Below are 71,735 nucleotides of genomic sequence, written 5' to 3'. Positions count from 1 at the left end.
GTTAGATACAACTGAGAATAAATGCGGCTAACATACTATACTCCTTCCTCCAAGGGTTAAACTAAAAATACGCTTAGGGAGAGAGAGAGTCCGCAGGTTCAAATAATTACCTCAAAGAGAGTTCTATGTGGCGATTAAGTGTTATGTGGAAGTTCTTATGGTCTTCTATGGTATCTTCTCCTTTCGTCGGGTCGAGTCCGTTATATGGAGGTTCGGGAGACGAGATGCACACATCGATAAGTATAACTTCCGAGAGATCGCCCTGAGCTTCTGGAGATTCGAGCTTTTATATCATTCGCGTGGGAAAACTGACAGGTGATTGACTTTTGTTGAAGATGATGGTGCATTCTTCACACCTAAGTGTAAACTTTCCCAGCTAGTTGTTAGTACAATCGGTGATATCCGATCTAGTTCAAATTCCTCGGGTTTCTTCCGAAGATATTTTCAATTAATAGAACATTTAGATTTTTAAGAGTCCCGTAAAAATCCGCAAGCGCACATCATTCACCGCTTTCTTTAAAATTATACTTATGAGTATAATTTTAACATTGGAATACTTTCTCTCTCTTTTGACATGGGGTTTCCTGACAATAAAAATTTCGCTTGCAACAAAGACTATTGGTTGACGCGTGACATGTGCTATCTGCACAACAGAAGCGATTTACAATCGTGACGAGTCGTTGAGGCTGTTGACCTACTGTCACAATTCCTTTGTTGATGATTCACCATTTGTTGACAGTTCAGAAATTCTACACCAGTTCAAAGTCATTCGATGTACAGTACTTAGTTGTCCGATGCTAGTAGACTGCGTTGTGGTCGTTGAATCGACATCAGTCTCTTCTGAAGCACAAAGTTAGTTCACTTTCACTTGTTCACAACTTGTGTTGTGAACAAGTTTGTTTCTATTCCTGTTGAACAGAGTGAGAGGTATATGTGTTACAAAATTGTCGTAACTAATTTTTCTCTCTCTCTCTCTCTATTTTCTAATCTAATTAGGGGAAATGTCCTATCACTAATCCTAAACATGATGAAATCTGGATTGAAACTTAGCCTTGTCAATGTATTCTATAATTTCAGTTAGGAGATCGCTTTGGATATGGACAGAGTCGGTCGGACTGACGGTTTCTGTCAGAGTGATGACGGACTTCCGGTTCTGTTTTCTCCTGTAGGTGTGGTGAAGGTGCAGCCTCTCGTTGCTCTACTCTTTTTCTTTTAACTTTTCGATGCATCGTCCCTTTCTCTTCGCTTTCCGAGTTTCCTCTGTTTCTTTCTTTGGGGGAAAGAGTTGGATGTGAGGTTTGGATAATTTGAAATCCATTTGCACCGGAAGGAGGACTTTGAATTGCTTCTGTAGGTCACTTTGACTTCGATTTTGCTTTTGTCTTTGTCTTTTCCTATTTTTGTAAGGTCGTGTTGCTTTCGTTTCGCACCCTTGAGAAATGCGATTGGCCTTGATGCATGAGTCGTATGACCATTTTTTCAGGAAGATCCTCCTTTTCTGTAGTGTCGGGTTTTCGTTTTTTCGGCTTCTGTAGAGGTTTACAGCTTGAGCAAAAATGAACAATTTTCCCATTCGGGAGCGTAATCTTCTTGTTTGCATAATCAAGAATGAGTCCTTCTTCCTTTAGAATATCTCTCCCGATGATCCCTTCACAAGGAGCGGTGATTCTGATCGGACAATCCTGCAGGTCTTGGAAAATTTGTATCCACGAAATTTGAAACAGGGAACAGTCATTCCTATGGTTGAGACGGATTCTCTGTTCGGACCTTCTATCTTCCTTCGTTGTCCAAATTTTACTGGGGCCTTCCCTTTTAATTTATTGGCTACCTCGTTTGACAACACTGTGTCATTGAGCTCTGGATCTATGGCAAATTTGACTGGAACATTATTCACATAACCCAGGGTAATTGGGTTTTTCTTCTCTTGACTCTTTGTAGTTCTAATAATACCTCTCCACTTCTCCTCATCCTCGGAGAGGGCATCTGATTCGTCGGTGGTTATGCGCTTAATCCGTGCAGGTAGTCGAGGATAGGAAGTCGGACGATCATCGCTTCTTTTATATAGCGGAGAGGACAACTTGCTCGCAATTTCATCCAATCGAGTTCGAAGTTCCTCGATAGTGGCTTTTACTGATTCCCACTCTTCCGGTGGTTTCTCTGTAGCGGATTTAACTTCCCTTATAGGTCTGATTTTAAAACTGGGCTGTGCCGTCAGAGTTTCTATACTTTCCTCACTTATAGCGGCTTTTAAAGTTTCGTCAAAAGTAACAGGTTCACGTGACATGACGCGTTGTCTGATTTTAAGATGTATGCCATTCAGAAACTGAGCTTTTAATTTTTCGTCTAATTCTTTATCCTGTATGCGCTTAATCATCGCGGTCTCCGCTGCATCTGCTCCGTCTTGCTTTATCTCAATTTCGGTAGCAAGGGCTTGTAGTCGTGCTGCGTATGTCTGTACATCTTCCTCCGGCTTTTGTACACATGCGTAAAATTTATGAACTCGAAAGTGGAAAGGGACTTTTTCAAAACGCTCTAGCATAACACGCTTAAATTCCTCAATGTCTTTGATTCGTCTATCCTTTCGAACGAATTCTCTGGCTATCCCCGTAAGTCTCAGCTTTGCTGTTGCCAACATTTGCGCTTTTGTCCAAGCAGCTAGCTTTGCTATATCCGCCAATAATTCGAAAAACTCACTTATGCGTGAATCTTCTGGAATCTTCCACCTAATCCTCCCAAAGTAGCGCAAGGATTTTCGCCTTCCATTCTAACGCTAATATGTACTGTCTAGTGTCATGCCTCACAAAATTTTCTCTGAAAAACCTGTCTCTTGAGGACAAAACCCGCGTTTCGCGGACACTGTCTAAAACGGACAAACCCGTCAAAAGCCTGGAAGTTGGCTCCACCCCACCCTGACACCAATGTGAGATTAGCAGTGGGTCACTAGTTAGTCCCCAAATGATCACTTACTCTGCAACAGGTTGATAAAACCCAATCTCGGGGTCGTTGGATGGCTAGGAGGGCAAATCGAGTGGGGAGGGGTGAGGAAGCTGGCAGGTGTCCTTAAATGACAGGAAACAGGTTTAATAAAATAACAAACATTTATTGAATGGCTAAGCTAGGATACAAAAGGCGATAACAATATACTGTATAGGTTAAATGCGGTTAGATACAACTGAGAATAAATGTGGCTAACATACTATGGTAATTACGGAAATTTTATACTTTTAAAAGAAAATTAATAAGATTTAATAAGGATTAACAAATAAAAAAGCTGGAAAAGTTAACGAATAATATAAAAATTACTGCTGTAAGTAATGATTATATTTTCAACGTCATTACTCTTCGATACAAAGAAAGAAATAACGTATTGCTTATAATATAATTGAAAATAAACAATTTTTCATTCTTGATTTCTAGCAAGGACACTTTTTTTTGTTCATATATTCTATCAAGTTAGATTTACTTTTCAATAACTGTATGGAAAAAATGTCTGTGTTTTCTGTTTTTTAAATTTTAAATATATTATGTATTTATTAACACGCAAACACTTCTTTAAACCAGCACAGTATTCGTTCTCTTTTACAATTTACAAAAATTCTAATTAAAAACATTTAATTATATTTTTAAAATTAATTTTTAATATTTTTACCTGAACACCATTTACAGTATGTACTGTACCACGTACTGTACTGTACATGCTAGAATAAAGATTGTTCTCATGAAATAAAGACGCGTGTCTCTGGTGCTCACTTAAAATAAATTACGTTACATTCAAACCCCAAGTCAAAATCACAACAAATACATTACACCGCATCAAAAATTCGTGAAACCGTACGTTTCTTCTGATGTACTGTACATTAGTACGATGCACAAAAATATACAATACTAATTCTGAATAAAGTAATACACCGCTACAAATGAGTTGACAAAACTGTTCATTTTTCTGAAATAAATAGTATTCGTGAATTNACAAGAAATGTATAAAATTACAGTACTGTATTAGACTTACGGTACCTAATTTACATACTGACAGACGATAGTTAGCGTAAAAATCTCCGTAGCGTGGCGCCACGCTAGACGGCGGAAATTATATATTTAATTATAACAAAGTTACAATAAGTTAATATATAATTATATATACAGTACCTAATTTATATATAATTAATATATAATTATATGTACAGTACCTAATTTATATATAATTTATATAATACTGTCCAGACGATAGAAATCTCTCCGTAGCGTGGCGCTACGGACGGCGGGAAAGTAGTTCGGCTTCCCGATGACGTTTGAGGTGTTTATAGGGAACTTTTACTATTTTTTACGGATACCGGTAGCAATTTTTTCGTAGTTTTATAGGAATCGTAACTATAGGGACCGTAATTATAGGGGGGTCGGCTGTAGTTGTTAGTACAATCGGTGACATCCGATCTAGTTCAAATTTCTCGGGTTTCTTCCGAAGATATTTTCAATTAATAGAACATTTAGATTTTTAAGAGGCCCGTAAAAATCCGCGAGCTCACAATTCCTTCTTGTCTTTCTGGCAGCTTTCATTTACACATCTATCCAACTCGGTGAATCTTTGGCTTCCTTCCTCCATCTCAGTCATTGTTTTAACCGGGTCTGTTTTAAGTTTTGCGACTTTCCTCTCATCAATAAATTTCTACGAGAGATCTTGGATCAACTGATCCTTTTGTCTCCCTCGATGTTGTCCAATGATGTTTTGGGTACACTTCGTGTAATGTCTCTGAGGTTCCCCAGAGATATTCTATATGTGTCATCTCTCCAAGAAAAGCGAAGAGATTGTGCAACTCCAGAGTGAATGCTTTGACAATACGAACAGAAGACGCACCAATTAATTAATGAGTCTGGGCGTTCTTGGAATAGATAAGTTTCAAAGGCCACTCAACTGTACAAGAGTCATTTAGTTAAGTTATGAAAAAGTTAATTATAATGATGTAGGCATTACATTTTGATGTTAATTAGCAGTAAGAAGCGATATCGAATCATACTCAACAAAATTTTATGATTATATTCCATTTTGAATCGTCCATAAATTAAGTGCCGCAGATATGGGTGGATCAGTGTGCAGATAATCATTAAGCTGCTTTACAAAAGGGTGATAATATTTAAAAACATAATGTCAGGCCCTGAACCTTAGGCCCACCAGTGTCCGAATGGATTAAACCACTGAACATTGGTCGTGGGTTCACTTTAGCAAACGGACTGGTCAGGTGGAATTTTCGGGTTTTCTTCACGTTAATACAGGGCCGGATCATCGCATACACAAATGAGACAAATGTCTAGGGCCCGGTTTTTAGAAGGGCTCGGTCAAACTGTCTGTTTTGAAAAGATTTGTAAATAAGATAGTTTACTCTTCTGTTGGACAACTGTATAATACTGGTAAAACTGGTAAAATATTATATTATTTAAATATTAACCAAAAAGGTTAAATTAAACAAGTAAAACGGCAAAACCGTATTTGGGACACGACTATGTCTCGGAGACACTACTAAGCGGAATCACTTTGACGCTCAAAGCGGATCTCGTTCTCATTCTCCAATCTTCTTTGGTATTGCTGCTTTTGGGCGCGATCGTTCAAACTTCGCCGGCCACGACTACGAGGTCGTCCACGATGTATTTTCGATAAAATTAACCTATCCAATTTCGAAATTTCTCTCCGTTGCGTGTCGGCCCGGGTTGAATTTTTGTCGATGCCTAACGAAAATTTCTCGTCTTTGAAAAAAATAATCGTGGCTATTGTATCGTCCGAAATTATTTTTTTAATTTTGCACAAACAATATACAGTTTAACCCGATTATAACGTCAAATTTTTATCGGTTCCACGATTTTACTATACCAGATAATGTTAAGAAACCTACTTGTAACGACATAAAACCCTGTTTTAATGTCATATTTGAAGCACTCCCAAATTCACAAAATAAGATTACAAATTTTATTTAACAAAGAAAATACTACGTGTTCAGTCCTATGGTCAGAGTCCATTTCCTAGAACGACTGTGGGTGGTACTCTCACCACCTGACTTGGGTTTGCCTGTTTGTAGAGAGAGTCTCTATTTTGTATTTTACTTTGACTCGGTTCTCGGTCCCCTGAGTACCTGCAAGTCTGGATTTTTTTATGCGCGCATGATTTAGGCACTTAATACTCTGTGCCAAATTGCAACTCCTGGCATGTACTCCTTCATACCTCTAAGCTGGTAACACAGCAGGCAGTACGATTTTATAAACAAGACATAGTCTTGTTGACAATTAATATTTTAAGGTAATATTGTTATTGTACAACAACTTTTGTTAGACATTTAATAAAACAAATTTCAATTTTTATAAACAAACTGTTCAAACTTTTCTAGAAAAACTAAAATTTATTGTTGTGTATTAAATATTTTTTATTAATGAAAATTTAAGATTTGTTTTAGTTTTTCACATTGTTTAGTTTTGTTTTATTTATTGTTTTATATTTTTTGTGTGATCTATTTCTTGTGAGAGAGGGAGGGAGCTCCGCAAGAAGAAAATGTCTATAGCCCAAAAGTGGGTTAATCCGGCCCTGCCTACTTCTATATATCTCAATCTTCTCCGCTGTCATTGATAAAGTGGGGGAAGATACAGTTTTATAATTGTTGCCTCGTCCCATTTCACCACTAAACCTTGGACTTGCGATATTGGCGACAAAATTGTAGCATTGGATCCTTTTTTAACGTTATATCTATGCTCTTTCAGTCTTACTCCTATGCTCCTGTTGGTGACGCCGATATAGTCTTTCTTAACATCTATTTGGATGTTCTCATAAAGAATTTTATAGACACCCGGTTTTTCTTGTTTTTATTCTATCTTTAAATTAACAATAAATTATTTTTTTTGTAATAGGAATTTATCATTGGTATGAATTTATTATTTATACTACGGAATGTTATAAATAATTATTATATGCCTTGCCTTGCCTTATTATATGCTTCGCGCCCCACATTCGCAACATCATGTGACTCAGTGAACGTCGCGCATTTACTCACGGGAAATTTGTTGAAAAAATGGCGGATACATTTAACATCGAGGTTTACCAGCGAAGGTAAATAAACAAATTAAACTATTTTAAAGTATTTATAGAATGTTTAATAACACTAAATAATTGAATAATATAAGCCATTGATCGCGTGTTTGTATATCGGTAATCTGTAACGGAATGCTAAGAATGGCCACTAGGGTCGTCCCTAGCGATTATTTAAATTAACAATAAATTCAGTATAGTGTATTATTACTAGATGCGGTTTTTTGCGTTTTTGACTGCGTTTTAGTAGGGTATGCCATGAAAATGCACCTTAAGAAGGAATTTTTTAAAATTCACTCCACGGGGGAGAGAATTAAGAATTAACCTCTTCTCCGTGGGAAAGGCGGTAATGCTTAGAGGGGGTTAAAACGGTAATCCTTAGAGGGGAGGTTAAAAATTCCCCCGTGGGGAGGGGTGTTCCTTAACACCCTCCTTACGGGAAGGGGAAAAATTCCCCATTGATATAAATTTATTATTTATATCACTGAATGACACCGCTGTTGCTAGAACGCCCACTAGGGTCGGCCCGGGCTACTAGTAGTTAATAAAATAACGTAAGGTTTTCTTTCCCATGCTGTGTATTATTTTTTAGTACAGTTAAGAGGTTGTTGATCGAGGATAATTTGGGAAGGAGACAGCATTACAGAAGGATGGAATGGTATTTGAATAATTAGTACAGATACCAATGCATTTGGTCCACTCCAAATTATTTTCGAATATAAAAATATCAAGGATCTCGAACAAGTTGTAAACCTTAGCACCAGCAATGATACTTTTAACAAAAGAGAAAGTCTTCTACAATGTATCTACTAGCAGATGAGCCCGGCGCTGCTCCGGCAAAAAATAAAAACAGCAAATATTAAGATTATTAGATTATTTCATACCTCTAACATTTCTACTATATTATATTATAGTATTTGATTTATATTTATTAATTTAAGGGGATCTTACGTAAGATTTTATCACACTGTGTGCCCAATCTAATACATTTAAAAATTATTTAAATTGTGCATAGTACAGAAATAAAGAATTTTTAAAACGTGTTAGATTGGTAATTTGGTGTGATAAACTCTTACTTAAGATAACCTTTATAGTTATACAACTTCGGACACGTGCACTGCATATCTCGCCGACCACGCGACATCGCCGCGCGGTTACCTATCTCGTATACGTACGCGTCTTGCCCCTCTCCACCTGCTGACAACAAAAATATAACGCTTACCTAGATGATATCTTTTAATTTATATGAATGTTTAAAGGAATATACAGCCTATGTCCACCCTGAAGGTCCATTCTAAATATTGGTGAAAGAATTTTTGAAATCGGATGAGTAGTTTCGGAGATTACCTTCTACATCCAAACTTACAAACTTTACCTCTTTATAATATTAGTACAGATAAACTGTACATAGCAAATCAAGTGAGCATCATTATTGTTATCTGTGTCCTCATCCAGCTGCAACCCAAATTCCTTCCCTTTTATTTTTTCAATTAACTGAACATTGAAGGTCCTTCGTTATGTGCTGTATTCTGCGACTGATGATGTTGTTGGACAAAGACACTTTTGAAAACTGCTTCCCAGCCGACTCACCGATCATAATGTTTACCATATCTACAGCAGCCGGTAGAATGAGCTGCGGTGATATGAGGCTTTTTACATTTTGCGAATCTACGTGACACCTTTTTTACTGAATTAATGATTTGCACCAGGTCTGCTGGATGTCGCATCTTATCACATTGAATTGAAAGTGGAAGTAAAATTATGAAAATTTTATAATATTTCGTGGCGCCCCTGTGAGGAAGCAGCGTATCACACTTTGGGAACCACTGACTTAAGCTGAAATAATTTTAAATTCATAATCTCAATATTTATTGGAATATTTCAAATACAAACCAGAAATTTCTAAACAAAATTAATCTTTAAATGCAATCTACAAAAAACCCCAAAAATACAAGAGTAAAAATTAACATTATTTAATTGCGATGCTTCAACATGGCGATGGTAAATCTGGCCAGATAAGAATATTTTGGTGATGGAGATGTGACATTTCTGCTCAAGAGTTCTGTACATTCATCGCTCGTTGGATCATAAGAGGAACAGAAATTGTGTATCATAACCATTCCCATCATATCCGAAGCCTTCCGTACTGTAGGGAAAGCATCCCTTCCGCAGGATTTATCCACTTGTTCGTAAAAACAATCATAGAACTGCATGAAGTAACTACAAACAGAAATTACATTAATAAATAACTTTGATTATTTCTTAATTTGATAGAATACAAAGAGAATTTACTGACCAACAACCAGCAGGAATTCGAGATTCCACATCATCTCCCATAAATTGATTTATAATATTTGGCAAATCTTTCATACACACCCGATGAGTGTTCTTCACTGCATCAGATAAGCAAGGTGCAATTTTCAGAAAATCTAAATAAATATAAATTTAATTGATATTTATTAAATGTGGTTAATGTAAATTAAATAAATATTATAATAAATAAATTTAATATTAAAGAATTAAACTTAAAAGTAGAGGAGAAGGTGGTATTATGGAACCCCTTCATTTCAGACTGACAATAGATGCGAACTCTAGCAAATTGAGCTGCACTAGGCAGACATCCATAGCAAGGGGAGAACGCCCCCACTTTTGTTCCGCGGTTGCGCTCAGTGAAACAGGACGTTTGTATTTTTCGCAATTTCAAACTCTTGAATGGTAAGTGAATTTAATTACTTCTAAAATATAAATCATGTAGTTGTAGTTTCCCAGATTAATGTTTTCCGTTATATAAGCCTAGGAGTACTGTACATGTTAGTCTGTCTGATGTTCACGTTTTTAAAGTTTGTTGTCGACAAAAATTAAGTTAACCTAGATGGCGATGCGTGAAATACGGACCCTATTGGTGCTTTTAATATGGAACCCGACTCCTCTGTGGTTCCATATTACCCACAAATTCAAACCATGAAATAATTTTTGTAAAAGTATGTGGTGGATGAATGAAAAAATTAGAAATAGATACCTAAAATACTATAAATAAGTAGATCTAGTTAAAGATTGAAGTTATTTTGGTTGAAAAACTTCTGGTTAGATAAGTGTTCTTTAGATATGATTTTTTCGAATTGAATTTTTTTTTTTAATATCAGATGGTTAGAGCACAGCTAAACAAGCCAAAGAAAAACCCGAAGAAAAACTTGGAGCCAGGAGAAAATGGCAGAGGCAGTGAGTATGGTAAGAGACAAGAAAATGGGGCTGAAGAAAGCTGCAAAATTTTATGAGGTGCCAAAAACTACTTTGCGAAGTCTCGTTTTTGCAAGCAGACATTCATCTGGAACAATTTATGAAAAAGACACTAGTTAGAAAGCCAATTCTTCCTGAGAATATCGAAAAAGCTAGTGGAATATATATTGTTGATGGAGGTAATATTTTTTATTATTAAAGTATTTTTTCGATAAAATACATTGGAGTAAATGATTCTGTATTTAATTAACTGTTTTTGTACTTTTCTATTTGTTTTTGAATACATTAAAGCATTTTTTTGAAAACATACAATTGGGTTCCATATTACCACCCGGCTTCCCAAAAACTACTTTTTGACTTTTTTTACAGAAGCCTTCAAAAACCATACTTACAGTTATGCTAGCGAAAAATTCAATTAATAACATTTAGTTTAATAGTTACCAGTACTTTCGGTACAAAAAATGTGGGCGTAGTTATGATACCTTGTTTACAATTCACTATAATGAAAATGGGGTTCCATAATATCACCTTCTCCTATACAGTATAATTTGTTTATTTTCACGATTATAGTCAAATCTCTGAACAATGGTCACTGTCGAGAATATAAAAAAAATAAACGTGGTTGGGAGTAGCCGTTATTTGGAGGTTATTTTGCACACAAATTTGTTAACGTTCCTGAAAAAATGGCCGTTGTTGAGAGGTTGCCGTTATTGGAGGTTGGACTGTATTATTACTGTTTTAAGTCTCAAGTAAATTTTACAATAAAAAGTTTAGAAAATATCACTATAAATATATTTTTAAAACAGTACAAAAAGTTTAAATATTTAAATTTATTTTATTATTTGGATTTCAGTGTTATTTAACGTTGCATTTACATCTTATAATTATTATTAAACACATAACTGATAAAATATCTGATTTAAAAATTTTATAAATTAGTTTAAAAATCATATATTTGTAAAATTTAAAAAAATAATAATAAACAAATGACGATAAAATAATTAAAGTATGTATGCAAACCTATCAAAATCAAAATTCAATATAGTATGATTCAAAATTGTTTATTCAAAGCACAGATCAGAAAGATGTTATGTACCATGCAGTACGTGTATATAAACTCAGATGTTATCATGTTATCATACGCGTATTAGAAATGTATAGTACGCATACGTACAAGTAATTACATAAATAAAGGTTTTTTTATATGAAAACTTATAACAGGGAAAATATGGCAATTGGTCAAAAAAATGATCCCCGTGATTTTCACATTTTTGGACTCAGAGGACCTTGAAATGTCGAGAAATGTAAAACTTGGGGTATTTTTTACATGTATGGATGTTAGGGTTTGTGTGTGGGGGAAACACGATTTTGTTCACCCAATTTCATGATTAATAACTTATGTACTTTCAGAATTTCAAGCTTAATAATTTCTGTGCTTTCTGCAAAGTTTCTGAAATTTTGCAAAAAGGGTTGTGTATTAACGGGATTGATGCTACTAGTTCCGCAATCGGTGTGACGTGAACTTTTACATATTCTGTTAATTTCAGGTTTTATTTATATATTTTTATCACAGTTGTTGTTTTTCTTAAGCTTGTATTTCATTCTCTGCCGCAGCACTGATTAAATAAGATGATGATTGTTTCTTCTTTATTACAAGCCACGCATTTTTGTATTCTAAGAAATTATATGTAAAATAAATTTGCTCACAGGTTTGATGTCTTTTAATAACAATAATAATAGGTTAGTGGCATTACGTAATTCCATTAATAGTATCATATCATACGTTTTTGAGGGAAATAACATTTTGGTGTGAGGCGGTGTTGAGTCATGGGTGTGCCGCAAGTAGAAAAAGGTTGCGGAACACTGTACTAGAGTTTCGTGGTTAAAGGTCGAGGGAATGGGAAAATATAAGGCTTCGTGTGTCTCAAGTGTGGACGGATTTAATGAAGATTTTTCTTATTATCAACATTTACAATATTTTTTAATATAAACTTTATCCCTGAAATTAAGCTATTTGNTGTAGACTCTACCTTTAATTAATTATTGATATATTTATGTTATCAATTAAATGAAAATTTAAAGGAAATTCTTCCTATTAAAATCCATTGATTTTGTGATAGATGAATAAAAATGGCTACGTATCACACAATGATGAATCGCTCTTACAAGAATTATGATTAATTTTGCTGGGCGAAAATTGATCATATTTTTTTCTTTTGTTTTTGCTTTTTTCTTTCTTTTTTCTTCGGTGAAATTGTCTGAAAGTTTTGCTTTAATTTTATTATTTTTATTTAATCCACAATTTAAATAGGAAATTTTTATGTTTATTTTGCTTTTTTCTTTCTTTTTTCTTCGGTGAAATTGTCTGAAAGTTTTGCTTTAATTTTATTATTTTTATTTAAAAAAAATGCAATTTAAGATCCCTAAGGAATGTTATTCATCCTGACTACTGATTAACTTTATTTTCTGCCTTAGTCATTGCTGATTGCTAAATAATTTTATTTTCAAATCATGCGCTAAAATTAAAGAAAATGTTATATAATTATTTCAGTACAGTTTTCTTGTCTTCAGTGTTTGTGTGATCATTAATTTAATTTAATATTTTAAAAAATGTTATTAGCAAGACTAGTATTGTAGTTAATGAAGTTAGTAGTGGAGTTTAGCAAGCAGCATCAGAAAGTTTTTGGGAGTGGCCTGTCTCGAATATGTTGAGTCACCGCCACTCCGTTGTGAGCCTAGCCGAATCCTCAATGGGCATGAAAACAAGACTCTCTTAGAGGGCAAGAGCCAAAATTAAAAAAAAAAAAAAAAAAAATCCAGCAACGAAAAATTATAGATTATAGTTTACATAACAAAAAAAAAAAAAAAAAAAAAAAAAATCCAGCAACGAATTGCTTAAATTTCCCGGAAAAAGAATTTAAAATTGAGTGTACGACACCTGTTATGATACTTTATTGTAAAAACTTTTTATATTATTAATTAGGCTACTATAAAATGACAAGATGTCTTACAGTAGAAATGAGGTTTATAAAAACACTGTAAATTATAATAACGAGTAAAATCTCTATTATGCTCGAGTTATGACACGTGATCCCCATATATATTCCCACCCCGACTACCTTTTACTGCCAGAATTTAATAGCACCAATGCTACTTATGCGTAACTCTCTTTGCATAATTCAGAAATTTTCGACAAAATGTACAGGAGTTATTAAGCTTAAAAGTAGGTGAACAAAATCTTGCCCCTCTCGCACACATACACTAACATCCAAACATACAGAATAAACACCAGAATTTTTGCATTTCTCGACGTTTCAAGATCTCCATAGTCCAAAAAAATGTAAAAATCTTGAAGGAATGTAATGTTTCGAATTCCTCGAAAATTTCCGAAATTTTGCAAGGAGATTATGTATTAGGGAAATTAATGCTATTAAACTTTTGTGGTTAAATGTCGAGGGAATGAGAAGATAGAGAGGAGTTCATGTATCATGTCTCTTATAGGGTCGGACTTAATGAAGGTTTTACTCGTTTTAGCATTTAAATTTTTTAAAATAAAATCTCTAGCCTTATTATTAAGCTTCTTGCGATTTTATAATAATTAATAATGCTAAAAGATTTTTAAAAGTAAAATCTCATAAGAAATAGCAAGTTTATTGTCGGAAAAGTTACGCAACTCGTTGCTGGATTCTAAAATGATAGTATCAATAGCATTGTAATTAATGACATCAATAAGAAAACACGTGTTCCAGTTCGGTTCTCAAAAATTTTTAGGGGGTGGTCTATCTCAGATGTCTTGTCCTTCAAGATCCGACTGCTCATTGTAGGCCTGTCCGAATCAGCACGAAAAAAAGGCCTTCTCAGAGACCCTCAGAGATAAAAGGGCATTTTTCCTACGTCCACACTCTTCCTTACAAACTTAAAATTTTATACGTAAATTTATTGTTTCATTAAGTTATGGCAACGCAACACTTGGGCGATCTGCCTAGGGCAGGGGTCGGCAACCTTTTGAGTCGGAAGAGCCAAAATTACAATTTACAAAATTTCAAAGTTTTTAAAGAGCCACGACATTTTTTCTTGCCAACAATAAATAGTACTCGCATAAATACAGTAGAGCGTCGTTTATCCGAATCAATTGGGGACTGGGGTGGTTCGGATAACTTATTTTTCGGATAACGAATCATGTACGAAAAAATATATTAATTTATCCCATGTTGAAATTTCTCTCTATTGCGTTGAATTTTCGTCGATGTTAAGCCTAGCGAAGACTATTGTATAGTTAAAAATTATTTTTTTATTTTGTACAAACAAAATAAATTTATTGAAAAATATAAAAACAACAAAAAATTATCAACAACAAATTTAGTATCAAAAACGTAAAATATTTGAGTAGCCCAAGAAATAGCCGAAGATTGAAGCGCCACAGCACTGGCGAAAATTTAAATTTGCCGACTGGAATGCTTTCGGATAACGGACGTTTCGGATAACCAGCTTTCGGATAAACGACGCTCTACTGTAAAGTTTTTTGATAAAAAAAACTAATCTATTTATTCATAAGAAAAAATATCTATTTACTCATATATTAGTAGTGTTTTTCACAACAAATTAGATAATAGAAACATCCGACGACGGCGTCATTCGAGAGCTTCCGACGGACTGACGACAGTGAGGACGCGTGTCACGGGGGAGGGGTGCGGTGAAAAGCGAGTACAAGTGGCTGAGAGATAGAATCGGTGCCGAATCCTCGTTAATCGATTCAGAACGTTTTTAAATTTTTTTTTTTTTATAAAATAAATAATATTTGCGTATTGAACTAAAGAGCCGCATCTTCACATCCAAAGGGCCGCATGTGGCTCGCGAGCCGCAGGTTGCCGACCCCTGGCCTAGGGGGATGCCATCCGGGAGGTCTTTTTAAAGGTAATTGCCCTCCCTATTCAGGTATTACAGACATGGGGAAAATCCAGAAAACTCCATGTAGAAAGCCCATCCTGGCGAGACGCGATTCCACAACCGAACTCTCGGTGTTCAGGGAACAAAACGCTTGGCCATAGCGGGTGCTGAATTCATAACGGAGTTGTAAATTCTAGTTTTGAATCCCGCACTACGTAGTGTTAAAGCTAAGAATAAAACACTGACCTTTCTGAAATTGGCTTCCTTTATCACACCATTCTTTGGTTACTAAATTACAATGATCTGACACCAAACCGTATATCATGTAGTGAATATCATCAACGCATCTTTCCATATATTCGTTTAAGCAGTCGTAACTCTTATTCTTCATACTGTAAAATATCCATTAATAAAAGAAATTAATACATATTAATTAATTAATAGATATTATAATTTACTTACTCGCATCTCTTATCTAAAGCTTTCTGGTCGACTGGTATCAAATTTCTGCTGGCTGCTACCATTGTCGGCATGAAACAATTATTTAATTGTTCCGTGTGACAATCTTTCTGGTAAGTAGGTACCAGCACTGAAAGATAATACATATAAATGTATATTTATTTATTTATTTATATACTATATTGAAGAATAAAGAGTAAATTCGATAGATTTTTAATTAACTTACCCACTGATAAACAAAGCAAAATCGGAAGGGTGATCTTCATGGTTGTGTAAGTTATCGACAAGGTTTCCTTCTGTCCACAAGCAGTCTGAAGGTAAACTTGTCTTTATCTACTTTATATTATAGAATTTAATTATTTCTTTTTTCTTGTTTTTTTAAAGCGATATTCGTGAAACGATTAAATTTATTTGAAATTGTAATTGACGCAAACCTGTGACTCAATTGTTTCTATAGCCCAGTGGTTCTCAACCTTTTTTGTTGATGTATCCCATTAACCCATTAGTTGTTTCTCAAGTACCACTTATAGTTTTGTATACAGTATAAAGTTTATAATTACTGCGTTAGATGTATATAGCCCTTATAACTGAGCGCCATAAAAAAACTCTAACTAACTATAATTAAAAGTGAATTACTTATTTTACGTAAATAATAATAAATTTAATCAGGTACATACATTTATTTATTATTATTTGACAAGTATATTATATAAAATCACAGAAGTCATTTCAATGAATGCATAAATTACATTTCCTAAAAATAAATAATTATAATTAACGATGAAGAAAATTTAAATTATTCTACAATAATTTTAACAAAATTTAATGGATATTTGTTGCGATAAATCTTCAGCAAGTTTTCAAAATTTGGTTCCCACGTTGTTAAATAGAGATTATAATTGTGTAGTGACCTTGAAAGTAATGGCTGCGAATTTATGATGTGCAGAACAATACACGAATCTTTCAATTTTTGTAAGAAATGTAACGTCTAAATTTGCTAAATATCAAGTAATGCGCCATGCAGTGATACGCATTGCATGGTGAAGGTAATGTACGATCCAGGCCTCATTATTCCTAAACCAGTAGTCCAGTAAAAACTCGAAAAGCCCCAATCTTATCGAGCAATAATTATAGAATAATTTTTTTTTTCCTATTCTAAAATTAATGCTCGGTTAAACCGTAATTTTACTAGACTCCAGGTTTACTCGGCACTGATGGCACAAATACACAGGCAAATCAAGTTGTTTAGACTGTTAAAAGGGAAATCGGTGCTCACACTAGGATATTTTAAAGCACGTTTTTGTTGTTTCTTGTGTTATTATTTACAGCAAATTTATTAACATACGCCATTTTATAATGAAAATTAGATGTACCCCTTCGATTTACGCTCGTACCCCTAGGTGAACATGCACCCCCGGTTGAGAAACACTGCTATAGCCTATAGTAAAACCTGTGTAAATCGGAATCCCACTTTAAGGTCAGATAAATCATCAAACAATCACGGTATATGAACATTAAAGCGAACCTAATAAATCTAAATAGACAAACCTCCATTTTCCTAGTTTTTACTTCATGTTTATACACTGAAAACTGCTTAGGAGACCACCTGGTGCATTCGACGGGCACCTGTCAAAACGGACAAAAATTTCTGGCACGGAATAGTTTATTTATAGAGTCTTCGTATTATTTACCTGTATTAAACGACCACCTGTGTAACGCGACCGCGGGCATCGATTTTTGGTCCGAAACAACATACAACACCTGTAATAAGCGACCACTTTCGCGAATGTATCTGGTCTAAACTATTGTAAGAACCCATCTCAACAACGTTTCCACCTCCTAATATAATGAATTAGTCTAAACTCTCGTTCGAACCCATCCCGGGCACTTCTCCCACCCTTGAAATTAGGTGCAGGTGTTAATAAATTAGTCTAGCAACAAAGGAAATTCATTTCAGTTTGTTGGAAAATGTCCGAAATGCAAAGTGCTGTCGTTAGAAGATCGTATTAAAGTTATCACAACAGCAATTAGCGGCGAAGTTTAACTGTGGGAAAACAAAATTTATTTTACCCTAGACCTACAGTATTTTCCTTGGGGGTGTAAAATATTGTACACGATACAATTAATCGGCTGATCTCATCGTTTGATAAAATCTATTTTTATTTATTTATTTTGAAGCTCATATACAGTACACGTGCGATAAATAGTTTCTGTATCAACCTACCTTATTTCCACGATATTTTTAGAAAAATAATATCCAAGTAATTTTCGCAGGCAAAATATTCAAAAAACAATAAACGCATTAATGCAAAAATCAGTTTTACTTCCTTTTTCGATTCCGCGATTGTAATGAAATCGTATAATGAGAAAAAATAATAAAATCGTTTTATTATTAATTAATAATTTTTCTTATTGTACTTAATTAATTAAGAAATTATTAAATATTAAAAAATACAGTATTTTTAAAGTTAAAATAAGATTAAACTAACGAAAACCAAAAGCAAAGTGATGGAGAGATAGGACGCGCTTGTATATTGATGACGTAATACACGTAACTAAGGAGCGAACGAAAAGAACCGAGTCGAATTAATTAAGTCGGAAAAAAAGAAAGTGTGCATTATAATCGAGAAAATGCGAGTATTGTATTCATCTTTAAAATATTGGTGTTAAATCTGTCTTATAATATCACGAAGAGTCCTGTAAATCGGGTAATCCGATAAGAATAAAATACAATACCAATAGTATAGCCCTATCGTTGAAAAAATTCGCTTATTTTTGCTAGCCTTGAGTTTTCCTTAGTAGAAATGGCTAAAAAGTGCGCAAAATACTTACGGAAATACGGTATTACAGCACCACCTGTATTGGACCTGTCTAAAAGACCACTTTTTGAAGGAATCGTGGGTGGTCGCCATATACAGGTTTTACTGTATATAGAAAATGTCCTGTAAAGAATAATATTGAATATAAGATACATGATCCTATTATGGCCTAGTTAACTAACATCTGACTACTGCATTAGCGTTGAGAAAAATAAAATGTTTTCCAGAAAGTGTACATTATGCCATATTTGGAAATCGTGTTCCTTATAAAGACTACACATACAATATTTCAATTAACACAAATTACGATTAAAGTAAATCTTTATTTCTTGATAATCGAGTACAAAATAATTGTGATTTCTAAAATAAATTTACAATTTTGAATAATATTTTAGTTTAAAAAATTACGTGACTTCTGATCTAGACCGGAAGTTCGTAGATAGTCAAGACTTCCGACCCCTAAGCTTTCCAAATCCGGTCTCGATTTTTTACTATCCAACTCCGTTCTCGAGAAGGACGGACAGTCGGACGGACGACATTAGGAATGTACTGTACAGGTCTGCTATTTGAAAATTGCTACCCAATTAAAATTTACTCCATCCGTCTCTCTCTGTAAATCTTATAATTAAATATATTTAAAAATAATAAAGTGCATAATATAAAATTTCGTCACAACAGTAGATTAATTAATAATGATGTTTAAGAATACTCAGTTTAGAATTTTATAGGAAAACTTGAAGATTAAATTAAATTAAAGACAAGAAAATGAAGATTTAAATAAAATTTTTATTATTTACCTGTTTTGAATTATATAAATAAGGAAATTAAGAAAAAAATAGGCTACAATCGACGTTTCTATACGTACAATTGACTGTACAACATTGAGAGGAAAATGTATACATTTATCTATTTGTATATCATTTGTATTTGAAATGACGATACCAAAAATCGACGATACGTCACGAAACTTTTGAATAAGTTTACATATATACACTTGGTGACGTAAAAAGTATCATGACAATTTTAAGGTGTATCATATAAATATATATAGGCCTATATATAGGCCTATAGAAATTTGAAATGACGATACCAAAAATCGACGATACGTCACGAAACTTTTGAACATGTGAGCAAAGAGAATGAGGTATCAGGAGAGGGGAGGATTGAGTCACCATTTTATTGTCATATGTTCTAAGTATACTTATAAAATTCGAAATTACTAATGGTCATTTTAAAATATTTAATGCGTGAATTATTAAAACGATTCTTCATTCCGTGCGAATTGTGAGGTCTCGAACAGAGGCCGAAATCGCGACCAAAATCTGTTTTAAAAGAAAAGTTTATTCTTTTAAAATGCTTCTGATAAATAAAATATCAGAAGAGAACAGATCGGGAACACTACCAAATTCTCCTACGAAAACAGGAAAATAGAATGTATAACAAAACCAATTGTCACGCGGGTGCAGCTAGGGATATTTACAACCGGGGTAAAAACGCTTGACTGTGAATTACGGGCAGATTTGCGACAAAATTCAATAAACAATTAGGCAAATGTCCGATCTCCGAATTCTGTCTCGACTGGCCCTGGTAATAAGTAGGGACCAATCGGAGGGGTAGAGAATGGAGATCACGACCAACCAGAGCTTGTGATCAGGGATGCAAAACCTTTAAGAGGCTCGAATTCAAGGACAAAGAGATCTTTTCTTTGGTGTTTTTCTCTCACAAAGATAACCAAATCTTTTCCGCTTCACCAGGCCAGCGGAGATCGTCCCAGAGAGAGATAAGAGGATTTCCTAAGTTCAGTAGCCCTCCGGCTGGGACAGAGAAACTTTTATCCTAAATACGAGAAACAATGAACTGTGTTCACAGCATTCTCCATCAGGACAGTCCGTTAGAACACCGATCCGCCGAGGAAGACCGACCAACTGGAAAAACTCATCGCAAACATCGCATTCCGTCCGGACACTGCGCGTTGGGGTAGTTTTAAGGACCAAAGGCGATCTCCTGATTTTTGTAAGATGTCTTTTGTATATTAATAAACAGGTGTTAATTATAAACGCAGTTCATGCTCCTGTGTCCAACGCCACTACTCTGTTCGTACGCTGTTAACACCTCGTCATCTTGAATGACACCTCCTCCGAAAAGGGAGTATCGATCTCAACGTTAGGAAATATCAGGTTCGTGATAAACCATCACGGGGGTCATTCACAGAATGAATTTATAATATTTATGCCTGATATCATATGTTGTATAATAAAGAAAGAATTTTATAAATATGAGATTAATTTATTTGATTTTTAATATTATATTAATAATTTTATGTAAAGGCATCATCATATGTTTATTTTACCAAGAAAATCGTAACAGGAAAAACAAGTGTATTAAATTAGAAGCACGTAATTAATTTAATGGAAAAGATCTAAATATTATTTAGAATTGACATTATATTTATATCTGTTTCAGTATTCAGTAGTAGTTTTATCCACTCGGCCACTACTGGTCCAAATTATAATTGTAGGTTAGATGTGATTTAGATATGTAATCTTACACCCTCGACCATGATAAGTTTTGTATGTCTTTTTGTATTGATGCAATTTGTTGTTAAATTCCATCAAGTCGTCGTCGACTCCTGGTGACTTCATGGACAAGTCTTCTCCATCTTGATCTTTCCCTTGTTGTCTCTCGTAGCTCCTCCAGCTTCATTTCTGTGACTTTTTCTATTTCTTCTATCCATCTTATCCGTTGCCTTCCCCTCTTCCTTCTACCTTCCACTTTTCCCAGCATAATAGTCTTCTCTAGGGAAACTTCTTTACGCATCACATGTCCAAAGTAGGTCAATTTTTGTTTTAAGATTCTTGACTCTAAGGAGAAGCTTGGCTTAATTTTTTCTAAAATTGAGATATTTATTGATGCAATACTGTATTCTATACACTGTACTGTAATATACTCGTCAAAAACCTCCCAAGAATAAAACAATTAAATAAAGAAATTGGCTTATATTGGTATAATTGTTTATCTTTAAGCTTTGCTCACCCGAAAACTTTCTTGTGGCGTCCATGCTGCTTACAGAATTTATTTATAATTTACAACAATCAAGTTAAATTAAAATCGATGAGTGAATCTGCTAATGGAAATTTGAATTTAGCCATGGTTAATGAAGTTTAGTAAGCGAATTTATTAAACGATACAATTAAAACTTCATCACTTTTACAGAGTTGGATTAGAATGTTATTGTCAGCCATTTTGTTTTAATAAGCAAATGCTTATTATAGCCAAACCTCTGAACCACGGCCACTGAAGGAAACATAAGAAATAGTCGTTGTTTACAGGTGGCCGTTATTAGAGATTCGAATGTACTGTACATACTTAAGGAGGAAATCGAAAGTTAGATAAATCATCGAACAATCACGCTATATGAACATTAAAGCAAACCTAATAAATCTAAATAGACAAACCTCCATTTTCCTAGTTTTTACTCCATGTTTATATATAGAAAGTGTCCTGTACAGAATAGTATTGAATATAAGATACATGGTCAGTGGCGTAGCGTAGTGGGGGCGGCAGGGGCGCCCCGCCCGGGAGGCAATTTTAGGGGTCGGCAAAATTTCAGAATAAATAATAATAATATCTTGTAAAAATTTGAACCATTTCATTTCATATTTTTGTCGCACCTAGGATTCGGACCGATTGAAATAAGCACAGAATTTTTCATTACTTATTCTGTGACGAAACTGAATTTTAATCTTTTAAATTGAGATATCTAAATAAGGGTGAGGCAAAATTTTCCTCCGTCCCGGGCGGCTGACACCCACGCTACGCCACTGTACATGGTCCTACTATGACCTAGTTAAGAAGGCCATAATAGGACCAAATACATCTGATTGCTGCATTAGAGTTGTGAAAAAATTAAACGTTTTCGAGAAAGTGTACATTAGGCCATATTTGGAAATCGTGTTCCTTTATAAAGACTAAACATACACTATCATAATTAACACAAATTACGATTAAAGTAAACCTTTATTTCTTGATAATCGAATACAAAATAATCGTGATTTCTAAAATAAATTTAGTTATAAACAACAAAATGAACTAAACAGCAATCAACTTGTGGTTAAAAAAAGCAATAAAAAGCAATGCCTAGGTGCAATTTTGAATCATATATCAGTTTGAAAAATCACGTGACTTTTGGTCTACGGAAGTCACATGATTTTTTAGTTGCGGTAAGCTTTTCATATCCGGTCTCGAGAAGAACGGACAGTCGGACGGACGACAGTAGGAATGTATTGTACTGTACAGGTCTGCAATTTGAAAATTACTGTCCGATTAAAATTTACTCCATCCATCTCTCGCTGTAAATATTATAATTAAATATATTTTAAAAAATCTCGAGAGGGTTAGGACTTAATGAAGATTTTATTTGTTATTAACATTTACACTTTCTCATAAAACTTATCCCTACCGTCAAAATTAAGCGTTTTGTCATTTTGTAGTAATTAAAAATATAGAAAGATTTTATAACAAAATCTGACGGATGGCATCTCATACAATTTTATTTATTTTGCTTAATAATATAAAAGTTTTTTAAAATAAAAACTCACAACAGCGGGGAAAGTTACGCAACTCTCGTTACTGGATTTTTTTCGATATTCAATGTTCAGGATGTCTTTAATAATAGGCCTATATTGAACACTTTTTTCGACTTCCTACCTCCTTTTTTTTAAGAAGTTTGCTTCAACTGGAACACTTTGTCAGTCAATGAGTTTACGAAGTTAATATTGGTTTATATACAACGATTTTAGATTTTATCCCTCTTTTATTAAAATACAGGGTGATCATAGTAAAGAAGTAGTGATAGATGTTCTGTATAAAAAAACTACTGAGAATATCTGAACTAAATTTGGTATACCTTTTCGATTTTCGGATGAAAAACGTTATTTTAAAATTTAACCGCTAGGGCGAAATTTGTCGCTGCCGTCTTCTTAGTGTGCATATGTTTACGTTTTCTAACCAATTTCGGGGATAAAGAGTCACAAAACGTTTTTCGTAGTTTTGTGACTTTTCAGGTGAACAGTTTATCATGATCACCTTTCTCTTAAGATGGTGCATCTTCACGTGTCTGCTTAAACGATTTGTTTTTTAATTTCCGAAATTCGTTAGAAAATCTACAGTACAAGTACTTAACATGCAAATTAAGGAAACAACAGCTATTTCTTTCTACAGAGAGCTCTGAACACCTACTTCTAAATGATAATCACTCTCTATATTTTGAATAATGAAAACATAAAATGATTAGAATAAATAATTAATGAAATAATTAATAGTTTATGAGAAGAGGTGGTAATATTTAAAAACACGTTACATAATGCCAGGCCCTCAACCTTACGTCCACCAGTGGCAGAGTGGATTGGACCACTGAACATAGATCGTGGGTTTGCTCCTCGCCAACGGGCTGGCCAGGTGGTTTTCTTCACTAAATAGGGGATAATTTCCAGTAGAAAGTCCTTCTGGAAGAAAGATTGCCCACGTGTCGCATTGCAGTAAAGAAATAAACTAAACTCAATTCTTGGTAACAAAATGATTTATTTATTTTTTTTTTGAAGTGTTGTATGGAGATGCATACTGTTTGTCACTGTTTTGTACGTAACTGTATGCACACATAGTTTATAAAATAACGTAATGTTTCCCCGTACTGTGTATTATTTTAAAGTACGGATAAGAGAGTTGTTGATCGAGGATGTCCATTACATAATTTGGGGAGGAGACAGAAAGATGGAATAGTCGAAAGATATAAAAAATAACTACGTGCAATTGTAGACGAACTCTCTTCTGAAAAAAATTAATGATTTTCCCGAGAATATTAAGTTTAACCTTGATTTTATAGCCTGAAGAATAGTCGATGAACTGTTCTATTGCAAAATAAAATGTAAAAACCAAGGCCATGCTTAAAGTATACTTGTGTTGACTGAAATAAATATATTTTTATCAACAACTTAAGCTGAAATAAATTTAAATTCATAATCTCAATATTTATTGGAATATTTCAAATACAAACCAGAAATTTCTAAACAAAATTAATCTTTAAATGTAATCTACAAAAACCCCCAAAAATACAAGAGTAAAAATTAACATTATTTAATTGCGATGCTTCAACATGGCGATGGTAAATCTGGCCAGATAAGAATATTTTGGTGATGGAGATGTGACATTTCTGCTCAAGAGTTCTGTACATTCATCGCTCGTTGGATCATAAGAGGAACAGAAATTGTGTGTCATGACCATTCCCATCATATCCGAAGCCTTCCGTACTGTAGGGAAAGCATCCCTTCCGCAGGATTTATCCACTTGCTCGTAAAAACAATCATAGAACTGCATGAAGTAACTACAAACAGAAATTGCATTAATAAATAACTTTGATTATTTCTTAATTTGATGGAATACAAAGAGAATTTACTGACCAACAACCAGCAGGAATTCGAGATTCCACATCATCTCCCATAAATTGATTTATAATATTTGGCAAATCTTTCATACACACCCGATGAGTGTTCTTCACTGCATCAGATAAGCAAGGTGCAATTTTCAGAAATTCTAAATAAATATAAATTTAATCGAAATGTAATTAATGTAAATTAAAATAAATATGATAATAAATTTAATATTAAAGAATTAAACTTGAAAGTGTAATTTGTTTAATTTCACGATTAAAGTCAAATGTTTGAACAATGGCAACTGTCGAGAACATAAAAAATAGACGTTGTTAGGAGTGGCCGTTATTTGGAGGTTGGACTGTATTATTACTGTTTTAAGTCTAGAGTAAATTTTGCAATAGAAAGTTTAGAAAATATCACTATAAATANAACAGCAAATATTAAGATTATTAGATTATTTCATACCTCTAACATTTCTACTATATTATATTATAGTATTTGATTTATATTTATTAATTTAAGGGGATCTTACGTAAGATTTTATCACACTGTGTGCCCAATCTAATACATTTAAAAATTATTTAAATTGTGCATAGTACAGAAATAAAGAATTTTTAAAACGTGTTAGATTGGTAATTTGGTGTGATAAACTCTTACTTAAGATAACCTTTATAGTTATACAACTTCGGACACGTGCACTGCATATCTCGCCGACCACGCGACATCGCCGCGCGGTTACCTATCTCGTATACGTACGCGTCTTGCCCCTCTCCACCTGCTGACAACAAAAATATAACGCTTACCTAGATGATATCTTTTAATTTATATGAATGTTTAAAGGAATATACAGCCTATGTCCACCCTGAAGGTCCATTCTAAATATTGGTGAAAGAATTTTTGAAATCGGATGAGTAGTTTCGGAGATTACCTTCTACATCCAAACTTACAAACTTTACCTCTTTATAATATTAGTACAGATAAACTGTACATAGCAAATCAAGTGAGCATCATTATTGTTATCTGTGTCCTCATCCAGCTGCAACCCAAATTCCTTCCCTTTTATTTTTTCAATTAACTGAACATTGAAGGTCCTTCGTTATGTGCTGTATTCTGCGACTGATGATGTTGTTGGACAAAGACACTTTTGAAAACTGCTTCCCAGCCGACTCACCGATCATAATGTTTACCATATCTACAGCAGCCGGTAGAATGAGCTGCGGTGATATGAGGCTTTTTACATTTTGCGAATCTACGTGACACCTTTTTTACTGAATTAATGATTTGCACCAGGTCTGCTGGATGTCGCATCTTATCACATTGAATTGAAAGTGGAAGTAAAATTATGAAAATTTTATAATATTTCGTGGCGCCCCTGTGAGGAAGCAGCGTATCACACTTTGGGAACCACTGACTTAAGCTGAAATAATTTTAAATTCATAATCTCAATATTTATTGGAATATTTCAAATACAAACCAGAAATTTCTAAACAAAATTAATCTTTAAATGCAATCTACAAAAAACCCCAAAAATACAAGAGTAAAAATTAACATTATTTAATTGCGATGCTTCAACATGGCGATGGCAAATCTGGCCAGATAAGAATATTTTGGTGATGGAGATGTGACATTTCTGCTCAAGAGTTCTGTACATTCATCGCTCGTTGGATCATAAGAGGAACAGAAATTGTGTGTCATGACCATTCCCATCATATCCGAAGCCTTCCGTACTGTAGGGAAAGCATCCCTTCCGCAGGATTTATCCACTTGCTCGTAAAAACAATCATAGAACTGCATGAAGTAACTACAAACAGAAATTGCATTAATAAATAACTTTGATTATTTCTTAATTTGATGGAATACAAAGAGAATTTACTGACCAACAACCAGCAGGAATTCGAGATTCCACATCATCTCCCATAAATTGATTTATAATATTTGGCAAATCTTTCATACACACCCGATGAGTGTTCTTCACTGCATCAGATAAGCAAGGTGCAATTTTCAGAAATTCTAAATAAATATAAATTTAATCGAAATGTAATTAATGTAAATTAAAATAAATATGATAATAAATTTAATATTAAAGAATTAAACTTGAAAGTGTAATTTGTTTAATTTCACGATTAAAGTCAAATGTTTGAACAATGGCAACTGTCGAGAACATAAAAAAAATAGACGTTGTTAGGAGTGGCCGTTATTTGGAGGTTGGACTGTATTATTACTGTTTTAAGTCTAGAGTAAATTTTGCAATAGAAAGTTTAGAAAATATCACTATAAATATTTTTTAAAACAGTACAAAAATTTTAAATATTTAAATTTATTTTATTATTCGGATTTCAGCGTTATTTAACGTTGCAATTGCATCTTATAATTGTTATTAAACACGTAAGTTATAAAATAACTGATTTATAACTGAATATAATGTACTGTACGTGTACATAAACTCAGATGTTAATCTCATAGAACATGTACAGTACCTTACAAGTAATTACGTAAGTTAAATCTTTTATATGAAGACATATAGGCCTAACAGGGAAAATATGGCAATTGGTAAAAAAAAAATGATCCCCAAGATTTTTACATTTTTGGATTCAGGGGACTTTGAAAAGTCGAAAAATGCGAACAAATTGGGGGTGTTTTTTTACATGTATGGATGTTAATGTTCGTGTGTGCGGGAAACATGATTTTGTTCACCCGCTTTGAAGTTTAATAACTCTTTAATAATATAATATATAAATACTTTTTATATTATTAGTCACTATAAAATGACAAAATGCTAAATCTTACGGTAAAAATGAGTTATAATATAAAAAAAAGTGTAAATGCTAATAACGAGTAAAATCTCCATTAAGTCCGTCCATGCTTGAGATATGACACGTGATCCTTCTATATCTCGCCACTTCGTTTACCTTTTACCGCCAAACTTTAATAGCACCAATGCCCCTTATGTACAACCCTCCCTGAAAAATTTCAGAAATTTTCGTCAAAAGGTACAGGAGTTATTAAGCTTGAAAGTGGGTGAACAAAATCGTGCCCTCCTCACATACACACACTAACATAGGGCCGGTTCTGATAGGTGTGCAGTGCGTGCGTGCACGCAGGCGGCCAAATTATTAAAACGGTAGATAGTGCATTTTAAAATATAAAATTCAAATACAATTTATTATTATTTTAATCTAGCGGTCGGCGACGAAACAGATTGATGTTTGCATGACAATTGATGATATAAAGTTAGGTTAGCTGTGCAGCTAATGGATATAAGTAACGCTGAAGCATGCTAAGTGTTTTGCATCAGAAAATTGCGATCAGGTGATGAGGGATTCATCCGTTGAACTAGAGAAAAATTCATCAGTGGGAATTCCATAACCACTGCGATTATTTCTTGTTTTAAATTACGTAAAAAGTTTGCAAACTCCAAGCTGTATTTATGTTAACATCTTATGATTAAGTTTAAGGTTAAACTTACGTAACTCACTGTGAATAGTTGCATTTAATAACATAGATACAAGACTTTACGTTTATACTTAATTTTCATTGTAAACTATATGAAACTATCCTAAAAAATACCAGTAGGATTTCATGAATTGGGGTAGATTATGAATTTACTCGCGATCAGCATTGATAGGTGCGGCCAAATGTCTGTAGCACGTAGGCGGATAACAGTCCAAAAATGGCCTTGCACTAACATCCATACATACGGGAATTATCCCCTAATTTTCCTGCATTTCTCGACGTTTCAAGGTTCCCAGAGTACAAAAAATTTAAAAATATGGAGGAGAGGTAATTTCTTGAACGATCTCCATACTTTCCCTCTGTTATTTATAACATCAGGGAAAGTAATAACATCAGTGAATATTTTTATAATTATTTATTTATGAAGTAAAATAAACGGAATATTTTTTTTTATTATAAAATAACGTAATGTTTCCCCGTACTGTGTATTATTTTAAAGTACGGATAAGAGAGTTGTTGATCGAGGATGTCCATTACATAATTTGGGGAGAAGACAGAAAGATGGAATAGTCGAAAGGTATAAAAAATAACTACGTGCAATTGTAGACGAACTCTCTTCTGAAAAAAATTAATGATTTTCCCGAGAATATTAAGTTTAACCTTGATTTTACAGCCTGAAGAATAGTCGATGAACTGTTCTATTGCAAAATAAAATGTAAAAACCAAGGCCATGCTTAAAGTATACTTGTGTTGACTGAAATAAATATATTTTTATCAACAACTTAAGCTGAAATAAATTTAAATTCATAATCTCAATATTTATTGGAATATTTCAAATACAAACCAGAAATTTCTAAACAAAATTAATCTTTAAATGTAATCTACAAAAACCCCCAAAAATACAAGAGTAAAAATTAACATTATTTAATTGCGATGCTTCAACATGGCGATGGTAAATCTGGCCAGATAAGAATATTTTGGTGATGGAGATGTGACATTTCTGCTCAAGAGTTCTGTACATTCATCGCTCGTTGGATCATAAGAGGAACAGAAATTGTGTGTCATGACCATTCCCATCATATCCGAAGCCTTCCGTACTGTAGGGAAAGCATCCCTTCCGCAGGATTTATCCACTTGCTCGTAAAAACAATCATAGAACTGCATGAAGTAACTACAAACAGAAATTGCATTAATAAATAACTTTGATTATTTCTTAATTTGATGGAATACAAAGAGAATTTACTGACCAACAACCAGCAGGAATTCGAGATTCCACATCATCTCCCATAAATTGATTTATAATATTTGGCAAATCTTTCATACACACCCGATGAGTGTTCTTCACTGCATCAGATAAGCAAGGTGCAATTTTCAGAAATTCTAAATAAATATAAATTTAATCGAAATGTAATTAATGTAAATTAAAATAAATATGATAATAAATTTAATATTAAAGAATTAAACTTGAAAGTGTAATTTGTTTAATTTCACGATTAAAGTCAAATGTTTGAACAATGGCAACTGTCGAGAACATAAAAAAAATAGACGTTGTTAGGAGTGGCCGTTATTTGGAGGTTGGACTGTATTATTACTGTTTTAAGTCTAGAGTAAATTTTGCAATAGAAAGTTTAGAAAATATCACTATAAATATTTTTTAAAACAGTACAAAAATTTTAAATATTTAAATTTATTTTATTATTCGGATTTCAGCGTTATTTAACGTTGCAATTGCATCTTATAATTGTTATTAAACACGTAAGTTATAAAATAACTGATTTATAACTGAATATAATGTACTGTACGTGTACATAAACTCAGATGTTAATCTCATAGAACATGTACAGTACCTTACAAGTAATTACGTAAGTTAAATCTTTTATATGAAGACATATAGGCCTAACAGGGAAAATATGGCAATTGGTAAAAAAAAAATGATCCCCAAGATTTTTACATTTTTGGATTCAGGGGACTTTGAAAAGTCGAAAAATGCGAACAAATTGGGGGTGTTTTTTTACATGTATGGATGTTAATGTTCGTGTGTGCGGGAAACATGATTTTGTTCACCCGCTTTGAAGTTTAATAACTCTTTAATAATATAATATATAAATACTTTTTATATTATTAGTCACTATAAAATGACAAAATGCTAAATCTTACGGTAAAAATGAGTTATAATATAAAAAAAAGTGTAAATGCTAATAACGAGTAAAATCTCCATTAAGTCCGTCCATGCTTGAGATATGACACGTGATCCTTCTATATCTCGCCACTTCGTTTACCTTTTACCGCCAAACTTTAATAGCACCAATGCCCCTTATGTACAACCCTCCCTGAAAAATTTCAGAAATTTTCGTCAAAAGGTACAGGAGTTATTAAGCTTGAAAGTGGGTGAACAAAATCGTGCCCTCCTCACATACACACACTAACATAGGGCCGGTTCTGATAGGTGTGCAGTGCGTGCGTGCACGCAGGCGGCCAAATTATTAAAACGGTAGATAGTGCATTTTAAAATATAAAATTCAAATACAATTTATTATTATTTTAATCTAGCGGTCGGCGACGAAACAGATTGATGTTTGCATGACAATTGATGATATAAAGTTAGGTTAGCTGTGCAGCTAATGGATATAAGTAACGCTGAAGCATGCTAAGTGTTTTGCATCAGAAAATTGCGATCAGGTGATGAGGGATTCATCCGTTGAACTAGAGAAAAATTCATCAGTGGGAATTCCATAACCACTGCGATTATTTCTTGTTTTAAATTACGTAAAAAGTTTGCAAACTCCAAGCTGTATTTATGTTAACATCTTATGATTAAGTTTAAGGTTAAACTTACGTAACTCACTGTGAATAGTTGCATTTAATAACATAGATACAAGACTTTACGTTTATACTTAATTTTCATTGTAAACTATATGAAACTATCCTAAAAAATACCAGTAGGATTTCATGAATTGGGGTAGATTATGAATTTACTCGCGATCAGCATTGATAGGTGCGGCCAAATGTCTGTAGCACGTAGGCGGATAACAGTCCAAAAATGGCCTTGCACTAACATCCATACATACGGGAATTATCCCCTAATTTTCCTGCATTTCTCGACGTTTCAAGGTTCCCAGAGTACAAAAAATTTAAAAATATGGAGGAGAGGTAATTTCTTGAACGATCTCCAAACTTTCCCTCTGTTATTTATAACATCAGGGAAAGTAATAACATCAGTGAATATTTTTATAATTATTTATTTATGAAGTATGATAAACGGAATATTTTTTTATTATTATTTTATCGAGTTGAAAATAAAAGATATTGGAATTAATCCCTCTTTTCTCCTAAAATTAAAAAAAAAAAACTTATTTTATACTCTTTTAAAAGTAATACTTATAAAAAAATATATTCGCCTAGAGTTAAATAAGCGGAAAAGCATTTAGATTTCAATGGAGAAAACAAGTTTCGATTTGTTTCAAGGCAAAATAAAATAATAAAAAATTGTAAACAATGACATTGAAGAAAGAATTGCATTCGTTGTTGCCAGTACAATTCCTTTATGAAATGAGCTTTCAAATATATTGAGTTAACTCTTATACTTGAGGGATTCTGTGCTGGATATTTCGAAACTTGAACCCAAAACTATTTAGTTTTACTTTCCTCGCTGTTATATATAACAGAGGGAAAGTATGGCGATCAGTCAAAATTAACGAACCCGAAGAATTTTACATTTTTGGACTCAGGGAACCTTGAAACGTCCAGAAATGCAAAAAATCGGTGGTGTTTTCTACATATATAGATGTTAATGTTTGTGGCTGTGTAGGGGCACGATTTTGTTCAACCACTTTCAAGCTTAATAACTCTTTCCTCGAAAATTTTCGAAATTTTGCAAGATTTGTGTATTAGGGAAATTAATGCTATTAAATTTTGGTGGTTAAATGTCGAGGTGATGAGAAGATAGAGAGGAGTTCATGTATCATATCTCGTATAGGGCCGGACTTAATGAAGATTTTACTCGTTATTAGCATTTACAATTTTTTTTTATAAAATCCTCATCCTTATTATTAAGCTTCTTGCCATTTTATAATAATTAATAATGTTAAAAGATTTCGTTGCTGGATTCTAAATTAATAGTATCAACACTTGCATTATAATTAATGACATTAATAAGAAGACCTAGGTTTCAGTTCGGACCTCAGAAATTTTTAGGAGATGGTTTATCTCAGATGTCTCGTCCTTCAAGATCCGACTGCCCATTGTGGACCTGGCCGAATCCGCACGAGTAGAAGCCCTCTAATACCCACAGAAATGAAAGAGCATTTTTACTACGTCCACGCTCTTCCTTATGTACTTAAAATTTTATTATTTTATACGTGAATTTATATATCAAGTTGTAAATTCTAGTTTGCTCGGATGTAAATCCTGCACTGCGTAGTGTTAAAGCTAAGAATAAAACACCGACCTTTCTGAAATTGACTTCCTTTATCACACCATTCTTTGGTTATTAAATCACAATGATCTGCCGCCAAACCGTATATCATGGAGTGAATATCAGCAACGCATCTTTCCATATATTCGTTTAAGCAGTCGTAACTCTTATTTATCATACTGTAAATATCCATTAATAAAAAGAATTAATTTGTAGAGAACCATTAATTAATAGATATTATAATTTACTTACTCGCATCTCTTATCTAAAGCTTTCTGGTCGACTGGTATCAAATTTCTGCTGGCTGCTACCATTGTCGGCATGAAACAATTATTTAATTGTTCCGTGTGACAATCTTTCTGGTAAGTAGGTACCAGCACTAAAAGATAATATATATGTATTTATTTATTTATTTATGTACTATATTGAAGAATAAAGAGTAAATTCGATAGATTTTTAATTAACTTACCCACTGATAAACAAAGCAAAATCGGAAGGATGATCTTCATGGTTGTGTAAGTTATCGACAAGGTTTCCTTCTATCCACAAGCAGTCTGAAGGTAAACTTGTCTTTATCTACTTTATATTATACAAGTTAATTATTTATGCGTTCTTACTTTTTTTTTAAGTGATGTTTGTGAAACGATTAAATTTATTTGAAATTGTAATTGACGCAAACCTGTGACTCAATTGTCTCCTATACAGTAAAACCTGTTTAAATCGGAATCCCACTTTACTGAATATATGTATATATATATTTCTGATTTGGCAAGTTTTCTTTTTAAACGGGGTTTTACTTAACGTAGAAAACCGCTTTGGTTCGTAGAATATTTTCCGTTTAGACAGGTTTTGCTGTATTACACGATGTAAGAATTGAATGTTAAATAGGTAAAAACGGTAGCAAAATGTTTCAAAATATAAAAAATAAACTGGTTTGGAAGCTGGAAATGATAATTATATTATTTTTTAAAATAGTTTTTTGTACTTATATAATTTTCTTTTATTTATTTATTTTTTATTTTTGTTTTGTATAATTTAAGATTTTAAAATTATTTACAAACAATTAATTTATTAATTAACAGTTTTTACAGAAAACTTAATTGATAAATTTGATATATAAATGCATTAAGAAGTAAAGAAAAAAACATTTTGAATAAAATACAGTAAAATCTGTGTAAACCGCGACCTGCATTTTCATCTAATAGGTTTTTTACTGTATTATTTTTTAGCTTAATGCTGAGAGATAATACCTGTGTAAACCGGAATCATATAGTACTAAAGTTTTTCCGTTTATGCAGGTTTCTGTTTTATTCAAGTTCCGGCTTAGACAGGTTCTACTGTATTTTATTCAAAATTTTATCCTGCTTTACTTAATACATTTATGTATTTAATTTATTAATTAATTTTTCTGTAAACAAAACTTAAATATTGAAAATACTATCATCGTATCGGATAATGATAATTTTTAACATAAATTGTATGATGTTTTAGTGTAAAATATGAAAATTATATTTAACATATATTAAAAAACGAGATAAATATTGAAAGTACATGTACATGTACTGTACAAAATAATAATAATAATAATTTTGTCGTGAGAGACTGAACAATAATGCAATTATTATTAGACTTTCAAAGAAATTTTCAACTACTGTACTGTTTGCATGACATCTTTAACGTAAATTATAATTTCCTAGAATTATGTGAAATTTGAATTGCTATTTATTTTAAGTAATTCTATATTAATTCATAATACATATTCAGTGAAACTTGTTTATAATGGAAACCTACCAAACAGGAAAAAATTCTGAAAATTCCGACTTACACAGGGTTTATTGCAGTGCAATTCCGGCTTACACAGGGTTTAGTGCATATATTCAGTGCATATATGAGAAATACTCAAGAGAAATTAGGAAAGTGTCGTTTTTTATGGGTTATCAGTGACAGGAATGTTTTGAATGACTACTAACCTTCTATCACAGTAAACAGCATGTGAAAAAATGCTTTCCTGAAGTATTAAATGCATCTTTCTAGTGTAAGAAATGGGGCCAAGGTATTAAGAGAAGGAAATGAAAAATTGGTGATTTTTAACGTATAAGATCCGACTTAATCCTAAATCTGGGTCACGGTTATCTTCAGTTATCTGCGATTAATCGTAATTTATATTTTATTAACCGATTGAATAAGGTTTATTTTTTAATGAAAAGAAAAATATTAAACCTTTCAACTTAAAATTAAACAGGCACTTAATAAAATTTAAGGAAACAAATAGTTTTTATTATGACGAAGGAAATTTGGAATTCAGCCAATGATATCAGGAAAAACAAGTGGATTAATTAATTCTAGCATGTAATTAATTTAATGGAAAAGATCGTAAATATTACTTAGAATTGTTATATTTATATCTGTTTCAGTATTAAGTAGTTTTATCCACTCGGCCACTGTTAGTCCAAAATTATAATTGTAAAAGTGATGTATATACGTACTGTACAGTGCGTACCTTATATCGTCGACCATGAGACGATTTGTATGTCTTTTTGTATTGATGCAATACTGTATTCTATATACTGTAAAATTCTCGTCAAAAACCTCCCAAAAATAAAACAATTAAATAAAGAAATTGGCTTATATTGGTATAATTGTTTATCTTTAAGCTTTGCTCACTCGAAAACTTTCCTGCGGTGTCCATGCTGCTTACAGAATTTATTTATAATTTACAACAATCAAGTTAAATTAAAATCGATGAGTGAATCTGCTAATGGAAATTTGAATTTAGCCATGGTTAATGAAGTTTAGTAAGCGAATTTATTAAACGATACAATTAAAACTTCATCACTTTTACAGAGTTGGATTAGAATGTTATTGTCAGCCATTTTGTTTTAATAAGCAAATGCTTATTATAGCCAAACCTCTGAACCACGGCCACTGAAGGAAACATAAGAAATAGTCGTTGTTTACAGGTGGCCGTTATTAGAGATTCGAATGTACTGTACATACTTAAGGAGGAAATCGAAAGTTAGATAAATCATCGAACAATCACGCTATATGAACATTAAAGCAAACCTAATAAATCTAAATAGACAAACCTCCATTTTCCTAGTTTTTACTCCATGTTTATATATAGAAAGTGTCCTGTACAGAATAGTATTGAATATAAGATACATGGTCAGTGGCGTAGCGTAGTGGGGGCGGCAGGGGCGCCCCGCCCGGGAGGCAATTTTAGGGGTCGGCAAAATTTCAGAATAAATAATAATAATATCTTGTAAAAATTTGAACCATTTCATTTCATATTTTTGTCGCACCTAGGATTCGGACCGATTGAAATAAGCACAGAATTTTTCATTACTTATTCTGTGACGAAACTGAATTTTAATCTTTTAAATTGAGATATCTAAATAAGGGTGAGGCAAAATTTTCCTCCGTCCCGGGCGGCTGACACCCACGCTACGCCACTGTACATGGTCCTACTATGACCTAGTTAAGAAGGCCATAATAGGACCAAATACATCTGATTGCTGCATTAGAGTTGTGAAAAAATTAAACGTTTTCGAGAAAGTGTACATTAGGCCATATTTGGAAATCGTGTTCCTTTATAAAGACTAAACATACACTATCATAATTAACACAAATTACGATTAAAGTAAACCTTTATTTCTTGATAATCGAATACAAAATAATCGTGATTTCTAAAATAAATTTAGTTATAAACAACAAAATGAACTAAACAGCAATCAACTTTGTTTAAAAAAAGCAATAAAAAGCAATGCCTAGGTGCAATTTTGAATCATATATCATTTGAAAAATCACGTGACTTTTGGTCTACGGAAGTCACATGATTTTTTAGTTGCGGTAAGCTTTTCATATCCGGTCTCGAGAAGAACGGACAGTCGGACGGACGACAGTAGGAATGTATTGTACTGTACAGGTCTGCAATTTGAAAATTACTGTCCGATTAAAATTTACTCCATCCATCTCTCGCTGTAAATATTATAATTAAATATATTTTAAAAAATCTCGAGAGGGTTAGGACTTAATGAAGATTTTATTTGTTATTAACATTTACACTTTCTCATAAAACTTATCCCTACCGTCAAAATTAAGCGTTTTGTCATTTTGTAGTAATTAAAAATATAGAAAGATTTTATAACAGAATCTGACGGATGGCGTCTCATACAATTTTATTTATTTTGCTTAATAATATAAAAGTTTTTTAAAATAAAAACTCACAACAGCGGGGAAAGTTACGCAACTCTCGTTACTGGATTTTTTTCGATATTCAATGTTCAGGATGTCTTTAATAATAGGCCTATATTGAACACTTTTTTCGACTTCCTACCTCCTTTTTTTTAAGAAGTTTGCTTCAACTGGAACACTTTGTCAGTCAATGAGTTTACGAAGTTAATATTGGTTTATATACAACGATTTTAGATTTTATCCCTCTTTTATTAAAATACAGGGTGATCATAGTAAAGAAGTAGTGATAGATGTTCTGTATAAAAAAACTACTGAGAATATCTGAACTAAATTTGGTATACCTTTTCGATTTTCGGATGAAAAACGTTATTTTAAAATTTAACCGCTAGGGCGAAATTTGTCGCTGCCGTCTTCTTAGTGTGCATATGTTTACGTTTTCTAACCAATTTCGGGGATAAAGAGTCACAAAACGTTTTTCGTAGTTTTGTGACTTTTCAGGTGAACAGTTTATCATGATCACCTTTCTCTTAAGATGGTGCATCTTCACGTGTCTGCTTAAACGATTTGTTTTTTAATTTCCGAAATTCGTTAGAAAATCTACAGTACAAGTACTTAACATGCAAATTAAGGAAACAACAGCTATTTCTTTCTACAGAGAGCTCTGAACACCTACTTCTAAATGATAATCACTCTCTATATTTTGAATAATGAAAACATAAAATGATTAGAATAAATAATTAATGAAATAATTAATAGTTTATGAGAAGAGGTGGTAATATTTAAAAACACGTTACATAATGCCAGGCCCTCAACCTTACGTCCACCAGTGGCAGAGTGGATTGGACCACTGAACATGGATCGTGGGTTTGCTCCTCGCCAACGGGCTGGCCAGGTGGTTTTCTTCACTAAATAGGGGATAATTTCCAGTAGAAAGTCCTTCAGGAAGAAAGATTGCCCACGTGTCGCATTGCAGTAAAGAAATAAACTAAACTCAATTCTTGGTAACAAAATGATTTATTTATTTTTTTTTTGAAGTGTTGTATGGAGATGCATACTGTTTGTCACTGTTTTGTACGTAACTGTATGCACACATAGTTTATAAAATAACGTAATGTTTCCCCGTACTGTGTATTATTTTAAAGTACGGATAAGAGAGTTGTTGATCGAGGATGTCCATTACATAATTTGGGGAGAAGACAGAAAGATGGAATAGTCGAAAGGTATAAAAAATAACTACGTGCAATTGTAGACGAACTCTCTTCTGAAAAAAATTAATGATTTTCCCGAGAATATTAAGTTTAACCTTGATTTTACAGCCTGAAGAATAGTCGATGAACTGTTCTATTGCAAAATAAAATGTAAAAACCAAGGCCATGCTTAAAGTATACTTGTGTTGACTGAAATAAATATATTTTTATCAACAACTTAAGCTGAAATAAATTTAAATTCATAATCTCAATATTTATTGGAATATTTCAAATACAAACCAGAAATTTCTAAACAAAATTAATCTTTAAATGTAATCTACAAAAACCCCCAAAAATACAAGAGTAAAAATTAACATTATTTAATTGCGATGCTTCAACATGGCGATGGCAAATCTGGCCAGATAAGAATATTTTGGTGATGGAGATGTGACATTTCTGCTCAAGAGTTCTGTACATTCATCGCTCGTTGGATCATAAGAGGAACAGAAATTGTGTGTCATGACCATTCCCATCATATCCGAAGCCTTCCGTACTGTAGGGAAAGCATCCCTTCCGCAGGATTTATCCACTTGCTCGTAAAAACAATCATAGAACTGCATGAAGTAACTACAAACAGAAATTGCATTAATAAATAACTTTGATTATTTCTTAATTTGATGGAATACAAAGAGAATTTACTGACCAACAACCAGCAGGAATTCGAGATTCCACATCATCTCCCATAAATTGATTTATAATATTTGGCAAATCTTTCATACACACCCGATGAGTGTTCTTCACTGCATCAGATAAGCAAGGTGCAATTTTCAGAAATTCTAAATAAATATAAATTTAATCGAAATGTAATTAATGTAAATTAAAATAAATATGATAATAAATTTAATATTAAAGAATTAAACTTGAAAGTGTAATTTGTTTAATTTCACGATTAAAGTCAAATGTTTGAACAATGGCAACTGTCGAGAACATAAAAAAAATAGACGTTGTTAGGAGTGGCCGTTATTTGGAGGTTGGACTGTATTATTACTGTTTTAAGTCTAGAGTAAATTTTGCAATAGAAAGTTTAGAAAATATCACTATAAATATTTTTTAAAACAGTACAAAAATTTTAAATATTTAAATTTATTTTATTATTCGGATTTCAGCGTTATTTAACGTTGCAATTGCATCTTATAATTGTTATTAAACACGTAAGTTATAAAATAACTGATTTATAACTGAATATAATGTACTGTACGTGTACATAAACTCAGATGTTAATCTCATAGAACATGTACAGTACCTTACAAGTAATTACGTAAGTTAAATCTTTTATATGAAGACATATAGGCCTAACAGGGAAAATATGGCAATTGGTAAAAAAAAAATGATCCCCAAGATTTTTACATTTTTGGATTCAGGGGACTTTGAAAAGTCGAAAAATGCGAACAAATTGGGGGTGTTTTTTTACATGTATGGATGTTAATGTTCGTGTGTGCGGGAAACATGATTTTGTTCACCCGCTTTGAAGTTTAATAACTCTTTAATAATATAATATATAAATACTTTTTATATTATTAGTCACTATAAAATGACAAAATGCTAAATCTTACGGTAAAAATGAGTTATAATATAAAAAAAAGTGTAAATGCTAATAACGAGTAAAATCTCCATTAAGTCCGTCCATGCTTGAGATATGACACGTGATCCTTCTATATCTCGCCACTTCGTTTACCTTTTACCGCCAAACTTTAATAGCACCAATGCCCCTTATGTACAACCCTCCCTGAAAAATTTCAGAAATTTTCGTCAAAAGGTACAGGAGTTATTAAGCTTGAAAGTGGGTGAACAAAATCGTGCCCTCCTCACATACACACACTAACATAGGGCCGGTTCTGATAGGTGTGCAGTGCGTGCGTGCACGCAGGCGGCCAAATTATTAAAACGGTAGATAGTGCATTTTAAAATATAAAATTCAAATACAATTTATTATTATTTTAATCTAGCGGTCGGCGACGAAACAGATTGATGTTTGCATGACAATTGATGATATAAAGTTAGGTTAGCTGTGCAGCTAATGGATATAAGTAACGCTGAAGCATGCTAAGTGTTTTGCATCAGAAAATTGCGATCAGGTGATGAGGGATTCATCCGTTGAACTAGAGAAAAATTCATCAGTGGGAATTCCATAACCACTGCGATTATTTCTTGTTTTAAATTACGTAAAAAGTTTGCAAACTCCAAGCTGTATTTATGTTAACATCTTATGATTAAGTTTAAGGTTAAACTTACGTAACTCACTGTGAATAGTTGCATTTAATAACATAGATACAAGACTTTACGTTTATACTTAATTTTCATTGTAAACTATATGAAACTATCCTAAAAAATACCAGTAGGATTTCATGAATTGGGGTAGATTATGAATTTACTCGCGATCAGCATTGATAGGTGCGGCCAAATGTCTGTAGCACGTAGGCGGATAACAGTCCAAAAATGGCCTTGCACTAACATCCATACATACGGGAATTATCCCCTAATTTTCCTGCATTTCTCGACGTTTCAAGGTTCCCAGAGTACAAAAAATTTAAAAATATGGAGGAGAGGTAATTTCTTGAACGATCTCCAAACTTTCCCTCTGTTATTTATAACATCAGGGAAAGTAATAACATCAGTGAATATTTTTATAATTATTTATTTATGAAGTATGATAAACGGAATATTTTTTTATTATTATTTTATCGAGTTGAAAATAAAAGATATTGGAATTAATCCCTCTTTTCTCCTAAAATTAAAAAAAAAAAACTTATTTTATACTCTTTTAAAAGTAATACTTATAAAAAAATATATTCGCCTAGAGTTAAATAAGCGGAAAAGCATTTAGATTTCAATGGAGAAAACAAGTTTCGATTTGTTTCAAGGCAAAATAAAATAATAAAAAATTGTAAACAATGACATTGAAGAAAGAATTGCATTCGTTGTTGCCAGTACAATTCCTTTATGAAATGAGCTTTCAAATATATTGAGTTAACTCTTATACTTGAGGGATTCTGTGCTGGATATTTCGAAACTTGAACCCAAAACTATTTAGTTTTACTTTCCTCGCTGTTATATATAACAGAGGGAAAGTATGGCGATCAGTCAAAATTAACGAACCCGAAGAATTTTACATTTTTGGACTCAGGGAACCTTGAAACGTCCAGAAATGCAAAAAATCGGTGGTGTTTTCTACATATATAGATGTTAATGTTTGTGGCTGTGTAGGGGCACGATTTTGTTCAACCACTTTCAAGCTTAATAACTCTTTCCTCGAAAATTTTCGAAATTTTGCAAGATTTGTGTATTAGGGAAATTAATGCTATTAAATTTTGGTGGTTAAATGTCGAGGTGATGAGAAGATAGAGAGGAGTTCATGTATCATATCTCGTATAGGGCCGGACTTAATGAAGATTTTACTCGTTATTAGCATTTACAATTTTTTTTTATAAAATCCTCATCCTTATTATTAAGCTTCTTGCCATTTTATAATAATTAATAATGTTAAAAGATTTCGTTGCTGGATTCTAAATTAATAGTATCAACACTTGCATTATAATTAATGACATTAATAAGAAGACCTAGGTTTCAGTTCGGACCTCAGAAATTTTTAGGAGATGGTTTATCTCAGATGTCTCGTCCTTCAAGATCCGACTGCCCATTGTGGACCTGGCCGAATCCGCACGAGTAGAAGCCCTCTAATACCCACAGAAATGAAAGAGCATTTTTACTACGTCCACGCTCTTCCTTATGTACTTAAAATTTTATTATTTTATACGTGAATTTATATATCAAGTTGTAAATTCTAGTTTGCTCGGATGTAAATCCTGCACTGCGTAGTGTTAAAGCTAAGAATAAAACACCGACCTTTCTGAAATTGACTTCCTTTATCACACCATTCTTTGGTTATTAAATCACAATGATCTGCCGCCAAACCGTATATCATGGAGTGAATATCAGCAACGCATCTTTCCATATATTCGTTTAAGCAGTCGTAACTCTTATTTATCATACTGTAAATATCCATTAATAAAAAGAATTAATTTGTAGAGAACCATTAATTAATAGATATTATAATTTACTTACTCGCATCTCTTATCTAAAGCTTTCTGGTCGACTGGTATCAAATTTCTGCTGGCTGCTACCATTGTCGGCATGAAACAATTATTTAATTGTTCCGTGTGACAATCTTTCTGGTAAGTAGGTACCAGCACTAAAAGATAATATATATGTANTTAATTAATAGATATTATAATTTACTTACTCGCATCTCTTATCTAAAGCTTTCTGGTCGACTGGTATCAAATTTCTGCTGGCTGCTACCATTGTCGGCATGAAACAATTATTTAATTGTTCCGTGTGACAATCTTTCTGGTAAGTAGGTACCAGCACTAAAAGATAATATATATGTATTTATTTATTTATTTATGTACTATATTGAAGAATAAAGAGTAAATTCGATAGATTTTTAATTAACTTACCCACTGATAAACAAAGCAAAATCGGAAGGATGATCTTCATGGTTGTGTAAGTTATCGACAAGGTTTCCTTCTATCCACAAGCAGTCTGAAGGTAAACTTGTCTTTATCTACTTTATATTATACAAGTTAATTATTTATGCGTTCTTACTTTTTTTTTTTTTTAAGTGATGTTTGTGAAACGATTAAATTTATTTGAAATTGTAATTGACGCAAACCTGTGACTCAATTGTCTCCTATACAGTAAAACCTGTTTAAATCGGAATCCCACTTTACTGAATATATGTATATATATATTTCTGATTTGGCAAGTTTTCTTTTTAAACGGGGTTTTACTTAACGTAGAAAACCGCTTTGGTTCGTAGAATATTTTCCGTTTAGACAGGTTTTGCTGTATTACACGATGTAAGAATTGAATGTTAAATAGGTAAAAACGGTAGCAAAATGTTTCAAAATATAAAAAATAAACTGGTTTGGAAGCTGGAAATGATAATTATATTATTTTTTAAAATAGTTTTTTGTACTTATATAATTTTCTTTTATTTATTTATTTTTTATTTTTGTTTTGTATAATTTAAGATTTTAAAATTATTTACAAACAATTAATTTATTAATTAACAGTTTTTACAGAAAACTTAATTGATAAATTTGATATATAAATGCATTAAGAAGTAAAGAAAAAAACATTTTGAATAAAATACAGTAAAATCTGTGTAAACCGCGACCTGCATTTTCATCTAATAGGTTTTTTACTGTATTATTTTTTAGCTTAATGCTGAGAGATAATACCTGTGTAAACCGGAATCATATAGTACTAAAGTTTTTCCGTTTATGCAGGTTTCTGTTTTATTCAAGTTCCGGCTTAGACAGGTTCTACTGTATTTTATTCAAAATTTTATCCTGCTTTACTTAATACATTTATGTATTTAATTTATTAATTAATTTTTCTGTAAACAAAACTTAAATATTGAAAATACTATCATCGTATCGGATAATGATAATTTTTAACATAAATTGTATGATGTTTTAGTGTAAAATATGAAAATTATATTTAACATATATTAAAAAACGAGATAAATATTGAAAGTACATGTACATGTACTGTACAAAATAATAATAATAATAATTTTGTCGTGAGAGACTGAACAATAATGCAATTATTATTAGACTTTCAAAGAAATTTTCAACTACTGTACTGTTTGCATGACATCTTTAACGTAAATTATAATTTCCTAGAATTATGTGAAATTTGAATTGCTATTTATTTTAAGTAATTCTATATTAATTCATAATACATATTCAGTGAAACTTGTTTATAATGGAAACCTACCAAACAGGAAAAAATTCTGAAAATTCCGACTTACACAGGGTTTATTGCAGTGCAATTCCGGCTTACACAGGGTTTATTGCAGTGCAATTCCGGCTTACACAGGGTTTAGTGCAGTGCAATTCCGGCTTACACAGGGTTTAGTGCATATATTCAGTGCATATATGAGAAATACTCAAGAGAAATTAGGAAAGTGTCGTTTTTTATGGGTTATCAGTGACAGGAATGTTTTGAATGACTACTAACCTTCTATCACAGTAAACAGCATGTGAAAAAATGCTTTCCTGAAGTATTAAATGCATCTTTCTAGTGTAAGAAATGGGGCCAAGGTATTAAGAGAAGGAAATGAAAAATTGGTGATTTTTAACGTATAAGATCCGACTTAATCCTAAATCTGGGTCACGGTTATCTTCAGTTATCTGCGATTAATCGTAATTTATATTTTATTAACCGATTGAATAAGGTTTATTTTTTAATGAAAAGAAAAATATTAAACCTTTCAACTTAAAATTAAACAGGCACTTAATAAAATTTAAGGAAACAAATAGTTTTTATTATGACGAAGGAAATTTGGAATTCAGCCAATGATATCAGGAAAAACAAGTGGATTAATTAATTCTAGCATGTAATTAATTTAATGGAAAAGATCGTAAATATTACTTAGAATTGTTATATTTATATCTGTTTCAGTATTAAGTAGTTTTATCCACTCGGCCACTGTTAGTCCAAAATTATAATTGTAAAAGTGATGTATATACGTACTGTACAGTGCGTACCTTATATCGTCGACCATGAGACGATTTGTATGTCTTTTTGTATTGATGCAATACTGTATTCTATATACTGTAAAATTCTCGTCAAAAACCTCCCAAAAATAAAACAATTAAATAAAGAAATTGGCTTATATTGGTATAATTGTTTATCTTTAAGCTTTGCTCACTCGAAAACTTTCCTGCGGTGTCCATGCTGCTTACAGAATTTATTTATAATTTACAACAATCAAGTTAAATTAAAATCGATGAGTGAATCTGCTAATGGAAATTTGAATTTAGCCATGGTTAATGAAGTTTAGTAAGCGAATTTATTAAACGATACAATTAAAACTTCATCACTTTTACAGAGTTGGATGGTATTCTCAGTCATTTTGTTTTAGTAAGCAAATGTTTATTATAGCCAAACCTCTGAACCACGGCAACTGAAGGGAACATAAGAAATAGTCGTTGTTTACAGGTGGCCGAGATTGGAATGTACTGTACATACTTAAGGAGGAAATCGAAAGTCAGATAAATCATCGAACAATCACGCTATATGAACATTAAAGCAAACCTAATAAATCTAAATAGACAAACCTCCATTTTCCTAGTTTTTACTCTATGTTTATAGCCTATATAGAAAGTGTCCTGTACAGAATAGTATTGAATATAAGATATTTGGTCTTATTATGGCCTAGTTAAGTAGGCCATAATAGGACCATCTGATTGATGCATTAGCGTTGTGAAAAATAAAACGTTCTCGAGAAAGTGTATATTAGCCCATATTTGGAAATCATGTTCCTTTATGAAGACTACACATACAATATCGTAATTAACACAAATTACGATCAAAATAAACCTATATTTTTTGAGAATCGAAAACAAAATAATCGTAATTCGTAAAATCAATTTACTTATAAACAATAAAACAATAAAATGAAATAAACAACTATTAACTGGTTAAAAAACAATAGAAAACAATACCCGTCTGCAATTTTGAATAATAATTCAGTTGAAAAAATTACATGACTTCCGGTCTAAACCGGAAGTTCGTAGACAGTTAGTCGGAACCTCCGACCTCTAAGCTTTCCATATTCGGTGTCGATATTTTACTATCTAACGCCGTTCTCGAGAAGAACGGATAGTCGGACGGACGACAGTAGGAATGTACAGGTCTGCTATTTGAAAATTGCGACCTAATTAAAATTTACTCCATCCGACTCTCTCTGTAAATCTTATAATTAAATATATTTAAAAATAATAATAAAGTGCATAATGCAAAATTTCGTCACAACAGTAGATTAATAATGATGTTTAAGAGTACTCAGTTTAGAATTTTATAGGAAAACTTGAAGATTAAATTAAATTAAAGACAAAAATATGAAGATTAAGACAAAATTTTTATTACTTACCTGTTTTAAATTGTATAAATAAGGAAATTAAGAAGAAAATAGGCTACAGTTGTTATATAGTCAATTGTACGTTTCTATACGTACAATTGTATTATAACAATACGTACAATTGACTGTATAACAGTGAGAGGAAAATGTATACATTTATTTATATCTATTCAATATATATATATATATATATTTATATGATACACCTTAAAATCGTCGTGACACTTTTTTCCATCACCAAAGCAAAAGAAATTTGAAATGACGGTACCAAAAATCGACGAAACGTCACAAAATTTTTGAACATGTGAGCGAAGAGAATGAGGTATCATGAGGGGGAGGATTGAGTCGCCATTTTAATGTAATATTTACTAGTTTACTTAAAAATAACTATTAGTAATTTCGAATTTTATAAATATTTAACGTGCGAATTATTAAAAATACTTCATTCTGTGCGAATGAATTTACAGTTTTTATGCCTGAAATCACATGATGCACAATAAAAAAATTTTTAAATATGAGATTAATTTATTTGATTTTTAATATTATTTTAATAACTTTATGCAAATTCATCATCATATTTTTATTTTATCGTCATAAGGAAATATGTACGTCTAATAATAAACGTGTCCTTGTAATATTTTTGTGCCAGTAGATACGAATAATGTTTTATTTAATTATTAATTATTAAATTTTTCAATTGATTTAATAAATCAAATCAATTATTTAAATAAAAAATTAATAAAATTATGACTTTTTATTTAAATATTTTAAATTATTCGCATTATTAGTAAATTTCATCTCGTGGCCAGCACGTGGTAAAATTTCGCGTGCTGGTCACGTGGAATTTTTTTGGGGTTCTCGTATATAACATTTGAATAGGGCCGATTAATTTCAAATGTAGAGGCCTTTACATTTGGAAAATCGCCAAACTTTCTACACTCTCATGGATTCCTCGATCTTTTATGGACTCCTTTTGTTTTGTTAATACATTTGATAATAATATTTGTGATTATTAATTAATAAATTCGATGTGCCAGTATTAATCCACTCGCATAAAAAAGATCTACTTAATATGCAAATTCACACCTGAAAATTGTCATATACATAGTCACACCGTTTTCGATCGACCTCTGACTCATTTTCGACCCCTACAAATGCTTTATTAACCCTTAAGGGGATCGATATTCACCACTTTGGGAACTCCTGCTATAGAGGATGATTTCTTTTTATTAAAAAAAACCTTTAAAAAATCCCGGCAATGCGGATTTTTGCAAACTCAGACCACCTCAATCCTCTATTTGCCCGATTCTACTGTGTGTCTTGGATGTGGATCTTTAAAACTACCCTACAACGTTCGAGCCTCCATACAAAAAGTAGTTCATTAACATAAAAGCTTTAAATCTCTACATTTATTACATTAATGGGCTACTTTTAATTTAGATTTGACGCGTTACGCACCTATTAGAGGGGGCCTAACTTACATTAGAACGTTCAAACTTACATTTATCTTTCTACAGTACCTTTGTGGAGGTAGCCACTAAGCGCTGTGAATGAAGAGCCAACTATTATGTATACAATATACTGTACAGTACATGTGTATAAAAGTACGTTTGTCACGTACAAATAATCTTCCGGTGTTTATTTGAATTTTTAAAATTAATTTATAAAGGTAAGGGGGATCGTATTATACGGATATTCCTTAAAAATAATTAGAAAATAAGCAGGAAAAGATCGTTAGATTCCCCTCGTTGAGTATTTTCGAATTATTTTTAAGGAATTAAGGTTATTTTATTAAGTAATTACTTGGAAAATATCGCTGAACTCAAATATAATAATAATAACTAAGACATACATTTCAATTAAAATACATTATATAGCGTGGCATTTCCTTGTATACAAAAGCCAGTTTATTTTAAATGACGTACAGCACGTCATTAACATTCAAGGATACTACAAAGTATGTTTGAAAGTAAAATTATTATTTTAATAATAAAAACTTCAAATAAATTGTTATTAAGTGTTTTTATTTAAGGGCCTTTACTAGGGCTGTACTAAACCAAAATTTTGTTAAATATATCGAGCAGTACATCGAGATTCGTTATATCGAAGTCTGTACTCTCTTTGCCACTAGATCGGGAGGGTGCATAACTTAAGTGTTATTTCGAGCCGCATTAGCTTAAATCGCCTTTAAGTAGACCGCTTAAAAGTACTTTTATAGGCATTAAATATATATTTGTACGTAAAATAACAATACGAAAAACAATATTAAACTCAAATGCATCACATAGATTTAAATTATAATAACGATAATACATTTATTATGATATTTGAGTGAAGGGTATTAACCTAATTAAGCTGTGACTTGTGTTGTTCACCTTTTCTACGTTATACTATTTGTTAATTTTGCATAAAAAGTAAAACAAACTGTTAATATTCTGGAGTAACAATGACAAATTAACCTATTTTTTACATTATATACCCAAAAATTAAATATATAAATAGTTTTTGGCGAATTTATTTACATTAATTTAATCTTACGAGAAAGCTGAAAGTGTTTGACACATTTCTTAATCTTACGACGAGTAGCTTTTACATATTACATTGATCTCTTACATTAACTATAATAAAACCGGATGTCCTTACTTTCTAAATAATAATTACCATAAAAAATATAAGTGTAATATTAATTTAATGATATCAGATTTAAATATTATGAAAATAACCACAAATTCCTTGAATTTATTCTTATTACAAAGTTTCGAAAAGCTTTTATTTTTGTCTAAGCAACACGCAACGCATAATTATATTTTTTAAGAAAAATTTGACCTCATAATATCACGTGACCCGAAGAAAAATAGACGTCAGAAACGCATAAAAATGGAGAGACAGTTGCCTTGAGCCATCCAGTATTTGTCCGAATTCAAAAAAGAAAAGTCGAAAGTAACAATGAAGACTCTTTGCTTTCTTCTAGCATTTCTGTCAACCCGTAAGTACTTTGCAAATTCCAAATTTTCAATTAATTTTTAAAATATCGCCTTCATTTCCGCAGTTTTGCTGGCGAGCGGGCAGCAGGAATGCCACACTTCTCATTTGGACACGTGTATAGCTCCCATGCTCCTGAATGCCAGGAAAGAATTGGTACCCAGAAATGCCAAAGAATTGGAAAAGAGATGCGAGTACGTATGGATATACAAGATTTTTTTTAAATTAAAATTAAAATTTTAAAATAAAATAAAATAAAAATTTTCTAGGCAAAAGAATAAAATGTGGAATTGTGTGGATAATTATATGGAAAAATGTGTTGCCGACGTTCATCACATGATGATGAATTTGGTGTTGGACGATAGTCGCATGGTAATGGATGAATGGTGTGAAAGTGGAAGCGATTTCCAACGTGGTAAGTAAATAATTAATGTATCGGATTGAATACTTTCTGATTTTCACGTGCCCTCATTTTTATCAAATATTATTAAATATATTATTAAATATTAAATAGTACGAAAAGTCACGTTTTCTGTTTATTTAGCGTTTGTTCTAACTCAACCTGCATCTTTATTGGAAAAATTTCAAATTGCAGATCTATACATTCCCACTGCTGGTCTTCTGTGTAGACCATCCGTCTTTCTATCGTCTTTCCTTCGTTAATCTTGTTAGATACATAAAAATCGCGACAAGATATGAAAAGCTTAGGGCCAAAAGAATTGGCTTTCCATATCTGAATCGCGATTTTCATCTATCTAACTCCGTTCTCGAGATTAACGAAGTTCAGACAGACAGTAGAACTGTATAGGTCTACAATTTCATAACTTCAGCCCAATAAAAGTGTAAGTTGCATTAGATCAATCTAAATAGGATTTTTAAAAGTAATAATACTTGCATTATGTATGGAATATGGTTTTCTATGGCCAACAAAATTTAACCATTTTAAAACAATTCGCATTTATCTATTGCTTGTTAACTAATTAAATATCAGAGAAATATTGATTATTTCGTTTTATAATCTAGCAGAAGTTTTCCTTAGTTAGTTATTAATATTTTAGATTATCTGAAAATTGCAAGTTGTCTATCGGATGCAACCAAGAATGCTAATCGTCAATGTTTGAGGAACGTAGAAAATATCATCTATCAAATCACGGGAGACGACATTGAAGCTAGAATACCTTCCGGATGTTGGTAAGTGTAGAGATAATATTGTTACGCTATCTTAACATTGACACGTGCTTGATTTTCAATTCTTCTTACAGTTGTTTCAACAAATTCTACAATTGTTTCTACGAGCAAGTAGAAAAATCGTGTGGAAGAGAATCTTTCCCAATTGTTAACAAATTGACACGTATGATGGGCATGCATTGCGCTCGTAATTTTTGCTCTTCCTACGATCCTTCCAGTGATGTGTGTTCAGACGTATTGGCTAGAAATGCCACTGCTTCTGAAAAGAATTCCTATCTTAGTAGATTTATGATCACTATGATGAAACATGGCAATTAATTTGCTAAAATAAATTATTATTTTTTTCCTATTTTATAACCTTTATAATTACTACAAGATTTAATTTTCAAATATTGATGTATGATGTATACGTTTATTAATAATAAAAGTCGTTTTTAATTGTTATTTGTGGCATATGTTCTTGTATGAAGCAGACTAAGTGTAGGTCTGAGATTTATAAAAGTTATCGTAATTTAAAGTGATTAATGGCAAAGTTTTTAGCTGAAATGATACATAAAACACTAAAAAGTTCAAAATTTCTTGTAAAATTTTCATCTGTCAAGGATTTTAAGAGGAATATTTTTAAAGTTTACCATAATGGGCTTGAAAAATTATCTCTTGGTACCTTTTCTAGGAAGGTAAAAGCACAAAAAGCTAGTAAATTAAATTTGAAAGTTTTATTTTAAGGAATATACAAATTGAATTTTATTTAATTATAAATTATTGATTAATATGAGTGGAATAAGCTAAACAATGGCTGAATTTTAACTGAATCGAAATGGAGCCATTCCATTACATTAACCCTTTAAATTTCGTAAAAAATACGATAAATTGAATATGATATTATAATTTTGTGTAAAATTTATCATCATTTGGAACTCAGAAAATTGTAATAAAGTACCAATTTGAAAAGAAACAAAGTTTCTCATAGTGTGCTTACCATTTACTATTACCATTTATCAGTAGCCTAGTGGATAAAACGATTGAACACTGATAATTGGTAATAAGTGTAAGAACCACGTGTCCAGCTCATTGGTCAAGTCACGTGGAGTTTTCCTGGCTTTCTTTACTCATAGAAAGTCTTCTCGGTAGGTGTCCCCCATTGGCAGATCGTTCATGTGTTGCGCTGCCTTATTCTAACAATCTGATCCTTTGCAGTTATTTACCAATTCAGACACGTTTTCTACTCAAAAATGGCGATAAAACATATTTCAAATACAAAAGGAACTCGTTATAAAGTTTTTCAAGGAACTGATCTTGATATTTAATTCTACACAATGAGACTTGTTTGTTCAAATGTATCCTTGATCTGTTGAACCTTCCCATTCAAGTAGTCGTATGATGCTTATGAATAATTATTAGTTTGCTTATTTTGTAGCTTGAAATCGATTGACAGACGTTTAAAATATCTAAACTTTATTAAATTTTATATAATAATATAGCAAAATAAGCGAATGTATTCTCAAAGTCAGTTAGTATATTATTAATTAAATCTCAAGACGTATGAGTAGCAACATCAATGTCATGAGAATATCACGTGGCACCAACAAGCTCAGTGTTCGTGATACATGAATATTAGGCAAAGGGCGAGCGTTGTTTTCCATGTTTACAACTACTGGTGAACTCCATTGAGAGCCATGCAGATTCAAAATGTGCAAAATTATGATCAGTCACGTAGTCATATAATTAATCAACAATAATATTTTTAATAATGAAAATATCTTTCATGTGATTGATATTTGCACGGTGATTCTATTTACATTTTAAAAGTGCAAGCGTGTAATTTGGTGTCTATAGTGATTTTATCTGGCACGTGTACGGAGATAAAATCTCCGTACAAGTGCCAGAAAAGTACTAATAATCATAATCGCTAAGAAAAACATGTTTTCGATTAAAAATAAACAGCGCGAATTTCAAGCAATATGTACGTATCCATATATATATATATATATTGAAATTTGCGCCGTTTATTTCTAATACAGTATATATATATATATATTATACAGTAACGTACAATAGATTATTAAGAAAATAAAAGACAGTATACAGAGCATCTCATGGCATATCTCACATTGCAATTTTGATCATTTCCAAATATGATCATAAATAAAATAATTGTTTTCGTATCCATGTTTAAATCTTTCAAACACTCCAATTTACAAACATAATTTTAATAAACGGTATGAATAAAATCTCAGATGAAGTAAGTGATCATACTATGGTATATGAGCTACTAATCACTCTATTGTTGAGGAAACTTAGTCTCAGAAGCTGTTATACAGAATTTTCTACAGGAAGAGGTGTACTACTGTATTTTGCATTAAAAACATCAGTTATTATTATAATTACAGTATTACATATGTTGGGTGTCCGGCATTTGTTAATAGTTTCTAGTTTTAATTCTTCAGCATGTTGTAGAGAAATTGATTAGCATTTCTTTCTGTTCTTGTTGCTAAATGTGACTTTCAATGAGCTTTTTTCATTGGCCACTTTCTTGGCCACCCAAAAATGCCAAAAGTGTTAATAATTGAATCTTTAGTTCAGGCATCTGTAACACTATGTGTTCTCGGTAACAAAACTTGTACAATGAAAGTTAAAAGCATAATGAAGAAACGCTCTTTACCTCATATCCGTGAAAAATTTAGAAAGCCAGTTCTTCCGGAAACACATTGTTTCTACTGAAGAAACCTTAAAAATGCACGTTAAAGTGCATATAAATTTTGAACGTGTTGCATGTGTTTTTCCTTGTGTTCCTCGAATCGAAGAATCATTATTCTAAGGTCACAGGATGTCAATGAATGGCCATGCAATTGCACGTCTTCATATTTTTGTAGCATAGCAGCTTCAAAAATAAAACAAGTTTAGGCAATGTGAATTACTTTTAAAGTTATGCTTTGCTAATTTTCTTTACAAAAATATAAATTAATTATAAAAATTTAATGAAATTACGTTTTAATGAAGAAAATTCCAAGAACAACAAATCTTTTTTAAAACAGAACATAAATTATAAATTCGTTATTTTTAAGGATTGTAAAAACAATTATAAAACTATGCAATTGTGATTGTAGAATTGCAAAAATATAATTAAAATTTTGAATTAATTAAAAGATTTTCGAGAATTTTATAATTGTACAGAATTTCGAAATTTCATCATTTTATATAGAAAATAAATGTATATTTGTAATTAAACTCAGATAATTTAATTAACATATTTTCGGATAATAGTCTCAATTTATCGCATTTTATTAAAAATACTTTTATATTTCATTTGTTGTGAAACCGTGTTGTACTAGATTTTCTTTAAAAGTGTTGAACACGAGTCGTGCTATTAACCAATCACATGGCTTTTTTTTCACCTTTATTTATTTGATACTGTATCATTTACACGTTTAGGGCTTTTTTGCCCCTCATCAGTCAAGTAAAATAAGAAAATAGTGTATACAGCATTTAAATATTTTTTACAAGTAATTTGTACAAACAATTTAAAATACATGTTTTTCCCGATATGGCACTTGTACTTTGTGATATACAAATTTACCGTGTACAAGTTTCATATCGGGGGAAACTAGTACGTGGAAGTTATAGGGGAGACCGGGGCAAGATCGGCATGTTAAGCTTTACTTAAATTTTGTGTAATAAATACTGCTGTAAACTGAAAAAAAAGCATTGCATATTGTCTATTGGAATGTTACCTTACTATAGAACTGGTTAAAATCAGTTTGGAAATAAAAATAATTAAAATAATTACAACTTTACAAGAAGAGAGAAATTGACGAAGTTGCCCCGGGTATAGGGGCAAGATCGGCAACTTCTCTCTTTTTGTAAAGTTGTAATTATTTTAATTATTTTTATTAAAGTTGCCCCTGGTATAGGGGCAACAGTAATGGGGCAAGATAGGCACGTATATAAAATTATGTTATTAACAATGTATAAGTTGGAATTCACTATTAAAACAAAGAAATACAAATCCAACACCCATTTAATATTATTACAACGAAATGCAAGTTCAAAGACATATATACATGAATAACAAATGCAAACATGTTTTCATTTATCATCTGTTTGATTTTTATCCTTTGCTTCTAATGTGGCTTTATGTTGCCGATCTTACCCCGCTAGTCATGATTTCGAAACATTAAGTACAACCCTGAGAACAGAATGCCAAGCCACGATCTGGCCACGTGAATAAGTTGAAGTTACATCCTTCTAACAGGAAAAGTAACTTTCGTTATCATGGAATTATAACAAAACCTGCCAATTCAATATAAATGGAAAAAAAATATTATATGGAATTGAACGAAAATGAAAATTTGCTTGATAATTCAACTACGCTTGTTGGAGAACAATAAAAACACTACACTCAACAAGCCACCAATAAAACTCAACTGCCTAACCTATAACCAAAGTATCCTTTTAATTTGTTTTAAAAAAAAAGCGCTTGACAAACTTGCCCCGCATGCCGAAGTTGCCCCGGTCTCCCCTATACATGTATTTTAAAATGTTTGTACAAATTACTTGTAAAAAATAATATTTAAATGCTGTATACACTATTTTCTTATTTTAATTGACTGATGAGGGGCAAAAAAGCCCGAAACGTGTAAATGATACTGTATCAAATAAATAAAGGTGGAAAACAAGCCATGTGATTGGTTAATAACACGATCTCGTGTTCAACACTTCTAAAGACTTTTATATTTATAAAAATGTATGTAGATATTTGTTAAAACCGAATGCCCAACAGTAAACAAATGAATGAAACCTTCTAGTCGATGCTGAGTTAGCGCTTGTTTTAGACACATGGTGAAAGCCTACAGAGTTTAATCGGCTTTCTCCACGTAACAAATTCTTACTTTACCGTACACGAATAAACCAAACCTTAATTTCGTGTGAAAATCTTATTCTGGTGTTCATTAAACTCGTTGCAAGAGTGTATAATTTAACGAATGTTATTCTGAAAATTTCGAATATACTTCACGATTTTATTTCTAGATATTCGTCAAATAAAAATGAACAGCCGTATTTTTATTGGGCTATAAGACTTAATAATTACTAAGCAATTTGGCAGGAGGCCGGCTGCCATCTCTTGTTAAATATAATAATTATAAAGAAATAAGTTAATTCAATTTAATTTTAGAATATTCTGGAAGAAAATATCTGAAATGAGACTCGAAGCTGTAACTCCTGTTTGCTGTGCAGATGCGTTTCTAGTTGCGATACTCGAATCTCCGTGTAATCTTTTAAAATTTAATTAATTAATCAATTTATAATTATTATATTAAACAACAGATGGCAGTCTGGCGGCCTGCCTTTTGCCAAATTGCTTAGTAATTATAACCTTATAGCTGATGAAGTATCCGGTTGTTCATTTGTTATTTGAAATATTTAGCGGGTTAGTTGTATGCGGGAATAATTCATGCATGCTTATGTCTCGATAAAATTTTACGTCAGAAATACAAATAGGCCTATTAGCATTCAAATTTTTAAAAATCTGCGTTGTTAATTGTTGCAACTACATTGCATTAATATTTAAAATGGTCAGAACTGCTTCCAGAACGTCACGGCATAAATTAAAATGGCTTAACTCCTTACAGGGGAAAATTTTTGAATTGAATATAACGTGACTTCTGGTTTGTATCGGAAGTTCATATAGAGTTAATCGCGGCCTTTTACCCCTCCGCTTTCCATAAATGTTCTCGGATTTCGTCTATCTAACTCCGTTCTCGAGATTAAGGAAAAACAGACCAACAGACAAGCGGACAGGGAATTTATAGGTTATATTTTTTCAAATTATAGCCCAATAAAAAAATTGATTAGCTTTCATAAAAACAAATTTTAGGATTATTCCTGTCCCCGCGTTATCCATCTCTCCATTACTAGTGATTAGCTCGAATAATCGGGAATACATTGTATTTACTACATATTCAATCAAATACAGCCAAACGAGATAATATACGTTCCTTTAAAGGGCCTGACGGAATTAAAGAAAAGTTCCTCAACTTCGTGAGGCCATCAGCCACGTCTTCTCTAATTTATACGTGAATTTGAAGTAGATTTTATATAATTTAAATTGATATCTTTCAGATACCTAAAGAACAGTGTGATGTTAATAAGTTTGGTATTATGAAACACACAAAAGTATATTTATTAAATTCGATTTATTATATAGTCCATAAAGATAAAAGGAAAAAATATTCATAAACCTTTTAAATTGGAAGTTAATAACTATAACATGAAAAAGGGATTGATTATCTGAACCAAGTCAGTATCAATCTAACAAGATAAGAGTTCTTCTTAGAAGGTTCTACCGATTTTCTTCCAAATAAATCTGCACAAATATCGCTGGAAGAATCATAGGAAGAGCAGAAATTTCGAATATAATTCACAGCTACGGTTTCGGATATTTCTGAGAATATCTTCAAGGATTCGTTTCCACACGATTTTCCCATTTTTTGAAGAAAACAATCGTAGTACTGATTGAATAAACTAAATTGGAAAAGAGTAATGAAAACCGCATCATAAATAAATATATACATATATATTAAGCTTATTTATAAAAAATTATGGAGTCCTAGATGAAATATATATTTAAAAATAATACGAGCAATTATTTATTGTGACATCGTCACAATGCGAGGCTGCAATTTTTAATCATATTTTTCACTTATTTAATTTAAAATATATGCTCTCCACCTCAAATTGGTAGTTACTTGTCCCTGTACATTATACTTTTCCTTTAACATTAGAGTCGTATCGGTCATCTAACACTTTTCAGAGGAAAATTTTGAATTGAAATAACACGATTTCCGGTTTGCATCGAAAGTTTATATATCATTAGTCGGGTCTTCCTGCCCCTATGGTTTCCATATTTGGTTTCGTCTTTCATTTATCTAACTTCGTTCCCGGGATTAAGAAAAGACAGACGGACGAACGACAGTGGGAATTTATAGGTGTACAATGTTTTTCAAATTGCAGCCCAAATTGAAAAGTATATACAGATAAAATTTTCCTTTTCTTAACTTTCGGGAGCCAGTGCCCGAGTGGATAAAACTATTGAACATTGGTCGCGGGTTCGTACCTGCTAACGTGGAGTTTCCGGATTTTCTTTCGGTGTCTAACATTGAAATAGGGTCCAGTTTTCTTTAGAAAATCCACCCGTAAGGTAGATTGCTCATGTGCTGTATTTCCCTATCTTATCAAATTAATCTTTAACCCTTTTTAACCACAGGAATATAAATTAATACGTTTCTTTGAGGCTCTTCCCTTCTTCCTACAATTACATAAATTGATTAAAAGTCTCTCTGGAACCAGATTTCAGTAAAAATATCAGGCAGGGAAGAGTCTCAAAGAAAAGGCCAATTCAGTGCTAATTGTGTTCCTGGATTGAAAAAGATTTTAGAATACAGCAAATTTTATTTGTATTATTTTAAAGTATATATTAATATCTTTAACAACGTTTATAATTCAATTTAGAATAATAGTTGAATTACACTTACCAACAACCAGCAGGTATTCTCTCATCTACATTGTCTCCTGTTAGCATAAATATAAGATTTTTTAAATTTTTTCTGCACTTTACAAACGAATCTTTGGATACTTCTGACATGCAGCGGCTTTCTTTCACGAATTCTATAATACATATATAATTTCTATATAATAAATATCTTACACAGACTTATAAATTAAGAATTAGAGATATGTAAAAACTATAACTAAATCTTGTTATAAGTTCTGTATAATTCTTTATATAAAAGGCAGTAATGTAAAAATTATCCACATAATGCATTTCTTATTTACCTTCATCTTACAAAATACTAGGGATTGGGGAATAAAGATTAATTTCATAGGAAATTCATAAGTTTAAACTACAGGGTGGCGCACATGTGCGCCCTGGCAGAAAAATTAAATTACTTAAAAAATACAAATGCAATTAATTAAGTGGTAAATGGAGTAAGAGATACAATCTTGAAGAAATGTTTGCCGTCAGACATAAATTCTGAAGATTACAATATGGTGTCTGACTACTGCTGAAATTGTTTTCATTGCATCTCTCCATTGGAGAACTTGCAGATTCTTCAGGAGCGCATAGGGCATCTTAGTTGCCCCTATATTACAAAGTTTATGTGGTTTAAATTGGTGCCATATGAAGAAATCATTTGATGCCATCTTCAGTCTTTTCCAGAGCTTCCACAGCTATCAATCTGGGACCAAATACTTCTTTGAGTAGTCAAATACTTTTTAGTGCCAACTATCTCTCTATCAACCTTTCAAACACAACATATTTCTAACAAAGTGATAAAAAAATTACAGTGCTGTTCCTCCAGGACATATGCCTCACCCTGCATAAACATCAATAACTAAATAAATATGAATATAATACATGGACTATTTACGTTTTTGTAACGTGCTTCTAGAATTGCAAAATTCTTCCATCCGTATGCGAACTTTTCCGGATAACAAGCCGAATATTTGTTGATCAAGCATAGTAAAACAATTCTGCATGAAGTTATCGGTACAATTCCATGTTCTATTCAATTGTCTAATTAAAATTTCATTAATTATTTCCAAAAAATTGCAATATACATTAATATAAATTAATTTAAGAAATTTCACCTGCAAAAGTTATCCAATTCATTTTGGTTAGCGGGTATGAAATTTCTCATCGAAAGCAAAAATGGAGCGATACAATAATCCAAGTTTTCTGTATGGCAACGCTCTTGATAACTTATTGACTCTGCTGTAAAATTAATTATAATTTTATCTCTAATTTTACAGCTAAATATTGCTCATGTACACTTACCAGTTGCAACGTAGAGCAAGAAGAAATAAAGTGTTTTCATACTGAAATGCAGAAATTTAGATCCGAAGTACGGTGATTTCAGAAACGAAATAACGTTGTTTAAGTGAAAAATTTCTAATTAATTTCCTTATATACGAGGAAAATAAATAAATAAAAATATATTTTTATGGGAAAAAGCATTGTCCGGAATAAATTTTCTTCTGGTTCTGTGAAATTTTATTATTTATTTTAATTTAATTGCTGAACTGTCTTTGAAATGCGATGTGGTAAGTCGATTCGTCGTCATAAATTTCTTTTATTTCGTGAATATAATTTCTGTTTTCACTAAAAATTATTTTTAAAATAATTTATTATTAGGAACCTTGTAGTAAAAATGTCTCAAAAATTATGTAAAATGATAAGATTTGCATTAATGAAGCTAAATAATTTATACAAAAATTCATGGTTTCTCTTCGAATATAGCATCAAAGTATTTGAAATTCACACGTAATTTAGTTTTAGTAGTAATTCAAAAAAGTGTTAGGGTTTTTCTGTTTTTATAGATTAGTGTTTGTATGTTAGTGTGTGAGTGGGAGGGCACGTTTTGTTCACCCAAGTGAACCGTTTTGAAGCTTAATAANCGGGGCAACTTCGTCAATTTCTCTCTTCTTGTAAAGTTGTAATTATTTTAATTATTTTTATTTCCAAACTGATTTTAACCAGTTCTATAGTAAGAAAACATTCCAATAGACAATATGCAAAGCTTTTTTTTCAGTTTACAGCAGTATTTATTACACAAAATTTAAGTAAAGCTTAACATGCCGATCTCCCCTATATTATTATAAATACTGTATATTCGATTATTTAATACGTAAAACTGGATATAAATTCAATTTTATAAATGTTATATATTATTCCAAAGTTGGTATTATAATTATTAAGGTGGAAAGTTTTCACTTTTACGTCCCTTTTATTTTATTTTAGTGTTTTGTTTCAAACATGACTCTGTATTTTTATAAGCTTAGGAGAAAAATTATTTAATTTGTTCATTTTATTATTTAACATTATTAAATTAAACAAAAAAAAAAAAAAATACATGGCTTATAATATTAAAATCTGTACTAGAAACCTACATTTATTTACATGAAAGTTTATCGAAAGTATCTATCAATACATTAATTATACAGTCGACCCCCTATAACGCGGTAGATACGTTCCGCTTTATAAGAATTTCGCGTTGTAGGAATTCTTAAATACGTGAGCCAATCACAGCCCGTCACGTGTGCAGTTTACGGACTACGACTGTTTGAAAAGTTTTCTTCTATAAAATTAATGGATTCTTGACTAATCCGACTCAACATTTCCAAAACACGTATAATTTTTCGAGAATAATCCGTATAAACTATGCTATAAACGAAAAATTGTAGGATTACTTACCGAGTGTGCACCGTTCGACGACGCCATTACTTAAGCTTGTTTTCGTCGCGGAGCAGCGCACCAAACGGCGGGCGCGATTTCTGATAAGTTATTTTTCTGCGAAAACTTCGCAGAAGGGATCTAAAATTTAAAGTTTTATGTTTANCTTCTGACATGCAGCGGCTTTCTTTCACGAATTCTATAATACATATATAATTTCTATATAATAAATATCTTACACAGACTTATAAATTAAGAATTAGAGATATGTAAAAACTATAACTAAATCTTGTTATAAGTTCTGTATAATTCTTTATATAAAAGGCAGTAATGTAAAAATTATCCACATAATGCATTTCTTATTTACCTTCATCTTACAAAATACTAGGGATTGGGGAATAAAGATTAATTTCATAGGAAATTCATAAGTTTAAACTACAGGGTGGCGCACATGTGCGCCCTGGCAGAAAAATTAAATTACTTAAAAAATACAAATGCAATTAATTAAGTGGTAAATGGAGTAAGAGATACAATCTTGAAGAAATGTTTGCCGTCAGACATAAATTCTGAAGATTACAATATGGTGTCTGACTACTGCTGAAATTGTTTTCATTGCATCTCTCCATTGGAGAACTTGCAGATTCTTCAGGAGCGCATAGGGCATCTTAGTTGCCCCTATATTACAAAGTTTATGTGGTTTAAATTGGTGCCATATGAAGAAATCATTTGATGCCATCTTCAGTCTTTTCCAGAGCTTCCACAGCTATCAATCTGGGACCAAATACTTCTTTGAGTAGTCAAATACTTTTTAGTGCCAACTATCTCTCTATCAACCTTTCAAACACAACATATTTCTAACAAAGTGATAAAAAAATTACAGTGCTGTTCCTCCAGGACATATGCCTCACCCTGCATAAACATCAATAACTAAATAAATATGAATATAATACATGGACTATTTACGTTTTTGTAACGTGCTTCTAGAATTGCAAAATTCTTCCATCCGTATGCGAACTTTTCCGGATAACAAGCCGAATATTTGTTGATCAAGCATAGTAAAACAATTCTGCATGAAGTTATCGGTACAATTCCATGTTCTATTCAATTGTCTAATTAAAATTTCATTAATTATTTCCAAAAAATTGCAATATACATTAATATAAATTAATTTAAGAAATTTCACCTGCAAAAGTTATCCAATTCATTTTGGTTAGCGGGTATGAAATTTCTCATCGAAAGCAAAAATGGAGCGATACAATAATCCAAGTTTTCTGTATGGCAACGCTCTTGATAACTTATTGACTCTGCTGTAAAATTAATTATAATTTTATCTCTAATTTTACAGCTAAATATTGCTCATGTACACTTACCAGTTGCAACGTAGAGCAAGAAGAAATAAAGTGTTTTCATACTGAAATGCAGAAATTTAGATCCGAAGTACGGTGATTTCAGAAACGAAATAAAGTTGTTTAAGTGAAAAATTTCTAATTAATTTCCTTATATACGAGGAAAATAAATAAATAAAAATATATTTTTATGGGAAAAAGCATTGTCCGGAATAAATTTTCTTCTGGTTCTGTGAAATTTTATTATTTATTTTAATTTAATTGCTGAACTGTCTTTGAAATGCGATGTGGTAAGTCGATTCGTCGTCATAAATTTCTTTTATTTCGTGAATATAATTTCTGTTTTCACTAAAAATTATTTTTAAAATAATTTATTATTAGGAACCTTGTAGTAAAAATGTCTCAAAAATTATGTAAAATGATAAGATTTGCATTAATGAAGCTAAATAATTTATACAAAAATTCATGGTTTCTCTTCGAATATAGCATCAAAGTATTTGAAATTCACACGTAATTTAGTTTTAGTAGTAATTCAAAAAAGTGTTAGGGTTTTTCTGTTTTTATAGATTAGTGTTTGTATGTTAGTGTGTGAGTGGGAGGGCACGTTTTGTTCACCCAAGTGAACCGTTTTGAAGCTTAATAACTCCTGTGTTTTTCGTTGAAAATTTCTGAATTTTGCAGAGAGGTCTCTGTATTACGACATTAACGCTGTTAAATTTTGGTGATTAAATGTCGACGGGATGGAGAGATAATGGGAGTCGTGTGTATCTCCAGTAGGGTCGGACTTAATGACGATTTTACTTATTATTAGCATTTACAATGTTTTATAAAACTCATCCCTACTCTCAAAATTAAGCTTTCTGCCATTTTATAATGATTAGAAATATAAAAAATTTTTTAAAATAAAATATCATAACAGATGGCGCTTTCAACGTTTTAAATGTTGCTAGGAAATTCAAGCAACTCGTTGGTGACCAGACCCTAAACACCGGAGTTCGATCGGGGGTTCGCGCCTCACTCGGACGAGCTGGCAGCTGGAGTTTTTTCCGGGTTTTCTTCCTTGCCAATGACGCCTGAATAGGGGCCAGCTTTCCCTCCAAGTCCTCCCGGAAGGCATTCTGTCTCCCTTTCTCGCGGGGGTCGTCTTTTATAAGGCCGGCTTTGGTTGCTTAGTGACCTCTCTCCTGTCTTCCTCGGATTGGTCGTCTTCTATAAGACCACCTCTTCCTAACTGTTTCTTCCGGAGTGAAAAGCGAAAAGCAATAGCACTCCTCTATCGTCCATGAGATGAAATGAGATGAGAAGCAACTCGTTTCTGGATTTTTAAGATAACGCCACAAACAATTTTAATTCTTATACGACTCTTTGCTGGAATTTTCTTTTACACGTAAGATTTACTGTTATTTTTGCTCACTAATTTTGTCTACAAATAAAATTACCTTTTGCAGAATAGCCTCATATTAACCCATCACTCACTAACTTCCGGTTTTGCGCTTTTAACTTAACAAGATGAGATAAAAGTCTCTTGCAACCCTTTTCATTCCGAAGGTATCAGAGATATATTAATTTTGTTAATGACACGTAAAACGAAATCACTGTTACTCCCTATGAATTTAAAGTTGAAAATTATATAATCCTAAATTCATATTTAAATCCGGGAAATAGTTTTAGACTAATTAAACAGTTCTTTAACTTTGTCATTAGAAGCTTTCCTCATCACAGATAGACGTCCTGTAATGAGGAACAAAGACATACTTTCAAAAATAATTACGTAGGAACAATATTTAAGCTTCGTGTTTAAACACAAGCAAATTTGATTGTAAAGGTGTTATATAATTACATCATAAGTATTATCTCACAACGAGAACACAAAATCTAGTAATGTGTGGAAATGACCAATAATTAAGATTAAAAATTTGTGCTTGTCTTCTTTTTACGATTTTTAAAAAGTCTTCTCTAATTTAATATTTACTTTATCTACTGTAATACCGAGATATTAAACTAAATATTATTATGCTAATATTAGACGTTTTGGGAAATCCGAGATCGAATTTTGGCTCTAGAAAAAATCCAGGATTTTTTGAAAATGGTCTGTCTCAGGTATGTCAGGTCCATCCTCATCTTCACCACTCGATTTCTCCCTGTGGGCCTGGCCGAATTCACGGCCGGATTCAATTTTAAAAAAGTCCTTTTAATGCCCAGAGGGAAAAGAGACAAAAAATGAAAAAATTATATATTTATATGAATAATATTTTAATAAAGCAAGGTCATTATTGTCTGCAACTCGACTCGACTTTTTCCTATGTTTTCCTTCCTCTTATTTCTAATTTATTATAATTATCTATTGTTATAGATACATTATTTAAAATATTACAGAATAATTTTTTATTATAATTTAACATTAATAGAAAATTGTGTTCAATCTTCAAGGTTAATTTCATTTCGTAATAAATTATTGTATTTAAATTTATAATTTATAGTAAAAAAATAATAAACTTTATTTGCATTTTTTTTAATTTTCAGAATAAAATCCAAAACATAATTAATTTAATTATTTTCTAAATAACAGACTGATGTTGTCAACTTATTTCTTCATAGATTTTATTGCTATAGACTATATGATTGTATACTTTGTTTGCCAGCATTTTGTTTTCCTTCTTGACAAAATGGACCCTCCAGCGGCTTGAATCCGATTTTGTCATGAAGGAGGCAAAGTATACAATCATACATTAAAGCACAAAATATTGAAAATGGGTAATATCAGTATTATGAAAAGGTTTGTCTCTCACCACCTGGCCACCCCATTGTGGGCTTGGCTGAATCCATAATGGGCTTTCTAATGGAGGCTCTCTTAGTGCCCACAGGGCGGAAAGAGTTAAAAAAAGAGTACTGTATTATGAAAAGGCCAGAAGCTCACAGAATGATCTTTATTGACAGTTTTGCCCGAGCACTTGAAGCTCAGCTGTTGTTCTTAAATGTTTATGTATTTATTTTTAATGTATCAATTCGAAATGGTCAAATATATAATATGAAACGCCAGTAACGGAGTAGACAGAACCACCACATGGAATTTTCCCGGTTTTGTTCGCATGTGTAACAACTAAATAGGGATCAATTTCCTGTAGAAAGTCCTCCTGAGGTATATTATTCCTTTGAATTTTAATTCCAATACAAAATAACGTGGAAAAATATTGAAAAAATAACGTTAATTGTAAAAATGTTCGCTATTAAGAATATTTCATTTCCCTTAAAAAAAAATGAAATTGCCTAAATGCTATAGCGCCACCATGCGGCTTAAAGGAGAACTGAGGAGCTATCTTGCCATGAACTGTATTTATATCTAAAAAGGATTAATTTAGGTTCTTTACGAGATAAATTAATTTAAAATAATTTAGACACAAGTTAATAAAAGTTTACAGTATTTAAAAGGTTGAGAAATATGGATGCAGAACGTGAAAAATAAATAATTATTCAATAGAAATGACGTGTAACTCTAGAAAATATTTTTTAAATGGTCATATCACCTTAGTCATAATATAATTAATGTTTATGTCAAATAATTAATATTATATGTCTGTATAAGTGTTTAATAAATAAAACAAAATTTATTAATAAGTTATATTTTCATCAGGCATCTTCAAAACTGAAACTAATTTATTTGTAAATTTAAAATATTATTTTATATATTACTTATTTGTATTTAACAAAAACAATGAAATTTTAAACATCATACAGGATTTAATTACATAAAGGTTCAAATTAATACCCATAGATGGCACTATCATGCCATCTGAGTATCAAAACAACAATGAGCATCGAAAAGGCTCTCTAGTGTCCAAGAGTGGAAAATAATAAAATTTAAAAAATATATATTTTATTATACAATAATAACAGCTCATAAATTTTTATATATAAAATATACATACAGTTTGTAAGAAATTTTTGTTATTCAATTGATGTTACAAATTATGGAGCAAACAAATAATACAACAAAATATAGGTTATAGGCCTAAAAGATAAAAAGTGCATAATATATTTTATATTATTTTATCTACTTATGTACTCAAATCTTTATTACTTCGAAATGATTTTAAAACGAGTATACGCAAGTAGACCCCAAGCAGCCTGAAGATATCCAAGTTTACTACCATCAGCCTTCAAGACTCCAATAAGACTACAATTAACCCCCAAGACGCCAAGTAGCTTACAATTAGCCTACAATTAGACTCAAAATAGACTCCAATTAGCCTACAGTTAGACTCGAATTAGCCTAAAATCAGCCTGCAAGACTGCAAGTAACTTACAATTAGCCTCTAAGTCCTTCGAGGCAGTTAGTCTTCTCTTTGTGCCCAATTGTATTGCAGTTTCTCTTCGCCTTTTGATGTTAAATCCTCACGGCACACTAGCGATGGCATCAGAGGGTCGACCCTTACCGTCGCTCCCTTCCACTCACCTCTACTATCCTTGCTATCCTTTTTCTCATTTGCTTTGCTATTACTCTTACCTCCCAAACTGGTGAGGTTTTGTTGTCTCCTGGCATTTGCCTCTGAGCCGAATGTCCTGTGTTTGACGCCACCGTTCCCCGGTGCGGGACACGGCAATTCTTCTGACTATTCTTGACTTGCTTGGTGCGTCGGCAGCCACTTTGGTGGGTGCTTGCCGATTTTCCAGTCTATTTTTTTCTTATCCAATCTGGGCACCTCTACCTGTCTGAGCCTCAGGACCAGTACCACTTGGTGGATGACGGGCTCACCATCCTCTTCTCGCTTTCTTTCAACTATTTAAAATACTAAAGTATTGATCATTTTCTCTTTTTAGTAAAACTCTTCACTAGTCAAACTTCCTTTTCTAAAGTTCTCTGTCGACAAGGCGCCTTCTCTCTGTCGCCTTCCGTCCCTTCCACTTGCGTATGCGGACAACCAGATACTTCGCCTTCTTTCGGGACGGGCGTTAGATGCGAGGTTCGTGCACTGGACTCGCTCGTCCTGGTTTTTCGGGTAGTTGCTTCAGTCAGGTGGACTTCCTCGACTGTTAGGCACTTCCTTTCGTTTTCCTGGATAGTGGCCTTGATCCCTATACGGGTATCCTTCGGTAGATCGGCAGCGGCGGTTCTGCTCCGGGGTTGCCGTCGGCAGTCGTCAATTGGCTTCCATCTTGCCTCCCGTGGCCTTTCACCACCAGTGGGTGCCTATTTGGCGTGGCGTTAGCGGGCCACTGCACCTATCCCTGCTGCTTTCGTCTTACCCTTTTGCGTGTTTCTCTTCCTATACATCTGGCCCTGTTGGACTCCTTTGTTAGTCTTCAGCCAGGTAAAATCCTCTTCACCCTTTTAACTTCAAGTTTTCAACTTTATAGCCACTCTCAAAACTGTATTTTAAAAAACATTTCTAAACTTTGCCTTTCATGGTGGTGCTGTCCAACACTTTCCATATTTGGATCCCTCTTAATTACTATTTTACATTTGGTAGCTTCTTCTGGCCCTATTGGCCTAGCTTGACATGTGAAGTTTTACTGGGTTTCCTTCACATCTTAAATCCCAAATGGAGTCAAGCTCCCCTGTTCAAAGTCCTCCCAATAAGCACTCAACTGGCTTGTTGACTTGTTCACCAAACCAGACACCCAACTCAAACTTTTAATAATTATTCTAAATTTGTTGGGCTGGACCATCTGTGGCTTTACCACTGCTACTTTCTTTTTCACAGTGGCTTTGGACAAACCAGAAAAATAAGGTTAGGTTTTAGGTTGTGTTAGCCACTAACACCCTACATCTATACTATCTTCCTTTGATTATCTTGTCTTATTTCATGCATCCTCCAGCTCTGGTCGTTTTATGTCGAATTCATCCTCTTCCGAAATTTTAAATCTTGGTGGCTACTGGTGGTATTGCTCTCTCGAGCTGGCTCCCCTCCTTCGCTGACTGGTAAAATAAACAAATTAATAAAAATTCATAGTACCTAGCTCAATTTTAAATCTATCATATACAACTAAATTCTATTAAATTTTAAATCATCAAAATTGTTAAAAATTTTATAATTTTCTACTGAATCTCAAAACTTTATACATTTTCAAATTATGTTTTGTTATAAATTCCTCTGCCTTAGCTGGATGAGCCCTACCTTTATTAACCATTATTGCTACCTCTGCAGCACTTGTTAATAACCATTCTACTAACACTAAAAACTACTAACAGTTACCATAAATACAGATCTTTTCGGCTCTAAATTTAAATTACAAGTACATTCTTCATATATCACGTAAATCTTATGAGCCCTCACAAGGGTCTGGTTTAAAAGATTATGAGCCCTTTATGGGACAAACAGACTTTCCACTTTACACATGCCGGTCCCTTAGTGCTCTCCGAGCGGGAAGGGGCCTTCGTAATTTCAGTCCAAAACTGGTCGCGAATAAGGAAAAAAAAGTCTTTAAGTCCTCAAGTAGACTACAATTAGCCTTAAGATATGTCCTAAAAGATGTATATCAGTTAAGACATCATAAGAATGATTGTAACTTCTTTCGTTATGCACGCGACCTTTAGCAGATGGCGTTAAAAATTTAATGCTTTTTCTACGGGGAAATCATTTACCAAAAATTCTCGAAAACGGAAGCAGATAGACTAAAACTGTTTTTTGAGTTACAATCTTATATAATTTTTCTATTAACGTGCGGTTTGGAATTTTGAAACCAAATTCGCCAATTTCCTATTAATTTTTAAAGTCGTAGAAGATTTGTATTTTTGACCTGGGAGGACTTTCTTTCTTATTTAGGTCTTAGAGAGGCGAAAAAATCCCGGAAAACGCTACATGACCAGCCCGTTGGTGGGATACGTACCCGCGACCAAGTACCAGTGTTTTGTGGTTTTATTCACTAGGCTATGTGTGGGTGGGATACGTCAACAAATATTAAATCAAATGTTATATTTTTATACTATTTTGTAATTTTTTAAATAAATAAATAAAGATTGAAATGTATTTTCTAAAATTGCATTTACTAAGGACTTCGTTGCTTTCCCTATTAATGGGCTCAATTTTCAAATTGCAAACCTATACATTCCCATTGGTCGTCCGTCCATCTGTCTGTCTGTCCTTTGTTAATCTCGAGAATAGATATGAAAAGGTTTATAGGAACCTCCGATCTGGACCGGAAGCCAACGTGATTTCAATTCAAAATTTTTATTTAAATTAAAATATGATTAAAAATTTAAGCTCGGCATTGTAACGACGTCAAAATAAGTAGTACGGATTTTTTCCCTATATATTTTATTGAATTTAAAACTTTTAAATATCAAGATTAATTATTAAAATTTTCTATGTTTTATCATAATTTGAAAGTATATATCAAGAGATGGAGAGACAAAGGGGGTCACGTGTTATATTTCGAAAGGGTTTGGACTCAATGACGATTTTACTCGTTATTATCATTTACAATTTTTTTAAAATTTAAATAAAGCTTATCCCTACCATCAAAATTAAGCTTTTTGCCATGATACAATAATTAATAATATAAAATAGTTTTAAAAATAAAATCTCAACAGATGGAGCCACAAGAATTTTTATTTTTTTGCCGGAAAAGTTACATAACTCGTTGCTGATTTTTTTAAAATTGTTTTCTTCAATATTTATAATATTTTTAAAGCAGAATGCATTATGACTCACCTTTATATTGTAGAATGTTGGCATGTTGATCCATGTGTCTTCATTGTTCTTAGAGTGTAACCGTTAAAGCATAATTAACTCATGGTTCTCACACTTCCATTATTTGCACGCATCCAAACTAAAAATATCTTTACATGCCAATGGAGAAGGCTTCTAAATAAACGTAAAGCGATTAAAGATATTAATCCCATAATCGATCAGACAATAGATACATTCGTTTTATTGTCTTATTTGATGCCGAATCAAAAGGATTTTCAGACACGTTACCCTAAAGTTTGCCTAAAATTAGACTAAATTTATCGTATAGTCTATTGAATATGCAGGATATTTTATATTGTAAGATTCCGTTAACTGTAGGCATTGATATAGCATCCCTCTAAATAGTGCAGTATCAAAGAATACTCGTGAACGAGTCTTTGTGATGTAGGACTCTTCAATATTTATGAATTAGTAAAATTAGTTTAAATTCTTACTTCTGTTTAGCGCAACACTCAGTTTACTGCCAATTTTACATGAGATAAATCGAAATTTGATTGTATTCGTCTTATCAAAATACATGTTATGTGCATATGTAAGATATATCTGTATACATAAATGAATGTAAAGTAGCCTAAAAGAATTCAAAACTTAAAGTTGAAAAATATGGCTGTGAAACAACATTTACAGGTGCTGCATTTTAACTTTCTTGAATTTCATTTACTAAGTTTTATGCTAAATAATACTATTATATATATATATATGCATTCAGATTATAAACACTAGGAGGCCCTAAAATATATGCTTTAAAGTTATATAAATTAAGGCCTGTTTAGCAAAAAAGTCCTTTTTTTATTTCTTTCATTGATTTTTCGTACGTTTCGGAGTGAGTAGGGCCTTGCATTTATGACTGAGCCCTTCAATCAGGCCCTGAAAATACGAAAAAATCTGGAAAATATAGAAAATTATTACAAGTTTATTGGTAATATTTAACTTTAAAATTATTTATTATTTGTTAGGAGAATCTATAGTGTTAAGTGACCCATCCCACAGTTCCCAAGCCTCCAAAATATAAGATTTTTGGATGAAAAATGACTAATGGTGTTTAGATCTATTTATAATTAGGACTCATAAATCAAGCAAATTAAGAAAGGGAACTATTAAAAGCAACAAGATGATAAATGTTGCAATTAGTTAGGAATTTATGAATTGAATGGAGAGATATAATCGAAAGAATGATTTATTTATATTATCGTTAATTAACATAAGCTAAATGATATAAAAAATCTTGTTTGTAATATACAATATAAGGCTATTGTAATGTGACGTATTGTAATGTTACGCTAACCTTTATATTGAATTTTTATTTTTATAACACGGTCAAACCTCCGAACGACGGTCACTAACGGAATATAAAAGATGGTCGTTGTACGAAGGTTATTTTATATGCATTGTATATTCTATATTAGTATAGTGACCTGGCATATCAACTATTGTTGTTACGCTAATCTATATTACGTTTTTATCTTTATAATGGGCTCGAACCCGGGAAGAACGGACAATGACGGAAACGTCAAAATGGCCGTAGTTTGGAAGTTATTTTGTATGTATTTAAAAGGTATTTCCTGTATTTATTAGGCTAGGACTTACAGCAGAAGGGATCTAAAATTTAAAGTTTTATGTTTAATAAAATCGTGAAATTAAAATGACATAAATTATAGAAAACGCAAGGAAAACAAATCAAAAATGATTTGCGTAACTTTCCCGGCAAAACATTTTAAAATTGTGTGTGGCGCCATCTGTAATGAGATTTTATTTTAAAAACTTTTTTATATAATTAATTATTATATAATTGCAAAAGGCTTAATTTTGAAGATAGAAGTGAGTTTTATGTATATATAATTTAATGCTAATAACGAGTAAAATCCCTATTTAGTCCGACCTCACTCGAGATATGACACACGACTTCTTTCTCCACTCCTATCCTTTCCTTTAACCACCAAAATTTAATAGCATCATTGCCCTTAACACAGAAACATCTCTGCAAAATTTTAGAAAATTCCGACAAAAGACACATGAGTTATTAAGCTTCAAATAGGGTGACAAAATCGCACCCGCATACACACACTGACATACATACAGTACATACAGGAAACACCCCGAATTATTATTTTTGCATTTCTCGATGTTTCAAAGTGCCCTAAGTCCGAAAATGTAAAAATCTTG

At 32.2% G+C, this 71,735-nt stretch overlaps 7 protein-coding genes across 10 annotated transcripts; 1 reads left to right on the top strand and 6 right to left on the bottom strand.

The window, feature by feature from the left end:
* Positions 1 to 8,974: 8,974 nt before the first annotated feature.
* LOC111612945 lies at positions 8,975 to 15,976 on the bottom strand. Its single transcript, XM_023354234.1, has 5 exons — positions 15,873 to 15,976; positions 15,650 to 15,776; positions 15,434 to 15,579; positions 9,360 to 9,492; positions 8,975 to 9,283 (listed from the first exon to the last, which is right to left on the bottom strand). The coding sequence occupies exons 1-5, from the start codon at positions 15,910 to 15,912 to the stop codon at positions 9,037 to 9,039; spliced, it is 693 nt and encodes a 230-aa protein (XP_023210002.1). The 5' UTR covers positions 15,913 to 15,976; the 3' UTR covers positions 8,975 to 9,036.
* An 8,500-nt stretch (positions 15,977 to 24,476) lies between these two features.
* Positions 24,477 to 25,084, bottom strand: LOC111612948. Its single transcript, XM_023354238.1, has 2 exons — positions 24,921 to 25,084; positions 24,477 to 24,844 (listed from the first exon to the last, which is right to left on the bottom strand). The coding sequence occupies exons 1-2, from the start codon at positions 24,992 to 24,994 to the stop codon at positions 24,598 to 24,600; spliced, it is 321 nt and encodes a 106-aa protein (XP_023210006.1). The 5' UTR covers positions 24,995 to 25,084; the 3' UTR covers positions 24,477 to 24,597.
* Positions 25,085 to 26,420: 1,336 nt separating this feature from the next.
* Positions 26,421 to 26,933, bottom strand: LOC111612947. The gene is made up of 2 exons (XM_023354237.1): positions 26,771 to 26,933; positions 26,421 to 26,694 (listed from the first exon to the last, which is right to left on the bottom strand). The coding sequence occupies exons 1-2, from the start codon at positions 26,842 to 26,844 to the stop codon at positions 26,448 to 26,450; spliced, it is 321 nt and encodes a 106-aa protein (XP_023210005.1). The 5' UTR covers positions 26,845 to 26,933; the 3' UTR covers positions 26,421 to 26,447.
* Positions 26,934 to 29,162: 2,229 nt separating this feature from the next.
* On the bottom strand, positions 29,163 to 33,438 carry LOC111612943. Its single transcript, XM_023354230.1, has 5 exons — positions 33,230 to 33,438; positions 33,013 to 33,139; positions 32,794 to 32,939; positions 29,594 to 29,726; positions 29,163 to 29,517 (listed from the first exon to the last, which is right to left on the bottom strand). The coding sequence occupies exons 1-5, from the start codon at positions 33,267 to 33,269 to the stop codon at positions 29,271 to 29,273; spliced, it is 693 nt and encodes a 230-aa protein (XP_023209998.1). The 5' UTR covers positions 33,270 to 33,438; the 3' UTR covers positions 29,163 to 29,270.
* Positions 33,439 to 38,412: 4,974 nt separating this feature from the next.
* Positions 38,413 to 42,900, bottom strand: LOC111612944. 2 transcript variants are annotated; one of them, XM_023354232.1, is made up of 5 exons: positions 42,659 to 42,900; positions 42,442 to 42,568; positions 42,045 to 42,190; positions 38,845 to 38,977; positions 38,418 to 38,768 (listed from the first exon to the last, which is right to left on the bottom strand). In XM_023354232.1, exons 1-5 carry the CDS (start codon positions 42,696 to 42,698, stop codon positions 38,522 to 38,524), a joined length of 693 nt encoding a protein of 230 aa, XP_023210000.1. In that variant the 5' UTR covers positions 42,699 to 42,900; the 3' UTR covers positions 38,418 to 38,521. The 2 variants fall into 2 exon arrangements, with proteins under 2 accessions (XP_023210001.1, XP_023210000.1); XM_023354233.1 differs by lacking the exons at positions 42,442 to 42,568; positions 42,659 to 42,900 and adding an exon at positions 42,264 to 42,408 and having other exon boundaries at positions 38,413 to 38,768.
* Positions 42,901 to 47,676: 4,776 nt separating this feature from the next.
* On the top strand, positions 47,677 to 50,730 carry LOC111612946. 2 transcript variants are annotated; one of them, XM_023354235.1, is made up of 6 exons: positions 47,677 to 47,803; positions 48,950 to 49,120; positions 49,184 to 49,310; positions 49,386 to 49,531; positions 50,175 to 50,307; positions 50,379 to 50,730. In XM_023354235.1, exons 2-6 carry the CDS (start codon positions 49,081 to 49,083, stop codon positions 50,620 to 50,622), a joined length of 690 nt encoding a protein of 229 aa, XP_023210003.1. In that variant the 5' UTR covers positions 47,677 to 47,803; positions 48,950 to 49,080; the 3' UTR covers positions 50,623 to 50,730. The 2 variants fall into 2 exon arrangements, with proteins under 2 accessions (XP_023210003.1, XP_023210004.1); XM_023354236.1 differs by lacking the exon at positions 47,677 to 47,803 and having other exon boundaries at positions 48,917 to 49,120.
* Positions 50,731 to 56,546: 5,816 nt separating this feature from the next.
* LOC111612942 lies at positions 56,547 to 61,989 on the bottom strand. Of its 2 annotated transcripts, none has more exons than XM_023354229.1 (5): positions 61,906 to 61,989; positions 61,719 to 61,842; positions 61,499 to 61,644; positions 57,837 to 57,969; positions 56,547 to 56,826 (listed from the first exon to the last, which is right to left on the bottom strand). In XM_023354229.1, the coding sequence occupies exons 1-5, from the start codon at positions 61,943 to 61,945 to the stop codon at positions 56,589 to 56,591; spliced, it is 681 nt and encodes a 226-aa protein (XP_023209997.1). In that variant the 5' UTR covers positions 61,946 to 61,989; the 3' UTR covers positions 56,547 to 56,588. The 2 variants fall into 2 exon arrangements, with proteins under 2 accessions (XP_023209997.1, XP_023209996.1); XM_023354228.1 differs by lacking the exons at positions 61,499 to 61,644; positions 61,719 to 61,842; positions 61,906 to 61,989 and adding exons at positions 58,734 to 58,879; positions 58,954 to 59,077; positions 59,141 to 59,224 and having other exon boundaries at positions 56,550 to 56,826.
* Between the last annotated feature and the right edge of the window lie 9,746 nt (positions 61,990 to 71,735).

Source organism: Centruroides sculpturatus, unplaced genomic scaffold (assembly GCF_000671375.1).
Source record: "Centruroides sculpturatus isolate CEXI.00-Female unplaced genomic scaffold, Cexi_2.0 scaffold1611, whole genome shotgun sequence".
Taxonomy (NCBI): Eukaryota; Metazoa; Arthropoda; class Arachnida; order Scorpiones; family Buthidae; genus Centruroides; species Centruroides sculpturatus.
This window is presented reverse-complemented; position numbering and strand designations above follow the sequence as displayed.

Coding starts and splice junctions, on each gene's coding strand:
- LOC111612943 (XM_023354230.1), bottom strand. CDS start 33,269: ATGAAGATCATCCTTCCGATTTTGCTTTGTTTATCAGTGG. Junction 32,940..33,012: donor GCTTTAGATAAGAGATGCGA/GTAAGTAAATTA, acceptor GGATATTTACAG/TATGATAAATAAGAGTTACG. Junction 29,727..32,793: donor AGGAAGTCAATTTCAGAAAG/GTCGGTGTTTTA, acceptor ATATTTATTTAG/AATTTCTGAAAATTGCACCT.
- LOC111612942 (XM_023354229.1), bottom strand. CDS start 61,945: ATGAAAACACTTTATTTCTTCTTGCTCTACGTTGCAACTG. Junction 61,645..61,718: donor GAATTGGATAACTTTTGCAG/GTGAAATTTCTT, acceptor AATTTTAATTAG/ACAATTGAATAGAACATGGA. Junction 56,827..57,836: donor AGAATACCTGCTGGTTGTTG/GTAAGTGTAATT, acceptor TTTCCAATTTAG/TTTATTCAATCAGTACTACG.
- LOC111612948 (XM_023354238.1), bottom strand. CDS start 24,994: ATGAAAGATTTGCCAAATATTATAAATCAATTTATGGGAGATGATGTG. Junction 24,845..24,920: donor CGAATTCCTGCTGGTTGTTG/GTCAGTAAATTC, acceptor TTCTGTTTGTAG/TTACTTCATGCAGTTCTATG.
- LOC111612945 (XM_023354234.1), bottom strand. CDS start 15,912: ATGAAGATCACCCTTCCGATTTTGCTTTGTTTATCAGTGG. Junction 15,777..15,872: donor TTTGCTTTGTTTATCAGTGG/GTAAGTTAATTA, acceptor ATTATCTTTCAG/TGCTGGTACCTACTTACCAG. Junction 15,580..15,649: donor GCTTTAGATAAGAGATGCGA/GTAAGTAAATTA, acceptor GATATTTTACAG/TATGAAGAATAAGAGTTACG.
- LOC111612946 (XM_023354235.1), top strand. CDS start 49,081: ATGAAGACTCTTTGCTTTCTTCTAGCATTTCTGTCAACCC. Junction 49,121..49,183: donor TCTAGCATTTCTGTCAACCC/GTAAGTACTTTG, acceptor TCATTTCCGCAG/TTTTGCTGGCGAGCGGGCAG. Junction 49,532..50,174: donor TGGAAGCGATTTCCAACGTG/GTAAGTAAATAA, acceptor TTAATATTTTAG/ATTATCTGAAAATTGCAAGT.
- LOC111612944 (XM_023354232.1), bottom strand. CDS start 42,698: ATGAAGATCATCCTTCCGATTTTGCTTTGTTTATCAGTGG. Junction 42,569..42,658: donor TTTGCTTTGTTTATCAGTGG/GTAAGTTAATTA, acceptor ATTATCTTTTAG/TGCTGGTACCTACTTACCAG. Junction 38,978..42,044: donor AGGAAGTCAATTTCAGAAAG/GTCGGTGTTTTA, acceptor ATATTTATTTAG/AATTTCTGAAAATTGCACCT.
- LOC111612947 (XM_023354237.1), bottom strand. CDS start 26,844: ATGAAAGATTTGCCAAATATTATAAATCAATTTATGGGAGATGATGTG. Junction 26,695..26,770: donor CGAATTCCTGCTGGTTGTTG/GTCAGTAAATTC, acceptor TTCTGTTTGTAG/TTACTTCATGCAGTTCTATG.